Consider the following 72089-nt stretch of genomic DNA (forward strand, 5'->3'; position numbering starts at 1 on the left):
TTTGCAACTAGTAATCCAGTCTTCTTTACGTTAAAGAGACTCTGTGATTCCTCACTATCCACCAACACAGCACACACCGCATCCTTGGGGGACTTCCTCTTTCTGTGGGTGGCAGATCTGATAGTCCGGGAAGGACAATGCACTTTTGGGCCATGTTCACATAACATACTATTTTTGAAATGAACGGACGCTTTTTTTAGTGAGAACAGCGAACATTCTTTTCAGCCTGGGCAGCACTGCACTGAAGTCAATGCAATGTCGCTCGTCCCATGCACATGCTGCACTGACAACAGCCATTATTCGTTGCTGCCGTGCAAAAGAATGATCATGTGAGTTAGTAACGGCTATTGTTTCACGAACATCGGCCGTTAATAATCTTCCATGCACACACGGATGCAGTCTGTTCATCTGTGGTGTTTATGGAAATAAATTTTCTCCAGGAGTTGTGATATACCTTTAGACTCCTGTGCAGTAGTGAGTGGGGATGCATATATTGTACACACCACCACTCACTTAACATTCTTAGGGGCAGGTGCTAAGTTTTGCGCCACTAAGAATTCTGCACCCCCCCCCCCCCCACACACACACACACACAAGGTATGCCACTGACCCCTCAGCCTCATATTCCCACACACTGATCCTGTTTCTTACCCCCACAGCTTCATATTCCCACACACTGATCCTGTTTCTTACCCCCACAGCTTCATATGCACACCACCCTGAGCCAGATGCTTACCCTGTCGGCTTCATATGCACACCACCCTGAGCCTGATTCTAACCCTCAGCTTCATACGCACACCACCCTGAGCCAGATTCTTACCCCCTCATCTTTATATACACACCACCCTGAGCCTGATTCTAACCCTCAGCTTCATATGCACACCACCCTGAGCCTTATTTGCCCCCCCCCAGCCTTATCTAGCCCCATAGTCACACTCCTTGAACCCGATTCCTGCCCTCTGATGACAGGTCTTCTTTAATAAAGCTCATATTTTCATGTCATATCTGGAAATGTTTTTGCATTGTCTGTATTTTATTAAAAAAAAAAAAACTGCACCCTCCCCACCACTCCGGACAAACTAATGTGCTAAAAATCATCACTAAACTGCATTTATGTTGTTATTTATTTTACGTTTTCCCCTATATTTTCCGTTCACACTCTTGTGCATTATTAGTGCACCAGGTTGTGTTTACTATTTTTCCCCATCTAGATCCAGTGTCTTTAAATAGCAGGCACTCTCCTGAGCGGGGCAAAACAAGGATTAGGCTGATGATAGATTTAGTCTTTCAGGCTGTTCGTATCCCTGATGTTTTACTGTCTATATAAAAGCGTTGGATGTAGGGATGTGCCACACTGACACTTCCAGGCACTTATGTTTCACATTAATCATCAGAACAGGTGCAAAACAGCCAGCGATTGTAAAGTCTTTCTCACGGGCCGAGCTGCCCATTCGAATGGAAGGCATTTCCTGTAAAAGTGGTGTACAGCTGTGTGAGCATTTCATGCCGCCCTGTTGGTTAGTTACCCTATCTGACTGCACACATTAATGCATCGGGTTAACGCGTTTCACGGTATCCCATTCTGATCATTGACATCTAGGATCCTTGGCTCAGTTTGTATGCAAAAAAAAAAAAAAAATTACAGTAAAATATTTTCCTTCGGCCAAATGTAGTCATAGCAAATTTACATTGTGAAGGCATACGGCCAAAGGAGCCAACAAGATGTCAGCTTTACATGTAAGTATGGGCCAAAACCCAAAGGCAAATATTGTTGTAGACTCATTGAACTATGCAGGACCGTATTTAGCTGCGTTAATAGTAGTAATATTCTTTAAAGCTGAATATCTTGGCCAGAGGTCCAAGAAGCCGTGCTTGTATAAGACAGTAGCTGAAATGAACCATGAGACGATGAATGGTGGTCTTGTCATCTACGTAGTTTGGAAGAAGCTATGATGTCGGTTTGGGCCAGTTTTGGGCCTTTATATGGCTATTGGGTAGCCCCCAGGCTGTATTTTACGTCAAATTGATATGGTTCACCACAGAGTGAATCGGTTTCCCCCTTTGTTATGGGAGCCCCTCTCAACCCATCACCCCCACACACTGTTATGTGCTTGCCCTAATCTGACAGGTCAGTGGTCACTTGCTCCTAACCATCGGCCCATGTACTAGGGGCTTTTAAGATTAGGGGGATCTGACAAATGGGGCTCCTGCGATCTTGAGAATGAAGAGTCTGAAATCCCCACTGAATGGAGCTGCAGGCTGTGCATATACGCTGCATTCATTCTCTATAGAGCCACAGAAGAGAGACAAATGCAACTATTGGCTCTTTTCGGGAACTCTGTAGAGAATGCATGGAGTAGTGGTGCATAGCTCCATTCAGCTGAGATTCTAGGGTCCCCATTTTCAACATCCTGGGAGGGGGGTCCTGGTGGTGTGAATACTGTGGGTAGGGCATAGCTATCCCAGATAGGAATAGCTCTTTAAAGGGAACCCATCATCAGTTTAATATTGCCTAAACCACACATTGGGGGGGGGGGGGGGGGGCTATTTCTTTGATTGATATATTTATTTTTTATACTCTCCTATACAAGGAGAGATCTATTAATTAAGGCTTAAGGTCTACAATGTAATAACAGATAGTCCCTATACACATTAGACATCTTCTAAACCAGCTGTTTTTGATGGTCTAATGGGTATTGTGTCCTCCTGATTCGCCCGGACAGATCAGATGATATTGTGGGAGAGAACGATCAGGCATGTTCAACTATACCTGCTCTTTCTCATTTACCTCCCTATTTAGAACACACGGACACTTAAAGTTCACCAGTCATGAAGAGGATATAGTGGTGAATATTTAGGAAAACATTGGAACATGGGCTGAGACCCACAACATTCGTCCCAGCCATAATAAAAAAAATAAGAAAATGAGCAGCAGAAGAAAATGAAGGTGTAGCTCCGCTGCTTTCTACTCTCTCTATTGGTCCCAGAAGAACCATGTACGGAAGAATCGGGCAGATTGGTTGTACATCTGGGCTACAAGGTCTTCCATACACCTAATGCCCCTCACCTTCCTCAATCACATGGATATGTGGAAGGAATTGGGGTAGTGCCACAATGCCGGGATACAGGCTCTGGCAGAAATGACCAGGTGACGGAGGAAGGAATGACAGTATGTCTTAACTGGTACCTTGGAAATTTGCAAGAGGAAGAACGAAGGGGAAAAGGGCAGTAGACAATCCGTGAAGGTAGAGGCTAAATGCCATATCCCCTTCCTTAAAGAGGTCAGTTTTGAGCAGCTCCAAAAGACTAACAACTATTTCATGCGTATGGCCACCTTTCAAACGAAAAGGTTATCCACAGCTCCTTAAAATGTAGAAACTTTATTTGGCGTCCAACATCAAACAATAAGAAACAAACGTGGTTAAAACAATGCGGAGATGTACTCCTTAATCACGGCCACCTTTACTCAATGAGAATTTACAGAATGATCTATAATAGGATCCAAAAAATGTTGTCCCGTAACTATATAAAGTGACTATATTTGTATCTGTTTTCTCATACCTTATTATATCATAGCATAGGAGGATTGGGGAAGGAGTAGCCCTAGTTCTTGTTTAGCTTATATTGATGAATATCTGTTATGGCTATTCATTGTCAAAGCGGAAGTCAGGCTGGGGGTCTTTAAAGGTCAACTCTAGTTGATGGTTACCCGTACAAAGATGGGCTCCAGGTGTCACAACATTTGTTGTAATTCTCTTTACAGCGTCTCCTTCTGGGATGTGACTAGAGGGGTGATTGGCACCATGTTTTGTCTGCCATTAATGGCCATGCCCCTTGAGGTCCCGCCATATTGTTTTACCGCATATAATTAAGGAACCGTCCATCTCCTATATATTAATTTATTAAAATTGTCGACCAATTGACTTCTCATAATAGTGGGTGGGTAAAAAGTAAGCAAGATTAGCATCCCGCTGCCCGTACAATTATCACGGGCCGGACAATATATAAGTGTACGCTAGAGAATAGGCCTGGTGTTTATAGAAAGCATTAACTTTCTAACGTCCTCCTGAACTCCATTTGTTACATATTTCGTCAGTCAATAAGCCTTTGTCTAAATCAACGTTTAACGTACAATTGCTCGCCTGCAAAAGATCCCCATGTGAGCTGCCTTCACGCCTGTTACATACCAGCTGCTGTTTCAACAGCATTTTCAGTATCTTTGTTCTTGAGCTTGTGTGTATTCAGGGGCACAGATTTCCGTTCCTATTAGTTAAGCATCTCTCCCGAGGCTATCGCCATGTTCGTATGGAGATGATATGCACTCCATCATTGCTCCTGACATATTTTGCTTTGGAGTTCCTCGGAGATCTTTTAAGGATTTCCATTCCTTGTCCTGTAGACAAGCTGGCAAATTATGGGCCTTGATAAACCAGAGTGTACAACAGGAAGTCTATCAGGCCAAGGCTACTCCATTAAGCTATGATATCCATCCATTATAACTATGACCTCTCGTGAGCTTGTCATTGGCCTTAGTCCAGGTATGACAAAAGCTTTACCAGTATCAATGTCTATGATATCATTGTCTATAATAGACTCTTGCTGGAGAAGCAATGGTTCAATGAATGTTAATGGTTTTGTAGGCAAGTTCAATTCATTGTATGAACTAAAAAGTCAATGCCATTTAAAGTGATGAATCCAAGGGCCATCCCACAACCTACTCTTAATATATAACTATCAGGCCGGGTTCACACACAGAATGGCACCAGCCGTTCTATGACCCGGCCGTGTCACAGAACGGCCGTTGTCAGTGAAGTTCATCCTGACCAGTACTGCAGAACTTAATTTATTTAGAATTGGGATGCAGGCGCATTTAGGTGTGCCGTATCCCAATTACCCATAGCTGACAATGTAAAAAGCGCCACTGTCCAATGAATAGTTTTCGCTGGGGCCGCTTGGAATCCCGGCCAGAGTGTATACTATGTGTATACACTCCGGGCGGGATTCCATTGACTTCAGTGCAATGTGAATTTTCAATTAATCATGGCTGGTGTTGCAATTTGCAACAATGGCCGTGATTAATTAAAAAATTTACGTTGTGTGAACATAGCCTCATAGTGCAATCAATATGTATGTGTAACAGGTACGGAAAAGCAGATCAAACGAGATCAAAGGTTCGATCAAACTTGAATGTTCTCGAACCTGCAGCTTTTGATTCCCTGCAGGTCCTATTACACGGGCCCATGGGGGCCTGATAATAACTGTAAACGAGCACTCATGTACTGGACCTATTACACTGGCCAAGAATGGTTTAACAAGGGCTGCATGGACATCATTACCAATGTCCCTGCAGCCCTTGCTTAAACTGCATACATTACCTATCCATGGTCCAGAGCTCCTCTTGCGGTCCGCTTCTTCCTGGGTCCCGCACGCTGCAGCTTTAGAGTGGCCTGTCTTAGCTGAGAGGTCGCTCAGCCAATCACTGGCCAGTGATTGGCTGAGTGGCCTGTCAGCAGCGCGCGGGACCCGGGGAGAAGCAGAGCGCAGGAGGAGCCCTGGACCATGGATAGGTAATGTATACACTTTGCACATTGCCAGCCGCCGCCCGCGCACCGCTATTACACGTAGTGATACGCGGTCGGTGCCCAACAATTATAGGTCCAAACCTATATCAACGATCAGCCAGTGATCGTTGTCATCGGCTGATCATTGTGTTTATTACATGGAACAATAATCGGCCGGATAGGGCCTATTATCGTTCCGTATAATAGGGCCCTTATTGCCCCTTTTAATCTAAGTGGGTGTTACTGGCCCTTTAAACTGCACTGTGAATTTCCTCTCCTCATTGTCTATGTGAATCCATTGCATGTTCTCGCCTCCATGTTGATCATCCCCCTGTTCTTCTGTGCCAGGTATCAGATTGCAAGTAGAGATGAGTGAACCAAATCCTACAAACCAAGATCCGTTACAAACTTTGCAAAAAGTTTGGTTCAATACCAAACCAAACCTTTTGCAAAGTTTGTAATGCATTTGTAAAGATGGCAGACACACAATTTAATACACATAAAAAAAAAAAAAAAGGTATGCTCACCTGTCTGTGCTCCCCCCGCTAATCGCAGCTGACTCCAGCCAAGTCAGCAAATCATTGACTGGGACAGTCAATGGGACAGAACCACTCAGCGATTGTCTGAGCAGGCTGCCACTCGTGTCTTAGGAGGGGCAGGCCGCTGAGCCAATCACTGGCCAGTCCCGTCTCTGACAGTAAGTGATTGGCTAAGCAGGCTGTTACTCTCATCTTGGGAGTGACAGCTGTAGACCCAAAAGTCTTGTCTTGGGAGCAACAGCCCGCTCAGTCAATCACTGGCAGAGGTGCTGTCCTGTCTCAGTTAGTGATTGGCTGAGTTGGTTAGAGGCAGTTGGGGGGGGGGGGGGGGGGACACTGGAGCCAGACACTGGGGGCAGCAGTGAAGCAGGACAGGTAAGTATTAATGAGCAAACTTGCTAAACAGCACAGAAACAGCTAAACAACAGTCTGCAATCAATTAGCTGTTTTAATGTGGATCGTTTATGGTTCGGAAATCGAACTTTGAAAATTTTGTTTATCTCTAGTTGTAAGTGCAAATACAGAGATATCTAATAGGTCAAGCAGCATGGGTGTCCTGGAAGTGCATTGGGCCTAAAACTGACCTTGGACATAAGATCTTCTTATTGAGACCCCCCTCTACTAAAGCTGACCTTGGACATGAGATCTTCTTATTGAGAACCCTCAGTCGCGTATTATACCAGGTCTGTTTCAGGCAGAAGCCTGGGGCCCCAAGCTCCTGAGGGGCCCATGACCACCCAAACAGACTTATTCCTTCAGTGGTGTATTGCCTCCTGGCTATAGTTCTGCCATGTTTTAAAAAAAAATGGCCCCTTTTTTTTTTTTTTTTTTTTTTTTTTACCTCGATTTGGCACAAATGAGGGCATCGTAACATTATCTATCCTGTACTATGAACACCACGCTAGTGCTGCCATAGTTACAGTGGGGTGGAGGGGCCCTGGCTTGGTGGACAGCCCGGGGCCTATAGTAAAGTTATTCCACTGCTGGACCCCCCTTTACTAGACAGACAGTGAACCTCTAACAAGCCTATGGAGCATGTCAGCTACACATGGTGCCCCAACACTTCCATATTATAGACCTATAGGCCTGTATGGTGTGTCTGTACAGCAACAAGAATACTTCCACAACAGGGTGTGCAATTTTACACCTTTGAGGGGAGAATTATCAAACATGGTGTAAAGTTAAACTGGCTCAGATTCCACCTTTCATTTTCCAAGTAATCTGTGATGAATGTAAAGTGGATTCTGATTGGTTGCTAGGGGAAACTGAGCCAGTTCTACTTTACACCCCCTTACTGTCTGTATGAAATTGGGGGCATAATGTTACAATTCTAGAAATATACAGAAGCATACAAAGTCAAAGTAATACGGCCGTGTGTATATCAGGCCTTACATTCTGTAGGGCGCCTATGAAGGTGGCGATACTCCTTTAGTTTGTTATCCTTATGTAATGGTCTCCATGGAGACAAGACATGAGCAACTCCTTACTAAGCTTCATGGGAATGAGCCATTAACACACGCAGGCCTGGAATGGTTTTCGAGTTAGTCTCCCACCAGTACAGCCCAGCTCCATCTCTAGTGACCCAGTCATTTCCAGAAAGTCATTAAACATGTCAGCTGAAATCCGTGATACCAAGGGAAAGGCCTCAGTAACCTAATTCCTAAAGACAGACTCACCCCGGGTAAAACCGTGTGTCATTTTATTTTTTACGAGACTTGACTTTGTCTGTCTCCGTCTGCATTTCTATAGGGTGCAGAGTTCACGGGTCTGTTAAACATTACATAAAGTCCATTGTGGAGAAGTTGTTTTTCTGGTGAAACACGTCGGGCCGACGGGTTTATCATGCCACCTACTCGATGATTTATATAAAAGCTTATAAAAAAAAAAAGCTAATGCCAGATATTAAATGACACAACACAAAGATCCTATCCGTCCCTCGCACTTTGGCTTTTGTAACAATGTTTCCATCTGATTTCGGGAAGTCTGACAGGAAAGTGCCATAGGGATTCCTCTCGGTCATGGTGCAATTTGAGGAGCCATTAACGCCCACTGTATACCGCGTCTGACATGTTCTCCGCTCAGCTGTGGTTACTTAGGACATCACCACATGTTCGCAAAACAATGGTGTCTGAACCTAATGAAGGTTAAATTGCAGCTTTTGGGAATGTAACTGAGAAGCCGGGGCGCAAAACACAGCTGTGTATCAAACTCAGGCATCTTTTGTTACTGAAATAAACCTGGATCAAATTCACATTGAATCTACAGAAATATCCCCAAACATATTGAGCCCTGTTTGCTAAACTGGGCAGATTGGCTTGAAGTCTGTCATAGCTTTGGTTGGAGGAGCGATCCTGCAAATCCTGAAGTATACGGCACTGGACACCAATGGCTTCATTGTATTATGTGGTGGTAAACGTGATGAGATAATGAGACATATATATCTATGTATATCTAATATATATATATATATATATATATATATATATATATATATATATATATATATGATACAATGACATTGGGGATAAACCCCATGTCCATGCCACTTCATCTATACAATTCTTTCAGATCAACTGGTGCCAGAAAGTGCCAGAGATTTGTCATTTACTTCTATTAAAAAATCTCAAGTCTTCCAGTACTTATCAGCTACTGTATTTGTTGCAGGAAATGGTGTATTCTTTACAGTCTGGAGAGCAGAAGAGGTTTTCAGGATGGAGGTTTTCAATGGAGATTTGCTGCTGCTCTGGACAGTTCCTGACATAGACAGAGGTGGCAACAGAGAGCACTGTGTCATACTGGAAAGAACACCCCACTTCCTGTAGGACATACAGCAGCTGATAGGTAATGGTTTTATCAATTCTGTGTTTTATTGATTTTGAAACAAGTAACAAACAAACATATGCAAGAATTTGAACTCCCCTCGCAGGAGGAGTGCAGTCAAAAAGAGTGGTAATAGTTACATAACAGAGTAACAACTCTTGAGGTTAAACAAACGATAACATAATACCAGGGAGCCACATAAAAGACCACTTCTGGTGGATACCATAATGGAGGGGATAAGTAGGGCGTGAAGCAATGCTTGGTACCCCAGGTGGCAAAAACACCTGAACGAGCTATAAACTAGTCAACAGTGACACACATAAACACAGGGGTGGACAAGGACAAACATGGGCAAAGGGGGGGGGGGGGGACAGGAAGAAGGGGGAGAAAAGAGGAGAGGAGACCTGGAGGGGAAGTGTATGGGGGGGGGGGAACCCAGGCACCTGAAGATTCAAGTATTGGGGGAGGAGCGGCAATCCGGCGGCATCAGTTTGTGACGAGGTTGAGGGCGTGGTCGGGCTAGGTTGTAGGAGTGTAAGGGCCCTATTCCACCGGACGATTATCGTTCAGATTATCGTTAAATCGTTCGAATCTAAACGATAATCGTTCGGTTGAAATGCAGTTAACGATTAACGACCGAACGAGAAATTGTTGATCGCTTTATAAGACCTGGACATATTTTTATCGTTGCTCGTTCGCAAAACGTTCGCATTGAGTAAGACGCCGTTCGGTTGTTCGCAATAGATACGAACGCAATAGCGAAGAAATAGCAAAGATGAAACGATCGCAATTACGATCATAAGTAACGATTATTGTTCCATGGAAATGAGTGAACGTTTTCAGGTCTTTCGCAATAGCGGTCGTTTGAGATCGTTAATCGTTAACGATTATGCAAACGATAATCGTCCGGTGGAATAGGGCCCTAAGTTGCGTGTAGTATTTGGATTCCAGCCAAGGTTGCAATTGTTTAAGGTATCTGTCATGGGTCCTAGTGGCCCAACTCACTAGCTCCTCAAATCTGCATATCTGATTTACTTTTTGAAACCATTCCTGCGATGTCGGTGGTTGTGTCTGTCTCCACTTCAACGGAATAAGCGCCTTGGCTGCAGCTAAGAGGTGAGTAGTCAGGGTGTTTCTGGAGGGTGTATAGCCATCAACCGGAAGACTTAATGCAATAATAGGCATAGAAAGGCTTACTGTGGATCCTGTCAGTTCAGTAATCACCTTTTCCACTTTAGTCCAGTAAGGAGTCAGCTCCACCAAATGTGAGTCAGTGAACCAGTGTGGCGAAGACATCGCCAGCATTTATCTGAAGGGGCCAATTTGTAGGCGAAGAGCCACTCAGGTGTCTTGTACCAGCGGGAAAGAAGTTTAAAGTGGTTTTCTTGGAGGTGTACGCATCTGGAGAAGCCGTGAGAATGCCGCAGCACACGTTGCGTCTCCGATTCCGTTAGCGTTATATTTAATTCTTTCTCCAAGGACAGCAAGTATCCTGGTTTTGAAGTAGTAGAAAGCGAGCTAACCAGCTGGTACAAGAAAGCAATAGAGCCCGTCTTCTTTGTGTATTTGAGGTAAATCGTTTCCAAGTCAGTGGGCGTCATGGTTGGCGGGTCCTTGCCCAGCAGCTGTTGGAAGCATTTGGAGATATGGGCAACGTGTAGGAATGTAAGCGTACAGGAGTCCAGGCGCTGACGTACTAAAGCCTCATCCAGTTTGTGATCTGCATTTAATAAGTCTGCGATTGTGGTGGTGCCAAAGCATCTCCACATATGGTCATAAGTGGGTGTAGGATCACCGACCAACCAGGGGACCAGAGCTACCGGCATAATCAAAGAGGGCGCCGGCATTAGCTGGGGGCGTAGACCCTTCCATACCTGGAGGGCTCCCTTCAGCATGGGAGGCAGAGACGGGTCACGGATGACTTTCTCTGAGGGCAGCCATAGCTCATGGAATTTTAGGCCGTTTACAGAATCGGCAGCCAGGGGACAGACAGGCGTAGTTGCGGTAGACGGGGATGTAAACTCCAGCTATCAACTTGAGATTTTTTTAATAGAAGTAAATTACAAATCTGGCACCAGTTCATTTTAAAGATTATTATTATTATTATTATTATTATTATTTTTTTTTTTTTTTTTTTGTGAACTACTCCTTTAGGAAGTGTTGTTGTGCAAAGTGGGAATTTATTTATTAAAAAGGCACTACAGAAAAACTACAGTTTCAGTTCAACTGGTGTCAGAAAGTGCAATTTGTAATTTATTTCTAATAAAAAGGCTCCAGTCTTTCGATACTTATCAGCTGCCGAATGTCCTGCAGGAAGTGGTGTATATTCTCCAATCTGATACAGTGTTCTCTGCTGCCACCTCTGTCCATGATAGGGACTGTTCAGAGCAGTATGAAATCCCCATAGAAAACCTCTCCTGCTCTTGACATTTCCTGACATGGACAGAGGTGGCAGCAGAGAGCACTGCTGGTTTCGATCCATTAAATTGTTGTTTCTTAGGTGATTGATCTATCTATCTGTCTGTCTATCTATCTATCTATCTACTTTATAGCTATACTTTATAGTGAGTCGTTTATTTTTTCTGATTCTAATAGAATCAGGGATCAAAGTCTGCTCTCCATTCATTGCATGATGTCACCCATCTATTTTATCTGCCGCCAAATAACATGCACATCAAAACTAATTGTCACTTCCCCCATACATAGTAATTACATTTTATACATTGGGATTGATGCCTAATTCTATTGATGTTTGAAGAACTATATTTTAGCCTTCTGACTATGGGAGGAAAATTACATACTGCTTTACTATGTTGAGTTACAAGATATTGCATACCAGGGTCACTCTGACAACACTTCTTGTCCCTGTGCTCCAGCAGTTCAGTATATCCATTGGAACTCCTATGGCACCAAAGAAAGGATCTCTTTATAATAGTCTAGTAGATTATTCTCAGTCCATTAAAGGGAAAGTAGAAAAAATATCCCCATCTGCTTACATTGCTACATAGCTATTTAGGTAGTGAGACTATTCATACCTTTTGTATAGTTTTATGGGGCTACAAACATCTAAAATACTTTATATCACTACTCTGAAGTGTCATAAAGATGGAGTCAGGGCACATCTTCATGGAAATAAAAAAAGAATAGCGATTAGCTAAAATGCTAAATGCTTTTTACTTTTCAAGTAGTGATGAGCGAATAGTGAGATATTCGAATATTCAATATTCGTACGAATATCCAGCGAATATTCGAATATTTGATCGAATATTCGATCCCATTAAAGTCTATGGGAACAAGTATTCGATTAGTGAAAAACATCTATTTGACCATTTGGAGGGTGAAACCAGAAGCTGGGGGATTTGAACGCTTATTGAATAGTTATCGAATATTCGCGGGATATTCGTACAAATATCGAATATTCGAATATCTCACTATTTGATTGAATATCTATTCGATCGAACAGTATTTGCTCACCACTATTATCAAGTCCTGGTATTACTCTTACAACACCTCCTGTCAGTATTCCTGCAACACCTCCTGGTATTACTTTTACTACACATCCTGGTATTATTCCTACAACACCTCTTGGTATTACTCTTACAACACCTCCTGTCAGTATTCCTGCAACACCTCCTGGTATTACTTTTACTACACATCCTGGTAATATTCCTACAACACCTCCTGGTATTACTCTTACAACACCTCCTGGCATTACTCTTACAACACCTCCTGGTATTACTCTTACAACACCTCCTGGCATTACTCTTACAACACCTCCTGGCATTACTCTTACAACATCTCCTGGCATTACTCTTACAACACCTCCTGGTATTACTCTTACAACACCTCCTGGCATTACTCTTACAACACCTCCTGGCATTACTCTTACAACATCTCCTGGCATTACTATTACAACACCTCCTGGCACTATTCCTACAACATCTCCTGGTTATACTCCTGAAAATTTCCTAATATTACTTTTGCAACACCTCCTGTCATGACCTCTGCTATACACTAAAGACATGGCACATACTATACATTTGAATACCTTTTTATACTTATGTACTGTATATCTGCCGTGGGTGAACCACTGTTTTCCATAAATCCCAATAAAACAGGAGTAGGTGGCCCAGATATAGACCCTTGTCTTTTAGACCAGTCATACATGCAGTATTAAAGCCAAGGACAGGAGAGGATCGGATTACTAGCTGTATACCAGTATCATTATTCCGTATAATACTGGTGTACTGTATGGAATAGGTTGCTACTGTTTTTCAGTCACACGGACAGACTACTCATTCTGAAAAGGACTATTGGAATATTTTTTTAAGCTAATGACCAACGATCGTTATATCGTTCGAATTTAAGCGATAATCGTTCTGTGTAATTGCAGGCAACGGTCGAAAAATCGTTCGTATGTCGTTAATTGTTGTAATTCCACATTCGTTCGCTCAAGTTCCGCATTTCAGTGTAATTGCACATTGACCATTGTTTTGCAGAAGGACCATGGGTCTCCAAACTGCGGCCCTCCAGCTGTTGCAAAACTACATTTCCCATCATGCTTGGACAGCCAAATCCAAAGCGTTAGCTGTCCAGGCATGATGGGAGTTGTGGTTTTGCAACAGCTGGAGGGCCGTAGTTTGGAGACCCATGGAATAAACGATCATAGGAACGATCATAATAACAATCATAGTAACGATCGTATCTAACGACCATCGTTCTGTGTAATATGGTGAACAATTTCAGGTTAACGATAAAAAGTCTTGTTTGCCATCGTTTATCGTTAGTCGTTAATTGTTAAAAATCGCTCCGTGTAATAGGACCCTAACTGCGTAAATTGTTTGCTTTACCTTTTTTTGCCTCCATGATGCCACCTCTGTTCAGCAAAAAAAAGTCAGAATTCTGTTTACTGTCATCTGAAAGCATTGCATTATGGGAACTTAGGCAACAGTTACTGTCCATGGCTAAGCTGTTTGGTCAGAGTGGTTTTAAAATGCTTAACAAGGGAAACTAGAGGTGAGCGAACCGAACTTCCCGAGATTTATTCAGAACCTTCCAAAATGTTTGTTTCAGTACCGAGCCAAACTTTTTGCAATGTTTGGCGAGATTGCAGCTGCACACTTTAAAAAAAAAAAAATATATATATATATATATATACTTGTCCTGCGCTCCCCCGGTGTCCTCCTCTGAGTCCAGCAACTTCCAGCCTACTCAGCCAATCACTGACTGAAGGGACAGCGCCGTGGCCAATGATTGGCTGAGCGGGCTGTTACTCTCATCTCTTGTGGGTGACATCCCGCTCAGCCAATCCCTGGCTGCTGCATTGTCCTTTCTCAGTCAGCCAGTGATTGGCTCGGTGGGCTTTGACAAACTGAAACAGGACAGAACTGTGGTCAATGATTGGCTGAACAGGATTTTATTGGCTGCAGGGACTGAAGAAGAAGGAAACCAGGGGAATGCTAAAAGGTAAGTATAGATAAGCTATTTTTTTTTTTTTTGCAGTAATTCTAACTTTAAGTTAAAGAGGTATTCTAGGAAAAATTTACTTTTCCTCTATCCACAAGATAGGGAAAAAAGTAAGAGATCGTTGGGGATCCAACCTCTGTACTTCCCATCAATCTCCATATCAGGCTCCGGATTCTGTGTAATGAATAGAGCCGTGGGTACGGCATGTGACCCGCAGCTCTATTCATTCCTATGTAGCTGACAGGAACAGCCTAGTACAGCGCTCTTCCAACACACTCGGCTCTTTCCGTCAATCCATACGAATGAATAGAGCCGCGGGTCACATGCCGTATCCGCGGCTCTATTCATAATACAGAAGCCAGGAGCCAATACAGAAATCGGTGAGGGGTGGTACAGATGTCGGATCCCCCACAATCTTCTACTTTTTCCCGTTCCTGTGGAGAGGGGGAAAGTTGGTTTCTCCTGGAATAATACCTCTTTAATGTTCGGTAAACCTGCCAAACCGAACTTTTGAAAAGTTTGCTTATCTCTTAGGGGAACCATCAGCATTTTGATAGCACTTATATGCTACAAAAACATGGCCACTTGCTTCCAGAGACAACATCACTCTTGTCTCAGGTCAGGTGCGGTTTGCAATTAAACTCCATTCACTTCAATAAAAACTAAGTGGCAAACCCCACCCAAACTGGAGACAAGAGCGGTGCTGTCTCTGGAAGAAAGTGGCCATGTTTTTGTAGCACTGGATAACCCCTTTAAATGAAAAAAAAATAAATAAAAAATAAATAAAAAAATGAATGAATAATAATAATGCAACATATAATTCCAAAACAGTAAAATACGAGGGAAGTAGAGAACACAGTTTTTTTTGCTGTCCTTTACCATAAAGTATCGTAATATCCTGCTTAGTCATCTGCTATGTATATGTTTCCGGGACAGCTGGATAAAAGCCATGACATCTCCCCCATGAGGTGTTATCCTGTTCCAGAGCGGACATATCTACCAAACTATGCAATGATGACACCTTCCCCGTTCCTCTAGTGCTGCATACCCGGGTCAATGTGCCATCGGGGACCATAGTGGCGCATTACCAGACATAAATATAACTAATAAAAAAGCAACACAGAATTTTTCATTCTCTTGGGAATTTTTTTTTTCCACACATAATAATGATGTGTTTACGGCTTCTCATTGTGAAATATGTTGTGTAACTCATAAAACATGACTGGAATTGAGCAAGTGGTCACTGGAATGCTGAATGTTACAAGATGGACTCAGAACAGCACATGTAGCACATGTCTTCTATGACCTTTCCAACGAATATCACACCCCAACGAGTTATGATAAGCAGGGTGGGAAAATCTTGGAAATGTTTTTTTACTTTTTTACAACTTTTTTGTTCTTTCAAAATTTCTAAAACTTCATATATGACTTCATCTATATTTATTACCTAATAATATGAATTAGATTTCCTATTTTCCATGTCATATAGTATTAAAAAAAATATGAGCTGAAGGGCCATAGGTTGGACAGCCCTGATTGAAAGTGTGAAGCATAATTATTTTAAAGGAGACGTCCCACAAACAATGATATTTGTGGGCAAGCGGGGGTGGGTGTGAAAATAACAAACAAGTTAGCACACCCATCCCCGTGCCTTGTACTGCCGCTGACTGCCCGTTCACTGCACTCAAGGTCCTGCAGCTCTGCTAGTTACAACATCACAACCCCGGCTGAGTGCTTGCCCGCTCAGCCAATCAGTGACTGGGGCAATACACCACCACAATCGCTGACTGGCTGAGCAGGCAATCGCTCTGTGACTTTGCTGCTGCAGGAGCTGGGTACGTGCGTGCGCGGTTTATGAAGTGCGGCGGCGATCGGGATCCCGGCGGCAGCACTGCGAGGCACGGGTAAGTTACCTCGTTTGTTATTTTCACACCCTACCCAGCCTGCCTGCAGATTTCAAAGTTGATGGGACTTCTCCTTAAGGCTGGGTTCACACTATGTATATTTCAGGCAGTATTTGGTCCTCATGTCAGGTCCTCATAGCAACCAAAACCAGGAGTGGATTGAAAACACAGAAAGGATCTGTTCACACAATGTTGAAATTGAGTGGATGGCCGCCATATAACGGTAAATAACGGCCATTATTTCAATACCACAGCCGTTGTTTTAAAATAACAGCAAATATTTGCCATTAAATGATGGCCATCCACTCAATTACAACATTATGTGAACAGAGCCTTTCTGTGTTTTCAATCCACTCCTGGTTTTGGTTGCTATACAGCCTCACAAATACAGCCTCAAATATACATAGTGTGAACCCAGCCTTAATGTGTTTAATAATATGGTGACATATTTTGAAACAATGTAGAACAATGCTTTATTTATTATGTAGGCCTGCCCCCAAGGTGCTTACTTGAAGTCTGCTTACTTGTGGTAGGCTTGAATATCTAAAAAGGAGCCAATCGTCCTTTGAGAACTAGCAAAGCCACAGTGTAAAGTACGGACACGGTTACATCAGTCTAACCTTACCCATACACTTTACAGTAAAGTTGACCAAACCCGGCAGTGGCGGTGGGTTTTGGCCCATGGTACATTGTGTATGGTGCCTCCGGAGTCTCCACTTATAGATGATGTCAGTGGAGATAGAAGGTGGGTGTAATGGAATTACACTGCCCAACCCCTGTTTACCTTAGGGAAAGCTGGCACCAGACAAGGATGGCTATGGCTTAACCTTAACATATAAACATTTGGTCATGCTGAACATTTCTATGTATAAAGAGGCAGGAAGAGATAACTATCAGGTAAACAATTATTCAGGCAGGTTATTGAAGATGTATTGGCACCTTAAAGGGGTACTCCGGCACTGGCACCAGTTGGTGGCTTCATTTTTTCTTCACTTCCGGGTTTGGGCTTTACCATGATGCACTTTGTCTCCTGTGATGTCTAACTGACTCTGTAGAACTGTTGGATGGCTTACAGCTTGCTCAGCCAATCAGAGCTGAGCAACCTGAGTCATCTGACAAAAGGGAGGTTGGCTCAACAGGGCTTAAACCCGTCTCCCTCTTGATGATGTCATTGTCACAAAATGGCTGCCACAGAGCAGCCTGGGGTCAACAGTCATTAGGTGAGAATGAGTTGACTTCGCTTCCTGGTGGGGGGTTGAGGGGGGAAAACATAGGGAAGGGGGACAGATAGGTTATTGAAGCATATTACAAAGTTATATAACTTTGTAATGTGTTTTACTGGGAAAAAGTTTTTCGCTGGAGTACCCCTTTAAGACAAAAGTATAACTACAGTGTCTAAAAATGCCCATAATGTTGGGCAGGAAGCAGCCGAGCAAAGAAACCTAAATTAATGAAGATTCTATTGACTTCAAATTAAAAAAAAAAGCTTTCTGTTACTTCTTTTCCTCTTTCTTTGTGGGTGAAAGTAATAGCATTTTATTTCCGCTCTTTAAAAAAAAAAAAACCCTAAATGCAAATATCTAGAACAAGTGAACTTCCCTTTAAGAAGTCTTTACATAATGAAATATTCTTGTTGCAGCATGCGAAAGAGAAAAGAGTTTTCACGATAATGATTGCATTTGAGCGATAATTGGCTCGTGTAAACACAGCGAACGATCCACGGACGAGCGAGAAATCGTTCATCGTGATCTTTCAACATGTTCTCAAATTGTCATTGGTCGTTCGCTGAAAATTTGCAGATCGCTTCGTTTAAACATATTCACTCTATGTGTGAGATGGGCTTAAGTGATCTTAAAACAACTGCAATAACGATTTTTTTCTAACGGTTTATCTCTTCGTCTAAACACTGATCGATATAAAAACCAAATTGCTGCTTCTAAATCGTTGAACGATCGATTGGGCGAATTATCGTTTTGTGTAAACGCACCATAAGCCTTGCTGTATAGTGGAACACTGGGTGGAGTATAGAGGAGTAAATCACAGAAATCGATTGCAGTCTCGATATCGCTGTGTATATTCATGGCTGGGCCCCATTATTCTATACAAGAAAAAGGAATGTTTATACTTATTGTCTCTTTGGTTTTCTTATTTCCTTTTTTTGGCAACTTCTCGGAAAGTCCAACTTGTACTTGGTAAACCTGGGCAGAGGTCATGGCTGTCTAAATTTGTTGAGCCCAATTAGGGTTTGGGTAGCCATTCTTTATGCTTATTAAGGGTAGAGCAGAACATGAAGTTACTCCAGAAAATCCTATGTCCACTGATCTGCCACAACTACCATGCCAACAAGAAGAGTAGAATCCTTGAGTGACCACTCTCTTCTTCATACTCTTGGCATGCCAGAACACAAGGCTCTTACCTAGAGTGGTATACCATTCGCCCTACTGTACGTTATGCTAAACTACACTACAGAGCGAGCAACATGCAAAACTCATACCAGCTGCTGTGCTGTTTTAATGCTTAGGGGCCTAGATCACAATAAACTTCATCATAAAGTTTAGACAGCTGCCGTCCTAACATCTGTTCTGCAGACAGCTATCTCTCCAAATCCCCGTATTAAACAAGTGCACGCCTGGCTCGGTGGAGTGTGCATGTATTCTGAATGGGGAGAGAGGATAAAACTGCTACCTAGCACCACTCACGGTAGCCTATCTACCCAAGAACAGAAAGATCAGGCATGCTGAACATCAATCTTCCCAATCTGCCCCAACATGTGATGCCACAGGAGACTTGGGAGGCCCCCATACACATTAAATGAGGTTAGGATCACTGGAACTGCTGCATGGTAGAGGCTGGAGTTCAGGGATGATGTACATCAAGAAGTTGGAGATAGGGTTTGGTTTCCGGGGCTGCTACTGTCAGGACCAGTAGGTAGGGATAAGACCCGACAGTGGGCCCTAGGCCTGAACCCACCCATTGTCCCTACCTACTTGCCTCAAACAGCCCTAGGCAGCCACGAAGGCGGTCCCTGCTCTGGTGTAAGTGTAACACAGAACAAGACAGACAAACAAATAAACACAAAGGAGAGTCAACAAGCCAAAGTCAAAACCAAACGGGCAACGCAGTACAAAATGAGTAAACAAACGGTTAGTCAAAATTCAGGTGGGAGGTCAGATAACATGTAAATCGAGCAGAGGAATTAGGTACGGGGATCGCAGGAATAGACAGGGGGAGCTGGTATCAGGGTTTGAACCTCAATAGCCAGCGATGAGAGACTGGCTCAGCTTTCTTTTATGAGGATCAAGAGCCTAGTCCAGATCCCTATTGGACCTGCGCTCTGATCTTCAAGGTTCCGGACAGGCAGAAGAAAAAGTCAATCAAAAGCCTTGCTCAGCTGCCGTAATCAAGTCTAGCAGAGCTCAGTGTAACTCCTGCATTGCTGAAAGCTGAGAAGCAAGCGGGTGTGTCACACAAAGGCAAAAACAGGCCCAGTTCACACCAGGCTACTGCACATTCCTGACAGCTACACAATGAGAGATTGGGCTGGGTCTAAATTAAAAAAAAAAAAAATGCTTACAATAAGGGGCTGGGGCTTATGTACATGACTGGTTATTGTCAAGTCCATATAGACCCTATGATCCCAATAAAAACATTACTTAGCACCGCAGACGGTTTACACCCTGTGACATTCCCCCACCACCCCAGTTACGGTAGACTCAGTGACACCTCTGTCCTCGAAATCCCAAAAACATAACCGACAGTCACTCAATTTATAACCATGCCCAGAGGATGTACCTCCATCTGGTTCACACAGGTTTGAAGGCACTGGTAACAAACACCTGTGGTCCCAAATATCCAACCCCCACCCCTAACAGGGTTACCTCTGACTGCCATCATAAACCCAAATAATTTACCAGGCAGTCCAGAACCTGTCAGTTGTTTTGCTCCCTTAACTATGAGGCACATAATCTCGTACACACCACCAAAGGCGGGACATAATAATAATAAAAATAATAATAATACCATTTATTTGTATAGCGCCAACAGATTCCGCAGCACTTGCTTGGACATGACACCCCACGTGCGTATATCCCTTCCAGCAAACATAAATGGCTGCACTAACCTCCTCACCCTCTCCTTATATACCTTATAACTCCCTCTTATCCCACCGCTTCATTTACCAATAATTTCAATGCATCTCATTAAAAGACAGTACTTACTCCTCCGCCCCTATAACCAGCCCCACCTTAAGCCCCCCCCCTTACTCCCCCCACTAAAATCACCCCCACCTTTAACTCTAGGCCACACCTAACTCTGCTTTCCTACCATGCCAACTAGCCCCATCCTTCCAACCCCAGTCATAGAGGCCTCCCTACAGGCTTTGCCCTAGTCCGGCCATTACTGTTTTCAGAAACTCTTAATCACGCCGACTGGCTGCAAGTGCCATGCAGAAGCCATCATACTGTATGACTATAGACAGCCCACCCTATGGCTGCCATTAGATCGTGCCACATGGTAGGCTTTGTACAGCAGCTCTCGTAGGAGGAGGCCATGATTCCTCCAGTCAGCAGAGTCCAGATTCAGAGATGGTGCAGAGTGCATCTGGTGGGCACAGTCTTGGTTGGGTACAGTAAGTCCAGACCATAGACAATACTCAGTAATCCAGACCCTAGCGCCAACCTTTTGTGGTATATATTATATTGTATTCTATATTGTATTTCAGTATATATGATATTTTATTCAATATTAGGCCATGTGCAGACGCTTTAAGAGACCGACCGTTCCGTGACCCGGCTGGGTCACGGAACGTCCGGTCTCTGAAAAGATCATCCCGACTGGTACTGCAGTACCGGCCGGATGATCTTTTCCGGGCCGCAGATTTCTGATGCAGGCGCATTTGTGAGCGCCCGCATCAGAACTCCCCACTACACACTATGGAGCAACCGTTCGTTTGAATAGCGCCGCAGAAAACTGACATGTCAGTTGTTTGTGGCGCAGGGAGAGATCCCGCCCGGAGCGTATACTATGTGTATACGCTCTGTCCGGGATCCCATAGCCAGCAAAGGCACGTATTAATCACGCCATTGTACAACGGCCGTGGTTTACAAAAATATACGTTGTGTGAACATAGCCTTATATTGCAGTATATATTGTACTATACAGTATATTATATTATATTTGACACTGGGGTCTAGTGTAATTGCAGCAATAAGGTTGCATCATATCTATATTTTAATGTCTAGTTCACACAACGTAAAAATAAGGGTGAAATACGGCCGTATTTTGACCTTATTTCCACATTGTGTGAACATAGCCTAAGGTCTGATAAAAAGAAAGTATGCCCTCATACAGGTATATACAGCTAGTATTGGACCATTGGGAGAGGTATAAATCTCCGTGCAGTGAGCTCCTCTTGGTGGAGGCTTCGGGTAGCCACTATGACAGTAAGCAGGATTACCAATCCAATGCTGGGCCTCCTTACACCACACTGCCCATAGGCCGATGCCATGTACATTGTAAATCCCCTTGGTATTGATGTACATTGAAGGTTGTACTGGCATCAGAAATCACTAAGAATGTGGATTATACATTGTAACCATCCCTCATCTACGCCTGTCAGGGCAGCTCGACAGCCCTTGTTTGTTTAGCCATTCCTGAAAGGCCTTTGGCACGACGCGGCACATTTCTGTACAATGGTTGGCAGCGCATGCCACATACGGCCTATATAGCAATAAAATATAGCCCTAAGCTGGTTGTGAGGTAAAAAAAAAAATCTCCTGATGGAAAACAAGGCACAGCTAAAACCGGGACGGATTGGCTTTCCATTAGACCCATGAGATCAAGGTCTGTTTGTCAACAGATTTTCAATAATCTCGGCTTCCAACGTAACCGGAGAGCGCCGGAGGAAAACATGTCGGGGCTTGGAAGCAAATAGCTGACCAGAAATAACAGGCAGGAGTGTGCCACATTCATGGCTTTACGTGTCGCGGGGATCATTTCAGCCAACGGACTCACCCTTGTAAGATGATAACCTTTCATTTACATTCAGGAGTCAGAACGAGTTCAGTGCAAAGCTGGGGATGAAGAGACTGTAATGAAGAGGACGAGGAGCTAGAAGGATCCCTCATCAGGATTTACTAGAATTACTTTCTGGATTGCTGGAAGGATCTTTCCACCACCGCCTCCCATACATTTTTCCTTCTCCTCCCTCCCATGGCGTATGGCTTGTTAGGTCAAATGTGATAGATGACATTCTAACTTCATTGGGCCAAGAATGTGTCATCACATATGGGGGATAGTGGACGTCACTACTTCTGTACATAGAGAGATACAGTAGATAGATGAAAGAGAGAGAGAAAGAGACAGAGAGAGAGAGACAGAGAAATACAGTAGATAGAGGAAAGAGAGATAGACGGCTAAAATGTTATTGAAAAGTGGTATTCTAGAGAGAATGTTCATTATGGATAATATATGTTGAATATCTGTTACAGGAAATGTGGTTTGGATAGATAGATAGATAGATAGATAGATAGATAGATAGATAGATAGATAGATAGATAGATAGATATGTGGTGTCCCACCACGGGTGTTGCTATTGGTTACACCCTTCGCAAAAGCCTGTACTTATTGTAAGTAAAGTAGTGATAAAGTTTCGCCACTAGATGCCGCTATCATAGATATCCATACTAAAATGCTGCACGGCTGAAGGATGGAAAGGGTTATTTTTTATGTGTGTGTCACATGGATCTGTGAACCTATAGGAGTCTTTCCTCTTCTATCATATCATCTCTCACTTTGCTTCTTATACACGCTGGAGATAGGAAGTCACATGGGTGACAGGAAGTGTAGGTCAGTCTTTGTCAGGTTCCTGTATGGTGAGGAAGCAAGACAAGACGCACATAGCAGTTTCTCTTCAGCTAGCGCTACACAACACTATGCAGTGTTAAACCCTTCACAGGCGAGGATAAGTCAGAGATCATCTCAACCCACGCCGTGGACTAGGAGAGTCACAGTGCAGGATAGTATCCACAAAAGCCAAAGAAGCTAGGGAACTGATCCGGATAGAGCAAAGTTGCTAAGAGCCTAGGAACTCTATCTCGCAACGCGGTTATCAGCAGGGAACCCTCAGCATTCCGCTCATCCAAGGTAACAAGGTCTGGGGTCTTGTTTCACCCTCTAGGATGGGTCCCGAGACACTGGTAGGGCATTAGGTGGTGCAAAGACCCAAAGGTCAAAACACGGGCACAAGTATTCTCTTCTTCTTCTCAAGTATTCTTCTACCTCATCATCCAACATCCCGGCATAGCACAGTACTACTTGGGTTGGGACTCTCACAGCATCCTCCTCTATGCTCCTCTAATTCTTTGTATCTCTCATTATGCAACCCAGTCGGCACGACTGTACTCTTTGCTACACTCCTACCGCAGATCTGGATCTGTGTATCAAGTGTGACGTACCCTGTCAAAGCAAAGTTGTATGTTCTGCTGCACACAAGTACTTTCGGAGTAAACAAGAGATTATTTCTGATAAAAAGACTCTGTGATTCTTTTCCCCGTACCAGTACAGTATACACACACTCATTGGGACATTTGCCCTTTCTGTGGGTGGCGGTACAGATAGTCCGGGAAGGTCACTACACCACTCCAGCCCACCGCGATAACAACCCAAGGGCCCGGCAGGACACTGACCACAGGGGAACAAGGTGTAACCGGCCCTTCAAACTAAAAGCAGGTGTGCCACCATACCTGTGTGCCCAACCAGCACTGGCATCACAACACAAAACCCTAGGGTCCGGCTACATCTTGGCCAACCACCAAGTGACCGGCCGTTCTTCCACCATAACACCTCCGGAGGTCACCACAGATAATTAATAGATAAAAGATAGATAGATAGATAGATAGATAGATAGATAGATAGATAGGAGATAGATAGATAGATATATAGATAGATAGATAGATAGATAGATAGATAGATAGATAGATAGGAGATAGATAGATAGATAGATAGATAGATAGATAGATAGATAGGAGATAGATAGATAGATAGATAGATAGATAGATAGATAGATAGATAGGAGATAGATAGATAGATAGATAGATAGATAGATAGATAGGATATAGATAGATAGATAGGAGATAGATAGATAGATAGATTGATAGATAGATAGATAGATAGATAGATAGATAGATAGATAGATAGGAGATAGATAGATAGATAGATAGATAGATACTGTAGATAGATAGATAGATAGATAGATAGATAGATAGATAGATAGATAGATAGATAGATAGATAGATAGATACTGTAGATAGATAGATAGATAGATAGATAGATAGATAGATAGATAGATAGATAGGAGATAGATAGATAGATAGATAGATTGATAGATAGATAGATAGATAGATAGATAGAAAGATAGATAGATAGATAGATAGATAAATAGATAGATAGATAGGAGATAGATAGATAGATAGATAGATAGATAGATAGGAGATAGATAGATAGAGAGATAGATAGATAGATAGATAGGAGATAGATAGATAGATAGATAGATAGATAGGAGATAGAGAGATAGATAGATAGATAGATAGATAGATAGATAGATAGATAGATAGATAGATAGGAGATAGATAGATAGATAGATAGATAGATAGATACTGTAGATAGATAGATAGATAGATAGATAGATAGATAGATAGATAGATAGATAGATAGATAGATAGATACTGTAGATAGATAGATAGATAGATAGATAGATAGATAGATAGATAGATAGGAGATAGATAGATAGATAGATAGGAGATAGATAGATAATAGATAGATAGATAGATAGATAGATAGATAGATAGATAGATAGAGAGATAGATAGGAGATATATAGATAGATGATAGATAGGAGATAGATAGATAGATAGATAGATAGATAGATAGATAGATAGATAGGAGATAGATAGATAGATAGATAGATAGATAGATAGGAGATAGATAGATAATAGATAGATAGATAGATAGATAGATAGATAGATAGATAGATAGAGAGATAGATAGGAGATATATAGATAGGAGATGCTGGTGTGCTGAGGATTATCTGGACATATTTTTGGGGATCCCCAAGCCAGGGGACTGACTCCGTATAGCACCCGCCTCATGCAACTTTGGATGTGCGGCTTTCTCCTGTTTCTAGATAGATAGATAGATAGATAGATAGGAGATAGATAGATAGATAGATAGATAGATAGATAGATAGATAGATAGATAGATAGATAGATACTGTAGATAGATAGATAGATAGATAGATAGATAGATAGATAGATAGATAGATAGATAGATAGATAGAGAGGAGATAGATAGATAGATAGATAGATAGATAGATAGATAGATAGATAGATAGATAGATAGAACTAGTAGGGTGCTCTACATTGCTTGTAGCCCAGATTTTTTTAAAAACCCTCCCTAGATGGACAGATGTTGCTGCAGGACTACAAATCTCACCAGGGCCTCCTAGTGGTCAGGGGTCCTTACAGCATCTTACATTGGTAGAGAATCAAGCAATTAGATAGTTCAGCTCACCCAGCCAGTGCACGACCAAAAAAGCCAGGATACATAGGAATGAAAAACGTAGGTCAGCACATCCAATAAAAGCTTCGTCTTTATTTTCTTATTCCATTAAAATCAACAGAAAGGCAGATACAAAAAAATATTACATTGGTAATCACTGGTGTTGTCCTATGGAGCCAGCCATAAAATACCGAGCTATAAATCGAGCTTTGAGTCGGGCTGATTCCCTAACCTGGCGTATCAGGGTGCTAATCTTCCCTCGGTGGGACCGTCTTTAATTTGCATAGCATGTAGCAGCAGATTTATTATCTTATTATTAGAGCGCAGTTTATTTAGCTCATTTAGAGGGATTATCCGGAGCTGTAACGTTAATGTGGTGTTTATACTATCAATGATACAGCTGTAAGGGCCGGGATTCACATGTTCTCTCTTACATTGTATGAATCTGAATATCATCAAAGGACTGATTAACTTGGCCGTCTTGTTCCTGAACAAGTGTGCGGGGTGCTGAGTGACACCAATTTGCCAAACGATGCAGTTTCTTGTAACATTTGCACGTCTTCCCACGACCTGGATTTGTTTCCATGCCATTGCCGGAGCAGCTGTCCTCGCCATGAAAACATCTGGAATTGTGGGTAATGACTGTGGATCATTGGGTGCCCCCTCCTCCCCTCAGAGGATATGTAACACAGACTGTCTACTGATATGGTTGTTGTTCTCATTGTCCCGCATATGGTTGTAAACTCTTTTTCTAAGGATTAGGCAAGGTCTCAGCATCCAGACACCAACCATCAAAACTTCTCATGTGTCTGTATGATGCATCTAGAGTTTTTATTTTTATTGACAGTAAAACTTTAATTGTAATTCTGTTTGTCCTCGTAGGGGCCTTTAAAGGGGTAGTTATAAAAAAAAAAAAGAAATAATAATAATAATAATAATTTTAATTATTATTATTATTATTATTATTATTATTATTATCTGGTGCCAGAAGTTTGTAATTTACTTCTATTAAAAAAAAAAATTCAAGTCTTCCAGTGCTTATCAGCTGCTGTATGTCATGCAGGATTTGGGGTATTCTTTCCAGTCTGGAGGGCAGGAGAGGTTTTCTATAGGGATTTGCTACTGCTCTGGACAGTTCCTGACATGGACAGAGGTGGCAGCAGAGAGCATTGTGTCAGACTGGAAAGAATGCATCACTTCCTGCAGGACATACAGCAGCTGATAAGTACTGGATTTTTTAAATAGAAGTAAACTACAAATCTCTGGTACTTGCTAGGACCAGTTGATTTGAAATAATTTTTTTTGTGAACTAACCCTTTAATCTGTGATCCATTAATCTTTTTCATAAGGAATAGGGAACCTTTGGCCGCCCAACTGTTGAAAAACTACAATGCCCATCATGCCTGGGCAGCTAAAACTTTGGCAGTTCAGTAATGATGGGAATTGTAGTTTTGCAACAGTTAGCGGTTTACTCTGTCATTGCTTCCTCACAGGCAAACTAAGATGGAAGATCTAGGGACACTTGTTAGGCCTCATGCTGTACAGTTAAACATCCTTTTCCCTCACTTTTCTATGTCGTACCATCAATGTGATGAAAGATGGAACATTTTCCTAGTAAATAATGATTCACAACAGGATCTAAGTGGTTAATCAATCTGAGACCAATGTTTTTAATAGGCTCCTAAATGCACAGGGATGTGAGTATACAGCGTGTAGTGCTACAATCTTCTGTAAACAATGGATATTAAAGGGGTTATCCAGAATTTTAAAAAAAAAATTGCTGGCCTATTGGTAAACATGACTAACATGTTATGCTTACCTCTCCACGCTCCCCTGGTGTCCTGATGCAGCCTCTCCATTGTCCCCTGCTGACTGCAGCTCCGCTACTTCCAAGGCAAACTCATCTCAGGAGTGACAGCCCGATCAGCCAATCACTGGACACAGGTTGTCACTCCTGAGACAAGTTTGTCTCCAAAGTAGCGGAGCTGCAGACAGTGGGGGACAACGGAGAGGCTGCATCAGGACAGCAGGGGAGCGTGGAGAGGTAAGCATAACATGTTAGTCATGCTTACCAATAGGCCAGGAATTTTTATTTTTTTTTTATTCTGGATAACCCCTTGAATATCCATTGTTTACAGAAGATTGTAGCGCTACACGCTGTATACTCACATCCCTGTGCATTTAGGAGCCTATTAAAAACATTGGTCTCAGATTGATTAACCACTTAGATCCTGTTGTGAATCAGTATTTACTAGGAAAATGTTCCATCTTCCTTCTCATTGATGGAGAGTCCGCATCAGGACAGCGGGGGAGTGTCAAGAGGTAAGCATAACATGGGAGTATTATATATATATATATAAAATTAAAAAGCAGATACTTAAAGGGGTATCCCTCTGCTGGGATCCCCACCAGGAATCATCTGTAACCTGCAGAATATCCTGACAGTAAGCTGTTCCCCGCAGTGCCTTCACAGGTGAAGTTAAGCATTACATAATTTGAATTCAAATCATGGAGTTGTCTGTGTAATGCAGCACAGGACGGGTCCTCCAGAGAGGGAGACGCTCTTTGTAATCACTCTCTACTCTGACCAAGAGATGAGGAATACAAGAGGTTACATGAAAATGAGCAGACTAAAGTGAACACTCCTTTTAAAGGGTTAACGATACATATATACACTTTTATGTTGGAGTAGGTGGAGAGAAAGTGTGGATTTCCTCTGGTTCACCCCTCTTACTGGGCTCCATTCCCCATAGGAACAATAGCAACCACACTTGTACTTGATTTATGAATGTATCAGTCCTCTACCTTACACATGTGTAATAGAGATTATTCACACCCTCCAACTGAGCCCAGGACTACATGTCATCTAAACTGCTGAGTATAAAGAAATGGAAAACATAAACATCACACTATATCAGATATATACATTCTTCCACCTGTTCACAATCGATGTCCATAGGGGGCAGTATTTGAAAAGTTATTCTTGTTATATCTAGGACATTCTAGTAAACTTGTCAGGCCAACGGTTGCATAGCTTTTATAGAATTGCTTTTCTTTCCACAAACTTCTGATATAGTAGAGATGTCTTTGTTGGGGGTCTGGGTGCTGGCACCCCCCACCCATCCCTTTTGTTGGGGGTCTGGGTGCTGGCACCCCCTACCCATCCCTAAAAGCAAGAAAATCTCCAGTGAGTATTGTGTCCCTTTATTTCTGTTCTGTTTGTAAGCAAAGCCAGAAGCATACAGGATCATAAAAGATCTATTACACATGCTTTTAAATAGTGACTATAACTTTTTGGGAGATTTTTCCTTTTATCACCTCGGCTGGTAATAGGATAATAAAGTCCTTCCCAAGCTATACAGAATATAAGAAACAGTCAAAACGGATTGAATTATGACTAGTACAGGATCTCTAGGGGCGGTGCTTAGCACTTTCTCTGTGTAATTGGAATCTTTGTATTAAGCCCCGCCCCCGAGGAGCTGCACTAGGCTTAAATCACTGTATCAGTTTTACCATCAGTGTAAAATCTTGGTGATTTCTAGAAATACACATAGTATACGCTATCAATGTATAGGCCTGATCTGACTGTCAGCAGAATTAAGGCACCTAAGTGAACAAGACCAGACACAGCTGCATGTGTGGACCCAGAGACCAGACTTCCATCTATATCACATTGAATGATTTTAGTGTAAATATCTTTTTCGAGGAATCTAAAATCCCAGCTGACCCTTCTATTGTTATACATATGGACACTGGAATGTTTTAATATTCGATTCCTCATTAATAATGGAGAGATCTGATCAGAATTGCTTACATACAGTATAAACATGTTGTGAAGCCTCCGGGACGGAAGGTACAATAAAATAAGGTAGAAAGGTTAAGTAATCTGTCATAACTGGACTGATAACTTACTTTTATTGTTTGCACAAGCGGCTTAAACATAATAAATTGCTCAATCACTTGGAAACCTCTTGAGATACACATTCATGTATGGCCTGAACTATTCACCTTTCTTAAAAAAAAAAAAAAAAAAAAAAAGTTTAGATATTTGAGAGAACTGAAATGCAATCAAGCATCGCCGCGCCGTCATTAATCTCTTCAGCTTTTCTCTGTATTAGATTCCTCGTGTTTTTGTGTCTTTGTGCATTTGTTGAGCGCTCTTGATGGGCAGTCTATAGGGCCGGTATTTTAACTCTGTGGGGTGAGTGACTACTATAAGGCCATCATCAAACTGAGGTTGTTTTTTTTTTTTGCTTTTTATAGGCACAAAAAAAATCATAAAATCCAAGGTTTTTTATATGTTCTGTTTGGTGTATTGGTGTCTTTTTTTTTTTTTTTTTTTTTTTACATGTATTTTGTCCAGGAGTTTTTGAGGCTTTATAGTGAAGACTTTGAGAAAAATAACATAAAAATAGTTTCATACAGACTCTTGAGTATTACAGGCTCTGGATTATATAGGTATTCTTATGTCTTTTTTCAATTCTTAAAAAAAAAATAAAAATGTATATATATATATATATATATATATATATATATATATATATATATATATAATCTGCAATATGTAAAGACCGAACACAGTCATTACAGGTTTGTAGATTGCTTCTATTCAAAAATCTCCAGTCTTCCAGTACTTATCATCTTTTGTATGTCCTGCAGGAAGAAAAAAAAATCTTCTAGAGTGGTGTTGGGAGAGGGGTGGAGAAGCCATACTTACCTTCCATGCTTCCCTGATGGATGTCGTGATCAGAGCACTGCGAGATGCTGTGGCTGTATAATGGAGCTCCTGCACCACCCTTCCTGATCAGCAGTCAACCACGCTAGGCATGTCTGTCATGGGCTGAGGCAGAGGATATAGATGTACGGGATAGGCAACCTGTTTAATTCTCAAAAATGCAAGATTGAGTTGGGAGATGAAAATGATTAAGCTACCATAGACTTAAGGCCCTACTACATGAGATGATTATCGGCCGTATTCGGCCAATAATCGTCTCATGTAATAGAAGGCAGTGATCAGCCGACATGAACAATGTCGGCTGATCGTTGCTGTTGTTTGTCTTTCAACATGTTGAAAGACAAGAAACGACTATGATAGCAGCGATCTGCCGCCACCGCCCGTGGAATAGGAGCAGGGGTAGTGCGACGCTAAACAATTATTCACTAAATAACACACATTACAAAGTTAAACATCTTTGTAATGTATGTTATGTTAGTGAATGGTCCCCTTCCCCGTGTTCCCCCCCACCCCGGAAGTGTGGTGCATTATACTTACCGCATATGTGTCGACCCCCAGCCGTCATCCTATGACAATGACGTCGTCTTGTCCGTCCCTTGTGCCGGTCCCCCTCTGCCGCGTCATCAGCTGCTCAGCCGCGATTGGCTGAGCATAACTGTGCTCAGCCAATCGCGGCTGAGCACAGTTAAGACGTGGCAGGGGTGGAGCAGCACGAGGGGAGGTCGAAGCGGTTCGGCCTCCCGAAGACGACATCATTGTCACAAGATGGCGGACGGGGGTCGACACGAAGCAGGTGAGTATAGAGCACTACACTTCCGGGTCTAGCGTGGGTGGGGTGGGGAACACGGGGAAGGGGGCCATTCACTAACATAACATACATTACAAAGTTGTTTAACTTTGTAATGTGTGTTATTTAGTGAGTAATTGTTTAGCGCTGCACTACCCCTTTAAGGGGTCCTAGTATGCTTTACAGCCTTACATTACAACTTTGAAACGTGACAGCATTATAAATATAAAAACCTAAAATATTTTAAAATGAAACGTCAATTGGCCCCTCGATGTCAGCGTTTTGCCCTTCAAAAAATGAACTGTATACGTGAGGAATTAACTCTATGTCCGGCTGACATTCCCGATGGATTTGGTTTACTAATAAGTGTCTGGGATGAATGTTCTGTGTTTGGTTACTTTATTGTATGTTTATAGATGTAAATCATCTTGTTAGTAAAACCACAAACGATCCCAACAGAAATACTTGTCATGTTATCAGCAGCTTGTTAAAATAACTGCTAAAACAAGTAATGCTTGCACAATTTCCTTGTTTATCAACACGCTCAGCCTGTAGCAAGCACATACATGCACATTGTGATAGACGATCTGGAATCTACATCCCCGGTGCCCAACTGGCAGCCCTCCAGGACTTTACCTGTGACCCTCGGCTTGGGAGGAATGTAACAAAAACATTGCAATATCGCTGATGTTATGATGTTCTCCGAGAGTTATGAAACCATTAGGGTTTACTGTAATATAGATTTCGAGTCTTTTTGAGTATATGTTATATATGATTACATAAGTGGTTCCAGTCCTCCGTGGGGCTCACAGTTGCATGTTGCACCTACAGTGGGGGCCCTATAATAACTGTAAACGAGCGTCGATCTGCTAGATCGGAGCTTATATACTGGGCTTTTTACACAGCCCGATAATTGTTTAACAAGGGCTGCATGGACATCGTTATTGATGTCCTTGCAGCCTTTGCTTAAACTCTATACATAATCTATCCCTGCTGCAGTGCTCCTCTAGCGCTCTGCTTCTCACCTGGTCCGCGCTGCAGCTCCAAAGCGGCCTGTCTGAACTGGTCACGGACAGTGATTGGCTGAGCTCAGACAGGCCGCTTTAAAACTGGAGCGCGGCGGGACCCGGGGAGAAGCAGAGCGCAAGAGAAGCCCTGCAGCAAGAATAGATTATGCATAGAGTTTGGAAATCGTCAGCCGCAGGCCGCACACCGCTATTTACACGTAGCGATGCGCGGTCGGCGCCTGACAATTATAGGTTCAAACCTATATCAACGATCAGTCGATGATTGTTGTCATCGGCTGATCATTGTGTTTATTACAAGGAGCGATAATCGGCCGGATAGGGCCAATTCAGCCGATTATCGTTCTCTGTAATAGGACCCTAGGAGTTCTATTAGACAAAGCAATTTTTTAAACGATAAACGATCTCAAAAGAGATTGTTAACCTGAAATTGTTCTCCATATTACACAGAGCGATAGTTGTTAGTTACAATCGTTACTACCAATATTGACTCCTTCTGATCCCAGCAAATTAAGAGATGTGGTATTAGGGTCTGTTCACACAAAGTAAAACCTTGCCTCCCTTCTGTCAATTCTTTGACAGAGGCACGCAAGCCCTCTCATAAACACACTGATTGACACTGAGGCAGGCGGTAGTTCCGCTGATTCTGCTCAGTGTGAACAGGCCCTTACACTGAAAGATCAATCATCGATTAACTGTTGTTTTGGTGTCAGCACTGAACGAAGGATGAATGGGCAAATGGACAAATTGGCAAAAGTACTCAGCTAAGTACTGACCACAAATAGAGAGAGGTGTGTGCATTGTAGAGACGGCCAATTTATCAAACATGGTGTAAAGTGAAACTGGCTCAGTTGCCCCTAGCAACCAATCAGATTCCACCTTTCATTTTCCAAAGAGTCTGTGAGGAATGAAAGGTGGAATCTGATTGGTTGCTAGGGGCAACTGAGCCAGTTTCACTTTACACCATGTTTTATAAATCTCCCCCTATGAGATTTTCTATGAATCCACATACAGCATACCAAACACTTCTGCCCCTTTGTTTTAACAATTCACAAGATCTGGACACCCACCCATCAAAACGTCTGACAAATTGCTTTGACGTGTAAATCCCCTACTACCCTGAGCGATTGTCGTATAAATATTTGCAGTAACGATCACTAGTGACTTTATAGTGAACAATTTACACGTTATTACATGGAACGATTGTTGTACCGAAAGATCAGTACACAATGGGGGTGGGCCTTGCCGTCTCCAGTGCTTCACCCCCAGTACCAGTGTTTGGTAATAGAACAGTGCTGTGCGCGGAAACCGGGTCTTGGTTCAAAAAAGGAACCGTGGCACCGGATTCCCCACGCTGGCGCTGTTCTATTCATCTGCAACACTTAAAGCGAATGTACCTGATGGTACATTCGCTTTAAGAAATCCATGAGAGTGATAGTTACCCTGCATGAACCTCCAGTCTTTATAAATTCCTCCAAATGTTCTTTTGTGCTGAATGAGAATTTTGATTATTTTGTGTTTATTTTTTTCTCTAAAATGTTATTTACAATAGAAAAGCTTCCAGTGTCCTTCATGGCATTCCTGGCGGGTGGGGGGTCACCATTCACAATTCTAGGAACCTATCAGTGTAATACAGTCACAGATATGCAGACAGATGATTTACTGTATACATAATGATATAAAACTTTTCTATCTCTCAAGGAAGTCTGGAAAAAAAAAAGAGTCTTTGTTATGTCATCTGTTTCCTTGAGCCCAGAGCTTCCTTCCCACGCTCAATGCAAAGACTTGTGGTAGGGACGAGGAAGAATATCAACGGCCCTGTTTATACCACAATAAAGACAACACAATGCCATGTAACGTCGATGGGAGCAGATCAAGTGTTACTGGTCTCTGGCTTAGTACTCTGACAATAGGCCCATTTTATTGCTTAGTATTCAGACCTCTTGTATGAACCTGAAATCACATTGATAAATGTTAGAGCAATGTTCAATTATACCGTAGAAAAACACTGAGAAATTGCATAATGTGCATATTGATTCTAGCACCTTGTAAAAATATAGCACCATAAGAAATAAGCAGCCGTCTGCAGACTAATGTTACTCATAGGTAAAATTAAGTGACTTGCAATATCCTGATATATACAGCAAGGGGCGTATTATCTGTATCATGGGTTACCATAGCGTCCTTCAGCTAGTACTGAGTGTATCCCTTATCCATTGTACAATTTATATATATATATATATATACTATACCATATATATACCATATGCATACTGGATGCAGAGCAGCGTGAGCAGGTGTTGATGTGGATGGGAGATAACACGGCCAGTCAGTTTGCCACCACAGAGTCTGAAATTATGATTGAGGTGGCACCGGAGGAGAACGTGTCCACCAATCCCCCAAGTGTCCACCTTCTGCTGTCCCAGGGTAGAGAGGAGGTGGTGGACGAGGAAGCGACTCTTCCAACTGGTGAGCTGATTGGACCCATTGTTTCAGAAGGGGAGGGATCTGCAGCACCAGCAGCAAGAGACAATGGTATGGCTAGAGGCAGAAGGCGACCCATAGTAAGTAGTCCAGCAAGTGTTACCCGATGCACCCAATCAAGGAAGGAGAGGTCTTTTGCCATGTGGCATTCTTTTGATAAATTTGCCGAAGACAAATTATTTGTCTTTTGCAAACTTTGCCGTGTTAAGAACACCGGGGGAACCACCGCCATCAGGCTGACCACCACCAGCATGCACCGGCACATGCCAGCAAAGCACCCAAATAGCTGGGATGAAGGCCATGCTCCTTAATGAGCACCTGTGGGTCACACCAGTGCCTCCTGTCGTGAACCCACCCCCTTCACCCACAATTTTTGAGAGGGTCACACTAGGTTCTCGCCCACAATAATAATGTATCATCACCCTATAGCATCGCTGTATCCATGGAGAACCGACCATTATGCATTTCCTCAGCCTTAAATCTTGTTAAAAGGTTGCTGAGTAGCTTTTTGTTAATGAGCACCTAAACAACACGCAGTTCTTGCTGGAGTATCGAGTACTTTTGAGTAGCCCGTTACTCGAACGAATACTATACTTGGTAGAGCATGCTCGCTCATCTCTATAAATGACAAAAGGATGGTGGAGAGACCCGAGGTCGGGATTTTGTATACTAACTTAGAAGCATAACGTCTAGTTGAGGAATATGTGTAACAGAGACAGCCAATGTGACTACTACTTGAGTGAGTAGACCAGTTCCAAATTGGCCTCTTTCCCAGGAATGTGGTCTTTATAGTTATGCCTTTGCATCTTCAATAACTGTCAGCGACAGGATCATTCAGTTCACTGTTATCTCACCCATTCTACCATAAATATGAACATTAGACGCGGCCAGAGTTTATTGTGTTCTTTATGAGGAGGGATAAGCTGCAGCTAGGCTGCTCTAGTGCCAGTTTATGCCTCCAAGAACGAAGGGCTGGTTAGTTAAAATCCATCACGCCCGATGCCTATCCCCAATGTCATCATCTGTCAGTGGAGTCTCAGGTGGCCCCCATACACCTTTTCAGCCAATTTAGCCAATTTTAGTATAAAATGTATCAAAGCTTAAGGCCCTATTACACCAAGTGATTATCGGCCATATTTGGCTGATTATGGGCCGTCACAGCCAAAGATAACTTGTTGTAACAGCTCCTGTTAAAAAGCAGCAGCTGATCCTTGTCTTTCAACATGTTAAAAAAAACTACAACGATAACAATGGTCTACTGGCCGTCGCTCCATGTAATAGGGGCAGTGCCAGCAGACCGTCTCTATCTTCTATGGACCCTTCCTACAACTCCCTGCCTCCCCCCCTTACCAGTTGGCTATTAGCGCATGTAATAGCACCAGCAGTGAGCAGGAAACAAGGACCAAGTGAGTGCTGATCTTACAGATTGGGGCTCACTTGCTCCTAAACATCGGCCCTGGTAATAGGGCCTTTAGGTGTGACAATCTTAGAAAATAAAGAAGTTGAAAATGCCCTAGAGTCTTAAAAATTAGTGTTTCTGAGTGGGTCCTCATTGTTAACCATGCTATAGATCCATCCATCCTCTACATCCAACAGGTCTTTCATTGGATCCAGTCTGGTGTAACAATAAGCCCGATTTGACAGCAAAACACAATCCAATTTGGAGAACTTTTGTAAGCCAATAACCTCCTACTGGGGTCTACTTCTTCTTGAACCTTGTAGTACAAGTATCTTTGTAGATTTTACATATGATCTGTCCTGTGCTTGTATGTGGACATGCACATGTTGGGTTTAGATGGGGTCGGGGGTGAAGGATTTGGGGATCCTCTACTTTAGTTGACCCAGCTTTAAAGTGTCCAGACATCTTAAATTAAAGTTGATGTAAACTTTCGTATCAATCTCAACCTAAACAAGCAAGAAGTCCCCTGTACTAAAAAAATAAAAAAAAGGGGTCAAAGTTGGATTGAAGTTGCCTACGAGCAAAATATTTTCAAACCTTTTGGGCAAGAGTATGATCAGAATATTGTCAGAATGTTTCCAGAATAGTCCCAGAGCATTTTTTTTTATCCTTTAACCAATGTCATTTATCAGTTACGTCCAGTATGACAACTTTACCAACCAATGTGGACTAAAACATGTACGGCTATGAAACGATCATTCATCGGACAATTATTTGATCAGTGGTCAACCATCAACCTATTATTATCTATTGTGTATTGCCTCCTTTGGTCACTGAGAACCTTTATTTGTCATATTTTAAATTATTTTTGGCTGCCTGCACTCATAATAGCAATGCAATTGCCGAACTGAAAGGATTTTGCTTCAATCAAACTGATTTTCCCATGAGAAATATCTTTGTGGTCTCGCGACTATTAGAACATTGTTATCAATGCCGTAACATGAAGTCCCAGTAAAGAAATCTGTAACTATAACACTTTGTATGTGACAGAGGCATCTTTGGATCCCCTAAGGCACCGGGGCGTGACTGCTATCTCCGCACCCCCTACGGCTATGCTCTTAATTGTAGCTATATCTTTGTGTCAATGGTCGTTCTTAAATAGAAGGGTAATTTGCATCCCCCTAATTGATTGATTATTGATTTCATTATCTCCCAGCCCTATTTACCAAGTAGACTATTGTGACAAACGACTTATTGAGAGTTTAATTGTATTACAAAGAGATAAATAGGACATGATTGTTTGTCTATGGATGGACTTAAGCCATTGTCTACTCCCCGGCTTCAATAAACTAAAAAAGTTCTCTCTCCCCTTTCCATTGTTTTGCCAAGAGTGAAATCCATCATGGCCTGTCACCGTTTATCTACTATTTGCTTGGCCATTTGTTTAAGGATTTTCCAGAAACAAAATGGTAAAAAAGGACCAAGTTACTGTTATCCAACGCGACACAAAGCCGCCCGATACATCCATTATTGGAGACAAATTTATCCCCCCTCTTAACAGCTATCGGCAATGTGAATGCTTCCATTTGTTCTTCGTAATTGTTATATTACGTGAGAAAAACAATGACAAATGCACAATGTCAAAAAGTTTTCAAGTGATTGGTTTTGGGTTAAGCCTTTAAATGGATCCATATTGTTACAGGCTTGGAAAAGTCTAATGATGCGGCTAGTAAAAAAAAAAAAGGAAAAAAGTTTATTGTCTCTGTAAAGTGGGCAATTGGTGGTGGAGAAAGCTGTTTTTGTGAAGCAATTTAGTCCAAAAGCCCCATGATTACGACTTATACACAATGCCATGGGGGTGTAGTGGTACTAGAATTTAGACTTACCATGATAATAGAAGGGACCCTCCTACTATGCTACAACATAGTAAACATGAGGAGGTGAGCGGAACTGGATTTACATCTCAGGAGGTGTAGCTTTAATACACCCCCTGGGTCTGGCCATTGAGTGTACATACAGAGCTGAAAAAAAGTATTTGCCTCTCACCCTATGTCTTCTATTTTTACTTGCCACAAATGTTTCCAAATCTAAATCATTTATGGAATTTAAAAGGGTACTGTCACTTAAAAAAGTTTGATATGTTGTAGAGATATTGTAAAGAGTCTGAGTATTAAAGGGATACTCCGGCAAAAATCTTTTTTCTTTCAAATTGACAAGTTTAAGAAAGTTAGAAAGATTTGTAATTTAATTCTATTTAAAAAATCGTGTTTCCCCATACTTATCAGCTGCTGTATGTTCTGGGGGAAGTGGTGTATTCTTTCCAGTCTGACACAGTGCTCTCTGTTGCCACCTCTGTTCGAGACACTAAGGGGGGCATTTATTAAGTCCAGCGTTTTTTTACGCCGGACTTATAAATGCCCCCGCAGCTCCGGCGCTACGGGGATTTATGTAGAGGCGGGCTGCCTCTACATAAATCCTGTGCGCGCCGGTGCGCACCGCCGAAAACCTACGCCAGCTGAGTACTGGAGTAGGTTTTTCGGCGTACATTTGGGCGGAACGGATGGTAAATCGCGCGCCCTCCGTTCCGCCCAGTACACGGCCCCTTTCCGCCCCCCTGGCGTACTCGTCGGAAAGTGCCGATTTGCGAATATTTTATTCGCAGATCGGCCATTTACGTATAAAAAAATACGTAAATCGGCACTTTCCGCCGATTATCATCCGTTCGCCGGATGATACATGTGGCCCTAACTGTTCACAGAAGGAAAAGTTTTCTATGGGGATTTGCTACTGCTCTGGGCAGTTCCTGTCTCAGACAGAGGTGTCAGCAGAGAGCACTGTGTCATACAAAGAATCCACCATTTCCTGCAAGGCATATAGCAGCTGATAAGTACTGGAAGGTTAAAAAAAATTTAATAGAAGTATTTACAAATCAATATAACTTTGTAAAACCAGTTGATTTGAAAGAAAAAAGGTTCGCTGGAGTACCTTTTTAAAACGTATCTGGAGTCCTGCTGCTCCATTATACAGTAAGTCTATGGGGCCTCTTTATGGAAATGATTGATAGGGTTAGAATTAAACCCTGCGCTTGTCCTCCCTTGTTTTCCAGATCATAGGGAACCCTTGCCAATCAAAACTTTCAACAACTTCCTCCTTTTTTTTTTTGCAATAATAGATATATGACTTATGACTTATATGATATATGACTTATGCCCCCTAAACCTACTAACCGGTTATGTCGCCTTTGGCTGTAACAACTACCATCAGATGTTTGCAATAATTTTTTTTTTCCTTTACTGTTGAGAAACTTTGACCCACTTTTTCTTTTTTTTTTTTTGCAGACATTTTTGAACATGGCCATACATTTTTACATATATCCTCCCCACATATCTGAACATTTCATACAGCTGAACATTCATATGTTGTGTATGGGAAAGGCAACTATGACAACTATGGCAAGGACTTACCGTCCTAGAACAATTTGGTTGAGTAGAATACATCCAACACCAACATCATCTGGAGTCAAAATTTCTCATATATATACAGTATATATACTATATATATATATATATATATATATATAAACCAACAAAACACAACAATCACTGAACTCAGGGAGAACAGTGAAAAATTCCAATGGAGTACTCATTTACGAGTCTCCATTGATTGTCCCTTACAAAATGTAAATATGCAAAAAAGGGGTCCGTGGAGCCTCAGTTACTAGTCTCAAAACACGGGAATAGCCAGATATCCCTCTCTCCAGAGAAGGAAGCCCATTGCCAAGGGTGCCTCCTAGTGGGGAGAGCACCAAACCACCCTGATACGTAGTCCCTCAGGTCCTCACTCTGTTGCGAGCTTTAGGACCTAAATAGGGAAACACCAGGGTGGCCCCTGTGAGTCAAAGTCTAACTCTGTGGCGAGTATAACGACATAAGACAAGGGTTACCAAGGCTAGGTATCCATCCACAGACTGCAGTTTCAGGGTATTTGCCCCTCATCAGTGTGGAGCAGGATTCTGGCTACTGGGGCAATGTTAAATAGACCAACAAAACACAACAATCACTGAACTCAGGGAGAACAGTGAAAAATTCCAATGGAGTACTCATTTACGAGTCTCCATTGATTGTCCCATACAAAATTTAAATATGCAAAAAAGGGGTTTTGAGGGGTTTTGAGACTCGTAACTGAGGCTCCACGGACCCCTTTTTTGCATATTTAAATTTTGTATGGGACAATCAATGAAGACTCGTAAATGAGTACTCCATTGGAATTTTTCACTGTTCTCCCTGAGTTCAGTGATTGTTGTGTTTTGTTGGTCTATTTATCATTGCCCCAGTAGCCAGAATCCTGCTCCACACTGACGAGGGGCAAATACCCTGAAACTGCAGTCTGTGGATGGATGCCTAGCCTTGGTAACCCTTGTCTTATGTCGTTATACTCGCCACAGAGTTAAACTTTGACTCACAGGGGCCTCCCTGGTGTTTCCCTATTTAGGTCCTAAAGCTCGCAACAGAGTGAGGACCTGAGGGACTACGTATCAGGGTGGTTTGGTGCTCTCCCCACTAGGAGGCACCCCTTGGCAATGGGCTTCCTTCTCTGGAGAGAGGGATATCTGGCTATTCCTGTGTTTTGAGACTCGTAACTGAGGCTCCACGGACCCCTTTTTTGCCTATTTAAATTTTGTATGGGACAATCAATGGAGACTCGTAAATGAGTACTCCATTGGAATTTTTCACTGTTCTCCCTGAGTTCAGTGATTGTTGTATTTTGTTGGTCTATTTATCATTGCCCCAGTAGCCAGAATCATGCTCCACACTGATGAGGGGCAAATACCCCAAAACTGCAGTCTGTGGATGGATGCCTAGCCTTGGTAACCCTTGTCTTATGTCGATATACTCGCCACAGAGTTAGACTTTGACTCACAGGGGCCACCCTGGTGTTTCCCTATTTAGGTCCTAAAGCTCGCAACAGAGTGAGGACCTGAGGGACTACGTATCAGGGTGGTTTGGTGCTCTCCCCACTAGGAGGCACCCCTTGGCAATGGGCTTCCTTCTCTGGAGAGAGGGATATCTGGCTATTCCCATGTTTTGAGACTCGTAACTGAGGCTCCACGGACCCCTTTTTTGCATATTTACATTTTGTAAGGGACAATCAATGGAGACTCGTAAATGAGTACTCCATTGGAATTTTTCACTGTTCTCCCTGAGTTCAGTGATTGTTGTGTTTTGTTGGTCTATTTATCATTGCCCCAGTAGCCAGAATCCTGCTCCACACTGACGAGGAGCAAATATCCCGAAACTGCAGTCTGTGGATGGATGCCTAGCCTTGGTAACCCTTGTCTTATGTCGTTATACTCGCCACAGAGTTAGACTTTGACTCACAGGGGCCACCCTGGTGTTTCCCTATTTAGGTCCTAAAGCTCGCAACAGAGTGAGGACCTGAGGGACTACGTATCAGGGTGGTTTGGTGCTCTCCCCACTAGGAGGCACCCTTGGCAATGGGCTTCCTTCTCTGGAGAGAGGGATATCTGGCTATTCCCGTGTTTTGAGACTCGTAACTGAGGCTCCACGGACCCCTTTTTTGCATATATATATATATATATATATATATATATATATATATTAAAGAGACAGTAAAACCCCCTGAAGACGATGGGTTTGGTTGACTTTAGAACAGTAAAGTGTATGGGCACCTCTACATAAAAATATGGCATATACAGCTCACCTGGAATTATGGTGCTCCGCCTATAGACTTACAGTAGTAAAATCCTAACAGTGATGTATGGCCAGCAGTCAGTACACATTTATCCATATTTTACGGCGTATAAGACTACAGGGTGTATAAGACGACCCCCAACTTTTCCAGTTAAAATATAGAGTTTGGGATATACCAAATAACAGCACCGAGATCTGAGAGGCAGAGAAGGAGGTACAGTAATACCGGTAGGGTACAAGGGCGGCCAGATGGGTGGAAGAGGTGTGTTTTTCTGGGCACGCGCCATTTTATCATATCTCTTTTCTCCATACCCTGAACGACTGCAGCTTGATCTGCACTTCATACGGTTGGCCGTTTTTGAGCTCCCCACACTGTATGTGGCAACCACTGATTCTCCAGTCTGGTTCTAGAGTTTTTCAGCATCAGTCTTATAAGACAACAATTGGCCTATAAGACGACCCCTGATATTTGAGAAGATTTTACTGGGTTAAAAAGTAGTCTTATACAAAGGAAAATACTCTAAATTCTTAAAACAAATTAACCACTAGTACATCAATTTGTGTTTTTTTTTTTTTTTTTTAAGTAAACAGACTAGTGCCAGTGTCGGTGCTGTGGTCCTTTCTTTAAACCGCTGCCTGGTCCCGCGTACAGCCGTTTTATTCCCAAACACCAGCCGGGCATGAAGCACTAGAGACGGGCCCACCCCCAGTGTGATGATCTCCCCTCCTCACTGTGAAGCGGCTCCATTGTTTTTAATGGAGCCGCGTCACAGAGGGGGTTTCAGCACACTGGGGGCCAGCGGGCCTGCTCCAAGTGCTTCATGCTGGGTCAGTGCTTGGGAATATATGGGCGCTGTGTGCGGGAATCGAGTTTTGGTTAAAAACACAAAACAAAGCAATATACTAGTTGTACATTGACTTTAAAAACGCTAATTCGGCTACATTGGATGGTTGTCAAGTTTGAAGTATGCCTGAAATGTGCCTAAGGACTTATCACAGCATTTTAATGGGATTCGACTCGAAGTTTGCCTTGGCCACTCCAAAACCTTAAATGGTACCTGTCACCAAGTATGCTGGACTCAATAGATAAGCATTCTGTTTGCCACTGGAAGTTCGGATATCCATGGAGATGACATCACAGTTTATGACCCCAATTGGATCACAATGTGGGTCACATAGAGTATACGGCATGGTCGTCTTCATGAGTGCTGCACTTTGATTTTATTTCTTTTGAACAATTCAGATAAGTCCGTTATCATCATGACCTTTTCATTACATATGGAGAGGATAGTCGATTAGAGTTCATGACACCTGTATATTTCTGATTCTATACTGAGAATCTTTATGTGACAATCCAACAGATAATAAATAGTGGCATGGTCCGTTGGACTATCTATGTACCGAGTTATTCCTTTCAAGAAGCTTTGTTTCTGAGAGAACATCTTCGTACAACAACAGATTGAGTCTGTGCATGGAGACTGTAAGGTTCTGTCCGGGCTCCGTGCCAATGTCCATGAACACCAAGACTGACACCAATATACAGGTTAACCATATTATGCTGAAAGAAATTGCCCATTTCCTACGACTGGTGGGAAAAGCCCCCTAATGCCAGGCTTCTCTAGTCTTCATTGACAAAGTCTTTCATCATTAATTGCTGTTGGCACCTCATCGATTTCTATGGGCAGGTCATAGACAACTCGTGCCAACAATTAATTAGAAGGGAACAAATAACACAACGCTTATAAAGTCTCAAATAAACCTGATATCCATGAGAAAGAGCGGAATGTAAGAATAAAATCCTTTCCTACTTCTTATAAGTCCGGGCACGCTTCCTATGTTTCATGTTCTGTTCTGCACGATCTTTTCTGCATGTGTAAAACCAATGACATATTTCTACTTATAGATGATCGTATTAACGGATTATAGGCATTTCTTCATATTTGAGTGAATTGAGAATCTTATCAAGATAGGTGACGATTATTGATTACAGCGAATAGAATCTCATCAGTTATCAGACGCATTACGGCATAAGAGTGGAGCATAAGAGCATAAGAGGTTTAGAAACCAGACTGTTCATCCAGTGTTCATTCATATTTTCGTATGCCCGATCCTATAGGTTTTGGGGCGATAAGAACCATTTAGAACATATTTGCCAAGTCTACCAGAAGCTCCACCACTTTCTTCGACCCGATAGTATTAGAATCGGTATGAGCAGGGGCATTTGGGGTAGTTACGCCCCTGAGTATGAGCAATCGGTACGGTAATAGAAGGGGACCTGAGTTTTTGTTTTATGGACATGTAAGTCATGTGTGGGCATGGAGACTCTAAACATCCAAGTTGTATTGGACACTTCTACCACAATAAGACTTAGCACCGGGAAGGACACCACCAGCCACAGGAGAGCCAACAAGGACTAAGCCAGTCCCGGCAACCGGAGAAACAGACGGCATCATGCACAGGTTATAGACCGGCAACTGATGGGTTAAGTAGCCAGTGGCTACATTCTCGCAGTGGAATGAAAATCCACTGCTAAGCCATAGGCCATGACAGTACGGAACATCGCAACATATCTTGCGGATAGGGAAATCTACTGAGATACTGTGAAGCTACCCTTAAAGAGTTATTTACAATTTGCTTGTCCGCCTGCACCACTATACATTCATATGGTGGGCTTGGGAGAGACTGATGTCTAAAGTGTATGGTAGAAGGTAGCTTAGGTTCCCAAGAAGAAAAGGATCAGACAGTTAAAATTCAACATGCCTGATCCTTCTCTTTTCTGTCCTGGGAGACCCCTATACACATTGGATGGTCAGTTGCCAAAATTTGCAGGTTCTGCCAACACGTGCCTAAAGTGTATGGATGGGCCTTTAGGCCATGGGCATGGAGGCTCTGTACTACACGCCATGGAACCTAAAGTACTCCCCATGCAATGCTTAGAATGCACCAAAAATCTTGTGTTTCTACAGTATTCATTCCTAGTTATCACTTTGCTGCTGCAAACAAGAAAGTGCATTATGGCAACTACAGCTATGACTCCGGCCATGGAAGGAATGCCGTATCCGAGCACCTGGGATCGCAAAGCAATAGCCGCTCTGGTATCACATTCTGAGCAGCTAGATTACCTGCAACCTGATCGTAATCCTTCATATGAAGAGGCCGATCTTCTGCCATCAGATAAGATTTTTTTAATTACGAGGCACATGGCGAAATTTCTCCGTGTGCTAAGTATTTACTTTAGGGCAACACTATCCCTCGAAGGAGGAAACGCCGCTCCTTCTACGTAAGGAGTCAAATGATCCATATTCATTATTGTGGTAATAGCCCTGATATTACATCTACTGCAGATGGCCGGGGGTCATTGTTTTTTCTGTTTTTTTTTTTTTTGGGGGGGGGGGTAATTCCTTGTTAGACCTTTTTAATTCACTAACTCCATTGCTGGCAGCTTGTAAAGGTCCAGTATATGAGCCCAGCTACTAAAACCTATGTTAATTGATCTAGAGGTTCTCACAAGTGGAGATATACAGTATATGAGAAACAGAAGTGATTATGTATATCCTGCAAATAGTTTTCTAGAAATCCCAGCAGACTTCCTATTAATAAACCTTACAGTCAGCCCCTCCTATCCTGTAATGATTACTAGGGTTGATCGAACCTCGGGAAATCCTAGGTTTGATCGAACGCGAACATTCACGAACCTGCCGCATTTGGTTTTTTATGCCTTCCTGGCCCGTGGGGAAGGAGGAGACAGCCCGGGTACCGCCTGGAATTTCAGGATTCAGCCTAAGTAATAGGCATAAGGCATAAGCAATCAAATGCGGCAGGTTCGTGAATGTTTAAGTTCGATCGAACCTAGGATTTCCCGAGGTTCAATCAACTCTAATGATTACATTCAATAGCCCTCAAACTTCCTAATTGGGGGGGGGGGGGGTATAGACAGTTGGACCATTTCTTTGATTTATTTATTTTTTGCCTAAGCAAGAGCTGGATTCAATAGCCAGTAAAGGTATAGATCATTCACATATACAGTAGGTCTCATCCTAATCTAAGGTGCAGCAAATATATACAACCCATGAAAGGTTGTATTGTAGGTAACAATTATCGACCTTACTTGGGCGATCAAGCCGATAAACATTTCATGTTATAGGACATGTTGAACGTCAACGATCAGCCAATATGCATAATGACGGCTGATTGTGGTTTTTCAGCATGCTGAAAGAACAGTATTATGTCAGCGACGCTGACTTCAATGGGCAGTCCGAATGATCTAAGGATCGTTTGGACAGCGCCTCCTGCACCTCCCTGCTTGGTGTCTCTGTGTGTCTATTCTCGTCAATGTCCATGAGTCTTGCTGTAAAGCATGTCACTAAATGTTGTTAAGAACGGCCCAGGCAATATGGCTGCCCCCATAACAATGTACAAATAGCGAAAGAAAAAAAACTACCGTCAGAAAATAAAAACAGTAATAGAAATTAGAATGAAATAAAAGTTTTTGTATCTGACTCTAATCAGTACAAGAAAATTATGTTGACACTTTCCCTTTAATTCCTGCTCTCCAGATAACCACTTAAAGTCGATTTTTGCACCTTCCAGAATCTGTCAGCTGCAGTTAAAACTCTTAGAGCAGTACAGCAGTTGCCCATATCAAGGCCGGATTCTGATTGGTTGTCATCCCTCCCTTTGTTTTCCCTCGGCCTAAGGAAATTAAAATCTCTGCAGAGGAATATTGGAGCAGAGAACAATTTCTTTATGGATCCTCGCCAATGTCTGAAGACTTAGAATAGATCATAGAACTTGTTTAAGATGTTCAAGATAAAGTCTCTAAGGCAAGACCAGTATCTACGCCCTGACACCTGACATAACTATCTGTCTGACACAGGAATGTCTGTATGTGCTCATTGACCCCACGTGAGGTTTTCTAGGAAATCAGTAAAAGTAAGAATCTCTCCTGCTGAGAATGTGCAAACCCAACCCAAGTCTTCGTGCAACACTTATAACGATAACATTTAGCCAACAAGTCTTTATGGTCCAATTTATTTTTTTATAATGTTCACGTCTGTCTTGGGCTCAGTTCACATTTGCACTCAACACCAGCACTCTAAGGGCCCTATTACATGGCCCAACTACAAGCGCCGACAGCGAGTGGGTAAGAGCGAGGGGCCACGGGGAGCTGCAGGAGGGGTGATAAGAGAAACAGATCGCTGATCTCAGGAAGACCAGCCAAAGATAACACTGCCGGCTGCTAGTGAAAGCGCTCAATGCAGTGAAATCCTAGGTGCATTGCCCCCTGGGAAACATAAATATGCAAAAATAGAGCCCGTGGAGCCTCGAAACACAGGACTAGCCAGATATCCCTCCGGGAAGGACCCAGCCATGGGGTGGCTCCTGTAGGGAAACCACCAAAACCTGCCCATAACTTTGTAATGTGTGTTATTTAAGTGAATGGCCCCCTTCCCCGTGTTCCCCACACCACAGAAGTGTGGTGCATTATACTAACTCCATTGCTGTCATCTTCGGGAGGCTGGCTGGACCGCTCCAGCTGTCCCTCATGCCAACCCCCCTCTGCCGAGTCATGAGCTGCTCAGCCAATCGCGGCTGCGCAGCTGATGACGTGGGAGAGGGGGGCTGGCATGAGGGACAGCTGGGGCGGTCTCCCGAAGATGACGTCGTCGTCCCAAGATGGCGGCCCGAGATCGGTGAGTATAATGCACGACACTTCTGGGGTGGGGGGAAATCGGGGAAGGGGGCCATTCACTTAAATACCACACATTACAAAGTTGTATAACTTTGTAATGTGTGTTATTTAGTAAATAAATGATAAACGCCGCACTACCCCTTTAAGTGGCCCTATAAGTCAATGTAATGACAAGGGAAAAACCAAGGCCAGGTATCCATCCCCATACAGCTGTTTTGTGGTGTTGCCCCTCATCGCTGTGGAGCAGGATTCTGGCTAGGTGGGAGCAATGCCTAGTAGAGCCATAGAATAAACAGATCGCTGATCTCAGGGAGACCGGCCAAACGACAACACTGCCGGCTGCTAGTGAAAGGGCTCAATGGGTGGTGATTTTTCATTATACCTGGCTCCTATCGGCACTCCACCATCTCTCCACCAACACCATCTTCTGAACCCCATACACCTTATACCAACAGCCAAACCTGCAGTGAACAGGGGGTATGACTCCTTAAGACCCTTTTACAGAAATCCTGACACCAGGCAGCATTAGAACGTAGTATGCAGTGCAGTACATGATGTCCCGACACTAAGTAAGGATAAGATCTTGTGCAAACATCCTAGAAATGGCAAAATGACACTGTATGTACTGATGGCCTGCCATTTCTCATACTATTGGCTCAGTTGCAGCTGTGACTACTGAGACCATGATAATTATGCCACTAATGCTGCATACTCTTTTGTTGTTGTTGTTGTTGTTGTTGTTGTTGAAAACCACAAGTACTCCAAATTGTATCATGGTGTACATGGTATGAGAATTTTGGTGAAACCCACTATGCATTTTAAATATTTCCAGTTCCTTATTCCTTACCAAAAATGGCTCTTTATCCCATAAAAAAACTGCTCTGAAATATTGGCCACTTGCTGTCTCCATTCCCTTCAGTCTGCTGCCCACTGCCAGTTGTTAGCAGAAATCTGTCTCTAGTAACAACTAAGACACACTAAGACAGACACAGAAAGTTGAGATGAGGCTTAGTTAATGCTGGGTGCTGGAGGGAGGGAAGGATTTAAGGAAAGAGAGAAAAACTGCTTTCACCAGAAAATTAGTGTAAAAAAGTTACAGTAAGGGCCGTATTAGATGGCCTAATATATAGGAGCAAGCGACCTATCATGTCAGCACTCGCTTGCTTCTCATTACCCGCTCGCTGTTGGTGCTATTACAAAGAGAACTCTAATATACTTTTGTCAGCACGCTAAAGGGTTAAACTAATAAAACCATGCAAGTTTTGTAATTTTTCTTTTTAAATGAGAGATAAACTTTAAAGCATTTCGACCCTAAGCTACTTTCCAAAACTGTGAAAGTAGAAGCAAGACTTGTATAATACACAAAACAAATTGGATGCATGCCGTGTAGTTCACTTCTATTGTTCAAATTGTACTGGAATGCTCCCAAAATGTTACACGCCTGGTGCAAGGCCTAAGGGGGGGCGTATGACACTGTGATTCAGAGAACTCCAGATACTACTCTGAGTCATACACTGTCCCCTCCAGCCCTGCAAGTTCTGCACAGGACAGTGATCATTTATCATGGCTCCCTCCTCCACTCCATTGCTGATTAAGACTCCTACCTGCGCCTCTTTTTGTCTTGAGGCACTACAGGTTGCAACTTTCCAAGAAGTAACAGGAAGAGAGATTTCGCTGAGAGCAACTCATGCTTAAACCTTCTAGTCATGGGCATTCAGTATATACCCATACAGAACAGCAAAGCCAATGCTCAGTCATTCTAAGGAGGATTGTTTCCTAATCCAAAACCAGGACCTGGGATTTAAGAGGTAGTCACCCAGTCAGGGAGATGGAGCCGTCTATATTAAACTATTAGTATATTCCGGAACTGTTCTGCATGGCTGCAATGTGACTTTATAGTTCATTTATCTATCATTGAAGGATTACTAGGAAGAACAGACACATGTTATACTGAAAGCCTTACAGGCACAATGTCAAGATAAACAGTCTTGTGGATGTCTGGAACAAATGTGCCCTTGCTGCTAATTTTGAGACTTGTCCCATAGGAACCAAAGGGCAAAGTGAAAAAAAATGTCATGTAAATATAGCTCCTAATACTTTAGAGGGGAAATCTGACCAAAATGTCAAGTGTCCCAGAGCGGTTGTTCCACTGCTAGGTAGTACGTGTAGGGTAGGGTCGGTACTGTGGTCTGTATTTGCTCTGGGCTGAAGGGCTTGTATTCTGTACTCCCACATAGGTGTCACTATGTAGTGTGCACTACTTAGCACAGCTGGAAGGGGATTTGCTTAAAGGGTTAACTGAAAACATATTTTTTCTCATGTACTGTATTGTTTATGCCAATTTTTGTTATCCTGGCTGAGAACTAATCCCTTAGCTGGGTACATCACACTTATCTCTTCTCTATATAGTGCCTTCTAGTATGCTCCTGTCCAATCATAGAGTCCCCTGTGGTTATATATTGTGAATAGTAGCCAGTTTTTGCCAGATTAGTCATTCCAGAGAAGAGCATACAGAATGAGAGTGTTGCTGTTGCAGTATCTTCCAGAGCCTGGCCTGGAGATTATTTATGAGAGACTATCTTCTATTTATACAAGCAACTTCACCCAAGCCATTTCGGGCTGGTGAGCCATGTAGTGAGGCTGCTCTAGGCCGGGAAACCCTATCCATTTTTGGTGGCTATCCTCTTCCAAACCTGAAAACTGAGAGAGGTGAAACAAACAGTAATTAGGTAAGAGCAATTTAAGCTGAGAACTCTGCTGCAATTGCTAGGTTTCCTTATGAATCTCCCCAATGGCAAGGTTTACCCACTAGGTGGGTGGGTGCATTCCTGGATCTTGTATCACTCAGTGCCCACAGACAGCAATAGGCGGATGTTTATAACCGTTGACGTAGGTGCCGTTTACTAAAGCTCCCACGGCAAGTCAAGTCAGTCTTAAGTCAGTCAAGTATTGTCAAGTAACCAGAGACTGGGATAAAGTGTTCTTCAGTATACCTGCAAAGAGCAGTGAGTTTATTCAAGTCCCCCAGCGAGAAGCTGAAGTAAAAGTATATTTTGAAGTAAAGATATTAAAATCACGCAGCTCACCAAAAGGATCTCAGTTGGCGAAGTATAATCTGTATATTGTCTACTGTGCCTTTAAGAAGACTTCTGCAGTAAACATTTGGCTGTTTTAGTACTTGCTGGACTCTGTAGTAGGGATGGTCCGAACCTGCCGAGGTTCGGGTTCGTACGTACCTAAACTCTTGGCAATAATTCCTGCTGTCTTCCACCTCCGTGGAGAGGGTGGATACAGCCGGAGGACCACCTGGAAAACTGGGATACAGCCTATGGCTATGGCTGTATCCCAGTTTTCCAGGTGGTCCTCCGGCTGCATCAACTCCTATCCACAGTGACAAGTGCCTTAGTGGTGCACTAACATCTGCCCTACCTAACAACACCTGGTTCCCCTGGGTTACCACAAATTGATCTTCAGATATGTTATCTAAATTTGAGAGTCCATAACTTAGGACTAACGCCAGTACCGATCCAGCTGCATTCTTTCAGTTACATGTACTCTCTGACATCACATCCCAAGGAATGAGCCAATAAATTTAAACTGAATAAGCTGCAACTATAGATGAGCGCAATTCGAGCATGCTGGAGTCTGTTGAACCCGGAAGTCTCAGCATTTGATTACCAGTGGTTGAAGAAGTTGGACACAGCCCTAGGGCTTCCTGGAAAAAATGCATACAACCATAGGCCATAGGCTGCATCCATGTTTTCCAGAGCTGCATCCCTAGAGCTGAATCCAACTTCTTCAGCCACCGGTAATCAAATGCTTAGACTTCTAGGTCAAGCATGTTTAAGTTCCGCACACAAGAAGCAGCAGGGTTTATGGTCATTATATTACTTACTTATCAGGCTCCATCTTTAATCTTTAGTTGTTCCCGACCTAGTAGCAGGCAAAGACTAACTACTATGATGTCCCATGCATGGCACTCACCAAAGAAGAGATCATTTTCTTCTGTTTTGCTATATGCACCCTAAGAAGCAGCAGTAGCATGGAGGACATTACTGAGGTATGCCAGAAACAGAGCGATCCCCAGGTGATTATAGGCATGGTGCAGATGTTTATTTGAGGGAATTTATTTTGGCTTTGATACTGCTGATGACATGTCATTTGATCCATGAGATTGCTAAAGCCTATTATATAAAGACAGCAGTATTATAGAAGACACATGGTTGATGGGAACCTGTTGCATAGCTTCATGTTACCTATAGGTGGTGGTTTGCAGTTTTCCAGAATTTCTCCTTTTATTATATCTATAGAGACAGTGATTGAGGCCTTTTTTACGACTTCTGATTGATTTTTTTTTTTTTTTTGCTGAATTAAGGGGAAATGCCAATTCCTACCACTGATACTAATGATGGTGGTAGTTGTAGTTGTAGTAAGGAGTAGAGGGACTGCAGTTTTCTCCTATTCTTGCCTCATCGAGTGTCCATATCTCGGCTCTGCTTTGCACACAGGGTATAGCTGTACTCAGAATGTGCAATTAGTTACAGATTTTTGGACGGGCCTCCACTATGTAATGAAGACAGGGCTTCCAGACTGAAGATTTGCCTGAGATGAGACTCTCTCGGATCACCAGCTGGTGAGATGTGACTGCCAAGTAAGTCAAGGGGGAGATAACATACAAGCTGAAAGTCCAGTTCCCTCCTCTCAGGGCCGTATTGTTTGTGAGTCTGAAAAGCATCAGGGTAGAGCCGTAAGGTACATGACCATTGTATTTGATATACTGTATGCACAACATAGTCAAAGGGTAAAAGGGTCAAATGGACCCCGCTGACATCAGCGCCATGTTTCAACTCCTCAGAGAGGTAACACAAAGAAGAGACTGACGCCATGGCTGGGATCAGTTCACAGCTGATGCACTTGTGAAGTTCCGAGCTGCTTAACATCTTCGGCTCTAGGCTCCTGTGCTAAGAAACTGGGCTTATTAGAAACACTTAATAGCGGAACGTGGTGACAACGGAGAATCTTACACCACTGGCTTAGAAGAAGAGATCTAAGCCTACTCTATAAACCTACAACCCCCCCCCCATGCCAACCGCAACAAACTTTAATCCAATCCGTTTTTGTCACAAGGTCTCGGTAGTCTGGAGTTATTAGGTTGCGCCATGTTCACGCCTGTATTTTGTCATCCGTTTTAAACGGATCCAAAAAAAAAAAACCTGGGTGAAATGTTGAAACAAATGGAACACTGTTTACATCTGTAATCATAGACTTAAAAATTAAAATCAATGTTTGTTTGGTTTTTTTTGCATTTAAATTTATTTATTTATTTTTTCCCAGAAATCAATAGTACAGGCGATTTTAAGAAACTTTCTAATAGGGTTCACTAGCTGAAAAATGTATTTTTATCATGAAAAAGCAGTTTGAAGCTCTCTCCCCCCTGTCTTCATGGTTTTCTATGGAGAGGGGAGGGGTGAAGGGAGAGGAGGCACCAAAACAGGACAACAAAGAGTTAATTTACAGCTACATCCCCGAACATCTCCTCTGAAGTCAGCACTGACCTCTCTGACCTCTGAATACCGGCTTTCACACAGGTCCCACTGTGTAGTCCTTTGTTCTCTGCTCTCTGCTGCCGACTAATCTCCCTCCTCCCCCCTCCATAGGTTACACAGGGCTTGACTGATGTAAACTAGTCGCAATTTCCTGATGATGAGCAGTGAATGAGAGAGAGGAGGGAGGGGGGGGGGACCTGGGGAAAGTCTTTTTTGAATGCAGATAATGGCATATTTGCCTAATAAACCCAATTAAAAAAGGTTTTTTTTAAATCACCTGTACTATTGATTTCTGCAACAACAGAAAAACGACAGTGACACTTAAAAAAATTACGTCACTTTTTTAAAATTAAAAAAATGCACAACTGCAGGCCTTTTTTGGGGGGTGGGTTTTCTATTCTAAAAAACAGCCACTTCTTGTGTGGTCGGGTTTTAGTTTGTCCTGTGAAAACCTTTTACATTAGGCGTGTGTCACATGAATAAATGCAACATGAAAAAAAAAGAACAGACACAACCAACAGCATAACAGCTCAAAATTGACACATTGTTAGTAAATGAGGCCTAAGATGTCAATTTTCACAAAATGAACTGCTTAAAAATGAAAAAAAATAAAATAAATACATTTTTAAAAATTATCTTTAAAAAAAAAAAAAATTTCATCAGGGTACGTTCACATTGAGTAAAAGTGACGGAATTCTCGCCATGTCGATTCTTTAAGCCGAGAGCGGCGAAGAGCAGAGACGCACGTGACATCACATTGACACACTGAGGCAGGCAGGATTCCGAGCAGAGTCCGTGGTGGAGGCTCCTGCAAAGAACAAGTCTTTATATGGCTCTGTTAAAGGGGTAGTTCACAAAAAAAAAAATCTTTCAAATAAACTTTTACCAGAAAGTGCCAGAGATTTCTAATTTACTTCTATGAAAAAGAAAAAAAAAAAAAAACTTTAGTCTTCCAGTACTTATGAGCTGCTGTATGCCCTGCAGGAAGTGATGTATTCTTTCCAGTCTGACACAGGGCTCTCTGCTGCCACCTCTGTCCTTGTCAGGAACTGTCCACAGAGGTAGCAAATCCACATAGAAAACCTCTCCTGCTCTGAACAGTTCCTGACATGGACAGAGTTGGCAGCAGAGAGCACTGTGTCAGACTGGAAAGAATACACCACTTCCTGCAGGACATACAGCAGCTCATAAGTACTGGAAGACTGTATTTTTAAAAATTTTATGCAGTCATTTTTATGCCCTTCGATAAGCCACAGGTTTTCTCCCCTAATCTTTCTATTTTAGAAAGTTCTCGACTTTAATCCTGAAGTCAGACTCTTGGCAGCGGTCGGCAATCATCTCTTCAGCAGTTTGCAGCGGTGTGAGCTGTGTGACATCCACTCATTTTCTGCTCATCTATCTGTGCAGCATTACAGAAACATCTTACACGCTGATAACATGTTATTATCCAGAAGGAATTCGGTAATCGCTATGGAGCAGCTGTTTCCCTTCCTCACTGACTATGGTCAATTTTTGGGGGGGTCGATGACAAATAAAGACAAAAGTGAAGCCCGAAAAGTCGAGCTGTCAGATTTCATGGGTAATGTCCTAGGCGGCAATTATAAATTCCATCGGCGTGACGCTGTAACATGTCAGCCGCAAATGGATCGAGCAGATGAAATTCACTATAAGATTACATCAAGAAAATTAAAGGAAAAGTCATAATAAAACAACATAGACTGAATATTACATGCTGTACCAGGCGGCACTATTACATCTACTGTTCTAATGAAGGGAAGTTCCACTTTAAATTGATTACCACCCCCGCCATTTTACTTATTTTTTTCCTACTAACATATTTCTTCTCTTTTTTTTTGCATAGAGGTTGGTCACCTTTGATCACCTGATTTTGGTATATAAGTGATATCTGATCCCTGCCGATCAGCTGGTTTCAGGACCCGTGGAGAGGGTTCTTGCAGAATCCGTTGTCTTTTCACTTCCTAAAGATTATCTGCCAAAGATTTGAAGCCAAAGCCAGAAACAGACTATAAACAGAGACCAGGTCATAAAGGCAAGCCTGAGATTTCTCCTTTTTTCTGGCTTTGGCTTCAAATCTTTGGAAGATAATCTGTCAGATCTGTCTTTCTGTGTAAATGGACCCTAAGGCTGGGTTCACACTACGTTTTTGCAATCCGTTTTTTTCTTTTCAAAAACGTAGCTGACCCTACTTTTGTGTCCGTTAAAAAAAAAAACGATCCGTTTTGGAAGTCAATAGAAAATGGATGCACACAAATGCATCCAATTTTGTCATCCATTTTTCATGCGTTTTTTTTGCAAAAAAACGGATTAAAAAAACAGGCTGCAAAAACGTAGTGTGAACCCAGCCTTAGGGGGAGATTTTTCAGACATGGTGTGAAGTGAAACTGACTCAGTTGCCCCTAGCAACCAATCAGATTCCACTTTGCATTCGTCACAGACTCTTTGGAAAATGAAAGGTGGAATCTCTGAAAGAAAGTGGCCGTGTTTTTTGTAGCGCTGGATAACCCCTTTAAAAGGCATAGGGGAATATTTATCAAACATGTTGTAAAGTGAAATGGGCTCAGTTGCCCCTAGCAACCAATCAGATTCCACCTTTCATTTTCCAAAGAGTCTGTGAGGAATGAAAGATGGAATCTGATTGGTTGCTAGGGGCAACTGAGCCAGTTTCACTTTACTCCATGTTTGATAAATCTCCCCCCTAGTGTTCAGAACCTAGAAAGGGAGTGATAGACCAACCACACATTATTTGAACCCTGAAGACCCCCCCCCCGCCCCTTGAATTTAGTATTGAATATGAAGTATGTGATAAAGAATAAGTAGAGAAACCTTAGTGGACCTCTGGTCAGATAAGACACAAACATCATGTATTCTGTTACCTCAGGGCACCTAATGTCTCAAGAACTACTGTAGCTACAAATACCTACTGACTTTATAAGGTTTATCTCCCCATTACCCAGTATTTCCATGTTACCTACCTGGCTATTGATATACTTATCTACCACCAAGGCACCATAATGTTCCACCATCTCGGCACTGTATATAACTGTGTCCTTTGGAAAGCAAGAGACTTAGGGCCCTATTCCACGGGACAATTATCGTTCAGATTATCGTTTTATCGTTCGAATTTAAACAATAATCGTTTTTTTGAATAGCAGTTAACGATTAACGACCGAACGAGAAATCGTTGATCGTTTAATAAGAACTGGACCTATTTTTATCGTTACTCGCAAATCGTTCGCATTGAATAAGATGTCGTTTGGCCGTTCGCAGTAGTGACGAACGCAATATCGACGACAAGACGACCGCAGGAACGATTATAAGTAACGATTATCGTTCCGTGTAAATGGGTGAACGATTTCAGGTCTTTCGCAATAGCGGTCGTTTGGATCGTTTATCGTTAACGATTATGCGAATGGTAATCGTCACGTGGAATAGGGCCTTTACTTTACCCAATGAACTATACAGCCCCCTATTACGGACAGTGTGATTGTACCACGGAGGCATCTCCAGAATCACCATCTCACTGAAGTCACCATTAATAAGGGCCCTCTTACGCGGGTCGATTATTGTGAGAATTATCCTTATATCGTAATTTAAACGATAATTTTTCCGTGTAAATGCAGGCAACGATCAAATGACCAATGAGAAATTGTTCATCGTTCGTTTGGTGCTGACACCAAAATCATTTGTCCGTTGTAATTCCGCTTCGTTCACTAATCGTTCAGTCTAATTCCACATTGTTCCTTCATTTGTCGGGATTAGATGAACTATTGTTCTGTGTAATATGGTGAACGATTTCAGTTTAATGATAAACGATCATGATTTCTATCGTTTATGGTGTGTTTACACAATCAGATTTATCTGAAAGATTTATGAAGCCAAAGCCAGGAATGGATTTGAGAAGAGGAGAAATCTCTATCTTCCCTTTATGACCTGTTCCCTTTTTATAGTCTGTTCCTGTCTTTGGCTTCAAAGATCTGTCAGATAAATCTCTCCGTGTAAACGCACCATTATCGTTAATCCTTAAAAATAGATCCCTTAAAGGGGTTGTCCAGCGAAAATCTTTTTCTTTTAGATCAACTGGTTTCAGAAAGTTATATAGATTTGTAATTTATTTCTGTTCAAAAATCTCAAGTCTTCCAGTAGCTATCAGCTGCTGTATGTCCTGCAGGAAGTGGTGTTTTCTTTTCAGTCTGACACAGTGCTCTCTGCTGCCACCTCTGTCCATGTCAGGAATTGTCCAGAGCAGTAGCAAATCCCCATACAAAATCTCTCCTGCTCTGGACAGTTCCTGACATGGACAGAGGTGGCAGCAGAGAGCACTGTGTCAGACTGAAAAGAAAACACTACTTCCTGCAGGACATACAGCAGCTGATTAGTACTAAAAGATTTGAGATTTTTAAACAGAAATACATTACAGATCTATATAACTTTCTGAAACCAGTTGATTTAAAGAAAAAACATTTTTGCTGGATAACCCCTTTAAGTTTGCCATTGGATGAAACAACAAGACCCATGGAATAACATCTGTAAGCCCTGACTGGTGAGTTACTGAACAATAGAAGTTACTGCATAGAGCATCCCCCCATCCTAAGGCCATAAGTAGCTCATGTGCTTCCATACAGGACCCATTTATGGACCCAAAGAACAAAGCTTTGAATTAGGGAACTTTGTATCATTCAGATGTTCTCAAGTGATATGGTTCTCCCCATGATCACACATCTTCAACCCACAGATTATAACTGATGCTATTACATAAAGACAGGATAGTAATATTCTAACATATAATTATACAAACAACAATAATAATAATAATAATAATAATAATAACAATAATAATAATAATAATAATATACTGCGTCTCTTACAGAGATTTCCATCTATATAGAATCTTTCCATAACATATATATCGAGTTGCTATGCTTCTGCCTTTAAGCTATAGAGACCACACCACGGCTTCCTTTATGCTTTGGCTTTTACACTTCTGGGTGTTGATTTCCTGTGTTTTCTTTGTTATAATATTAGCGATCATTCAAATAGAAAAAAAGTTGTGATAAAGTGCTTCACCTCTGTTCTCACTGTTCTTTTCAATTCTCCTACATGTCCTGTAGTAACCCTTGTAGGCAATGCTCCTCAAGCTAAACCCTGGCCTCCAGCCTGACTGCAAACCACTGAGAGTCCTGTACCGCTGCTGACGTGTTTAGGGTTTGTGCGCAGGTCGAGCCTATTCCACATCAAATCCAACGTGGATTTCACTAGATATCAAAATTTCCTGCAATTTCTGCGATATCGGTGCATGCATTTCGATGCTGATCCAAATTCCACCTGGTGAACTGATTTTTAAATTCTGGAGGCAGAAACAGAGAAGAGACTTACCTTTAAAGTCAAAGGGATTTTGTAGGGCTTTTGCAAGGACCATACCCAGAGTGGTCTTATTCATAGTTAAGCTACATAAAGAAACAGCGGACCGTCACTTGTTAACCCACAAATGACTATTATGGGCTGATATTGCGGCAATGTGTGATGGGGTGCTCATCCAGGGAAATGCAGTAAGCAACAATATATAATTCAGAAAAAAGAAAGCAAGGAGGCACTCACCATTAAAAAGTCTTCTTTATTCATACATCTTCATAAAAAATCATGCAGAGTGTGTAGCAGTCGGCGGTGGATGCCGCTCAGTAGCTGACAGTGTAACAACCGTTTCCGGCGCGCATGCACGCTTCCTCAGACACAGTGTCTGAGGAAGTGCGCATGGGCACGGGAAACAGCTGTTACACTGTCAGCTACTGAGCGGCTTCCACCGCCGACTGCTACACGCTCTGCATGATTTTTAATGAAGATGTATGAATAAAGAAGACTTATTCATAGTTACTTGATCTAAATGACTTCATACCAATCGGGTAGAGATTCCTGGTGGAGTCCTGATCTATCCCCCTATTAATTTACCAGTTATAGGTCTTCCTTATATGTTTGTATATGCCATAATTCTCCACATTCGGCCTCTGTTCTGCCATATGCCTGTTGCTTCACACAGTATAAACGCAATGATAAGGATCCCAGCTATATATAGACAGATTACTTTAATTGTGCACTCAATTGTAAAATGCGTGGAGTAAACCCCTTGCGGAGACCTCACTATTTATAGCGGCCGGAGGAAAAAAGTCTTTGTTAGGGACACAATGTGATTCTTCAGTTTTAGGATGCCTCACGGGGATAACTTTTTTTAAAAAACAAATAATTAAAACAATGTTACCAATCGCCTCCTATTACAATGCCATTAATCCTGGTGGAAAAAGCCTCCCAGTAAGAATATGCTAAGCAAAATATCATAGATACTGGCTGACATTGTACATGGCCGTCACATAAGATGCTTCTGAAACGCAGCATAGAGGGCATTCTGAATATGGTACATATCATAATCTTCGCTAGTAAGGAAAGAAAGGATTAAAAAAGGGAATAGCTGAGCTATTCAAAATGGCCACATGACATTTATTATGTATTTGTTCTATATTTTGGAAAAGATCTATCTATCTATCTATCTATCTATCTATCTATCTTGTGGCACCTATGTGGTGTCCTACCACGGGTGTTACAGTTGGAAACACCCTTTGCAAAAGTCTGTACTTATTGTACTATTGTGGTGATGAAAGTAGTACTAAAGTTTGCCACTAGATGTCACTGTATTATATGTGTGCATTTGGAAGCCGCACAGCTGAAGGATGTAAAGAGTTATTGTTTCTTTATGTGTCACCTAAATCTGTAGACCAGTAGTAGTCTTGTTTTCGTCTGTCCTATCACCTCTCTCCTTTTTTCTTCTGTTGCACTCTTTACCCACTCACAGCGCATGTTAGTTACGCTAGGGAAGGAAGTCACATGGGTGGAGGGGGAGCAAAGGTCTTTCGTGTTGGACATTATGGAGGAAGGACACAAGCTAGATAGCTCTCCACAGTGGTCCTATCTGGGCCCTGGCACTCTGCCAGGTCCCCGTACCTCAAGTTCAGTCTTAGCTAGAACCCTGTATGGGAAGGACACAAGGCAGTACTCCTCTAACAACTTTCTTACAAGTCACGCTACACAGCACTATGCACTGTTAAACCCCTCTTAGGAGAGGACAAGCCAGAGACAACCTCAACCCACGCCGAGGACAAGGAGCGTCACAGAGCAGGACAGTATTCAATAAAGCCAAAGAGCTAGGAACTGATCTAGATAGAGCAAAGTTGCAGCAAGCCTATGAACTCCATCTCACAGCACAGGTGTCAGTAGGGAATCGTCAGCATTCCAATCATCCCAGGTAACAAGATCTGGGGCCTGTGTCACCCTCTAGGAAGGTTCAGCCAAGTCTAGTGGGCATAAGGTGGTGTGAAGGCTAACTCAAGGCCAATACATGGGCACAGGTGTTTTTCTTCTTCTTTTAAGTATTCTACCTCGTCCTCCAACATCCTGGCAGTGCACATTACTACATAGGTTGACACTCTCACAACATTTTCCTCTCTACTACTCTGTTTCTTCATACTACTCAGCACTACTTAGTCAACACGACTACATTGCTCTTCTACTACTGATCAGGTTGCTGTATTGTCAAGTATTTATTTAGAACTATTGTCAAGTGTGTTATCAAGTGCTTTATCCAGAAAACCTCATACTGCTAATTCTGTATTACCTGCTGCACATTTGTAACTAGTAAAGCAGCCTTCCTTGCGTTAAAGAGGCTCTGTGATCATTCGCTATCCACCGACACAGCACACACTGCAGCCTTGGGACATTTCCCCTTTCTGTGGGTGGTGGTTCCTATAGTCCAGGAGGGTCACTACACCAGTCTGGCCATCCGTGATCACTCTAACGTAAGGGACCCAGTAGCAGCCCGGCAGGACACTGACCACAGGGGAAAAAGGTCCAACCGGCCTTCAAAAATAAAAGCAGGCCTGCCATCACACCTGTGTGCCTCACTGGCACTGGCGTCACGAAACAACACTCTAAGGTCCGGCTGTATCTCTGTCAACCACCTTCGGAGTGGAGTCCCATCTAACCACCTATCAAGTGACCAGCTAATCCATAGTAACATCATCACACTTAGGTATAGAGGTATAGAGCTGGTGGCCAGGAGTGGCGTTACCCACCCCCCGTGCAGACACTGGCTCTTGTAAAGGTAGCATAATGTGTGGGCGCAGGTGCATGTGAGCACAGAGTCTAGCACTTAACCAGAAGGTGACTTTTATTCAAAGACTTTGGTGCAATACAGATTAGAGTAAGAAACAGCTTGCTAGGTGCAGGTGCAAGTAACAGTGGTGCCTGAGGTAGTGACTTGAGAAAGGTAAGTAACAGAAGAAGTGTAGCTGGACTCTGAAGAGGTATAGGGGCTGTCTTGGGGACCTTGTCTAGGTAGAAGTGTACTCTGCCGGAGTACTGTAGAGCATGACTTGGTGTTACTGTAGAGAATCCTTGTATTCACAGAAGTGAGAACTAGGTAGAAAACCACCTTTTGTCTAACTAGCCCAGCAACTGTCAGGTTTGGTAGCATGAGCCCCATGCTTGAACAACTAGGCAAAGCTAACTCCTCAAGATTACCCAAGGAAGTCAAGCAATTACTAGTAGGATACTTTGGTTTAGGCCCTTTGTCCTACTGAGGGTTAGTCCCTCGACTTTACTGACTATCCTAACTTTTTAGAAGGATTCCAGGCGTAGACATGGTTGACCCTGGTGACAGCTACCCCACCTTTGGTTTTAGCAGTGTATCTTTGTTTCCAGCTTAGGTTCTGGAAAGCTGTAGCTATGTCTCTGTCTCACTCCAACTCCACTACTGACTAGAAGCCCAAAGACAAAAGACCTCCCACCAGGAACTAACTAACTTACCTTTTATGGCTATGTTCACACTATGTAAAACTACGGCCGTATTTCTCGCCGCAGAACTGGCCGCAATGGAACGGCCGGTCTAATACGTAGTGTGAACATAGCCTATAGAGGTGACTAGGTCTATCCTCCTATTGGTGGGGAAAATGTTAGAGAAAAGAGAGGGAAGAAGTATAAATGGTGGATTGTGTATGAGGTACCTGCACCAGTGATTAGTCAAACAGTGAATATAACAATATAATAGCTGTTAACCCTTTTCCTTCAGCTGTGCTTACAGACAGATAGGGGAGAGTGGGACACCAAGTGGTGATGGTACGTAAAAGCACCTATCATCCCCGATTGTAACACCTGACAGAGTTATCTTTTAACAGGTGGTATAAGGCATTTGGTCTTGGTCAGGAGTATTCCGCCCCAAATCTCAGTCCTGCTCTGGTCTCCCTTCCATTAGAGATGTGGGTCACATGTCCTCTGTCTCTGCAGTGGGCCGCCATAGCAATAGAACCCATCCCACTGCAGAGACGGAGGACATGAGATCCACGTTTCATCACAGTTCTGCAGAAAATTGGCTGCAGTTGCAGTTGGCTAATGGCTGTCTGTAGTTGGCTAATGGCTGTCTGGTGGTCGTGGCTGTAGCTCGGGGTCTTCAGACAAGTGGATGGAGAGCTGGCTTGAACCATGTGCGCTACCACCTGCACAAAGTGGAACCTCCTGCAACCAGTGAGTGCTGCATGATGACTGGTAGCAGCAGCAAAACTGGGACGAGAACACCTGTGGCTTTATCTAGCAGAGATGAGGGAGGTATCAGTACACTGTGCAGACGTAGCAGAGCAAAGCCTTTTCCCATAGCCTGAATCCTGCTGTAGTTTCCTGGCCAGCGCCATATTGAAAAATAGTCTCTTGATTAAAAAAGTTATAAGCGAACAATGGAGGCACTGAAAACCATGGGAAACGTCTCTATTATGTTTTACCATGATGACCCCTGAGAATGATGACCAGGTGATTTTAGTGCCCTCAACGCTGAGAGTTCTCTCCATGGTTCACAACTATTTCTCATTCTATCTAAGAGAATGGGAGCAGAGCTTAACAGTTGCCAGTAGTACTCACATAGTGAGTTCCTCCCTTACTTCTCTAACCAATCACTGCACTTCTGTACCAATCCACGATCAGTTGAAGGGGTCACACAAAGAGTCATGTTACATGAAAGTCTAAGCCAGGGATGGTGAAGCTTCGGCCCTTCAGCTGTTGCAAAACTACAGTTTCCATCATGCCTGGGCAGCTAAAGCTTTCGATGTAGGGGCATGATGGCAATTGACGTTTTGGAAAAGCTTGAGGGCCGCAAGTTACAATTCCTGATCTAATGAAACTGGATTCACATCTTCAAATGACTGTTATGTACTGGGCCCATTTGGGTCTTCTACAATTGTCCTAAGGGTCCATTTACACAGAAAGATTATCTGACAGATTATCTGCCAAAGATTTAAGCCAAAGCCAGGAATGAATTTGAAAAGTGGATAAATCTCAGGCTTTTCTTTATAACCTGATCTCTGACTATAGTCTGTTTCTGGCTTTGGCTTCAAATCTTTGGCAGATAATCTGTCAGATGATCTTTCTGTGTAAATGGACCCTTATTCATAGCGATCAGTTCTGGTGATAGGTTCCCTTTAAGATCATGCTCGCTAAGAAACAATTTTCTCTCTTAAGAAATGTCTAGAATATCATCCACTTGAAGTGGTTTGTAAAGAAATGTCGGTCTGTAAATGAATTTGTGGTAAATGGCGAGGAAAAAGGAAAAAAAAAAGTGCATGTGATACATTTTAATGTAGGTAACCAAAAAGCTATAAATTGATGGCAGTTCCTCTTTCTGTTCAGAGAATTTTGCATGTAAGGAAACAAGAGAAAAAAAAGAAAGTCAAGCATGAATTATTGTCTACAGAGCGGTGTTATTACAGGGAAATATATCATAATAAGAGTTATATGAGCGTGTAGGATCTCCCTGTATAACAGTGGGGTCGTGTAGAAAAGGAAAAGTAATCCCAGATAACATCACACATTGCAAGGCCATATTAAAGGGGTTATCCAGCCACATGGCCACTTTCTTCCAGTTTGGATGTAGGTTTTGTAACTCAGTTCCATTAAAGTGAATGGAGCTTAATTTCAAACCACACCTGATCTGGAGTGGTGGTGCTGTCTCTGGAAGAAAGTGGCCGTGTTTTTTGTAGCACTGGATAACCCCTTTAAAAGGCAAAGGGGGAGATTTATCAAACATGGTGTATAGTGAAACTGGCTCAGGAATCTGATTGGTTGCTAGGGGCAACTGAGCCAGTTTCACTTTACCTCATGTTTGTTAAATCATCCCCATAGTGCTTATGGCTATGTTCACACTATGTAAAAGTATGGCCATTGTTGCCATCGGCAACAACGGCTGTACTTTGTATGGAGTGGAACACTGCCTATTCTTCTATGGGATCCCGGCCGTGGCGTATACACTTAGTATAAGTTACCTCTCCTCGCTCCCAGTCTTCTCTCCTGTGCTCCGCAGCTTTCCGTGTTGTCCTCCTCTGCCCCCCTTATAGATGGCCCCCCTCTGTGTATTCCCCTTTACAGATTCCCCCCTTGTTGTCCCCCTTATAAATGACCCCCCTGTGTTGTCCATTTCCCTTATAGATGGCCCCCCATGTTGTCCCCCTATAGATGCCCCTCATGTTGTCCCCCTATAAATGCCCCCCTTTTTTTGTCCACTTATAGATGCCCCCTCATTTGCCCCCATCCTATAAATGCCCCCTTATGTTGTCCCCCTATAGATGCCCCCTTATGTTGTCCCCCTATAGATGGCCCCCTTATGTTGTCCCCCTATAGATGCCCCTCATGTTGTCCCCTATAAATGCCCCCCTTGTTTTGGCCACTTATAGATGCCCCCTCATTTGCCCCCACCCTATAAATGCCCCCTTATGTTGTCCCCCTATAGATGGCCCCTTATGTTATCCCCCTATAGATGCCCCCTAATGTTGTCCTTCTGTATTATCCCCTATAGATGGCTCCCTGTATAATCCCCCTATAGATGGCCCCTTGTATTATGCCCTATAGATGGCCTCCTGTATAACCCCCTATAGATGGCCCCTTGTATTTTCCCCCTATAGATGGCCCCTGTATTATCCCCCATAGATGCCCCCTTTGCAAAGCCGATTTAAAAAAAAAACAAAAACACACAACTCACCTAACCACCAGTTCTTTTCCCATATGCATTTGGAAACAACACCCCCATTTCTCGTTGAACAAAGACCCCACCTTTCTAGTCCTGTAGAAAAATGTAAAAACAATGTTGGATTTAGGGCATCAAGGATATAACATTTTATAAAACTCTTCAAAGAGCTTTTATTGACATTGAACATAAAAATAAAAACAACAACAACAACAAAAATAATAACAACAATAAAAACAATAGTAAAAAATAATATTAGTAACAACAAAGCAATAATAAAAACATAATAATAACAATAATAAAAAGTTGTTACACTTTTTATTATATGATTTATACAATTATTATATATTTTATTATTGCATCTTATTATTTTAATTGCAATTAAATTCCTGCTTTTAAGCTGTTTCCCAGCCATTTAACATCCCCATTGTTTTCCATTACACCAGTGTCTCCAGTATATAATCTCCTCCAAGTTTGCCAAACTAAAGGTATATTGTTGTCTGTATTGCCTGCCTAGAAAAAAAAAAAAATAGGAGCCACGGATCACTCAACATAGTCTGGCAGTTCCCCGAAATCTTCTTACGTCAAACCAGGTGGCGATGGAGTGATGAAGTCTTTCCTCAGAGGCCGAGGAGGCTTAGGAGCGCGGAGGAGCAGGTGTCCAGCCGGGTATCTGTATAACACAAGTCAGTGTGCCGTATACTCCACCAGTTTATAGTTCACGAAAACCATTTGTATCATTGACTAATGTAATCAGACATAAGCAGTGCGGCGTCCGGCCTTTATGTAACTACAAGTGCCGGAGTATTCTATATCATAGGCTGTGGTTTAGGGTTTTTTCCCTTATCCCTGAGATGTAACAAAAATCAGCAATAATAGACTTCAGACTTTTCACATTCACACAATTCCGCACACGGCGATATCATACATGCTTTTTTTCCGTTTACATTTTTTATTTGGAACCGGAATAGGGGGCGGGGAGTGAATTTTTGTTTTAGGATTTTTTTATATCTATTTTTTTAAAAACTTTAGGGGACATTGATTAACATGCACCCCTGGCATACAGATTTGCCCCCTTTCTGTGGTATACGCCAGCCGTTCCCCCCCGCTCGTCTGATGGGTGGGCAGAGAGAGACGCAGCAAGGCGGGGAGGGGGCGCTGCCTCCTCCCACACCTGATTTATCATGATTTACGCCCACTCGCAGGGGTAGATTTGTTGCACAATGCCCTCTCCAAGCAGAGGGCTGGCCAGCTTTACTGAGAGGCATGTTCCTCTTAGTAAATCCATCCAAGAAAAAGAGGGCAGGGCGTTATATATGACAGTATGCCAGTCTTGACATATGTTGCTCTTTATCTTTACTTTTTTTATACCACTTTTTTAGAGGGGAGCAGTGATCACTCCCCTGCAGCTCCGAGGGGGTGCGATCGTGCGGCCGGGGGGTGGGGGGGGGGTGCGGTCGGGGGCTGCGGGGGATCGTGCGGCCAGGGGCTGCGGGGAAACGTTCGGCCAGGGGCTGCGGGGGATCGTGCGGCCGGGGCTGGGGGATATCGTGCGGCCGGGGCTGCGGGGGGCGATCAGTGCTGCTGAGGATGCGATCGGGGCAGCCAGGCTATACATTACCAGGTCCCCGCTCCTGCCCCGAAGCAAGCAGGAGCGGGGACCCGGTAATGTATAACCTCTGGCGGCCGGGGGGTTAATGGGGCGGGCTGCAGACAAAATCGCAGCAGGGATGTACATCAGGGTTACTCTGCTATTGAAAGCATAGAGTCAGGATCTGCAGCGAGTCTCGCTGCAAAAACGCAGCGAGGGGACTCGCTGCAGATCCGGCAAGTGGGTTTGTACCCTAAAGGGATTGTCCAGGCTTAGAAAAACATAGCCGCTTCCTTCCAGAAATAGCACTAACTTGGGTGTGGGTTTTGCAGCTCATTTCTATTGAAGTGAATGGAGCTGAATTGTAATACCATACGCAACCTAAGAACAGAGGTGGCGCTGTTTTGGCAAGAAAGTAGCTGTATTTTTTTATGATCCTGGAAACTCTTCTAAAGCTCAAAGCGTAATTTGAAAAAAGGATCCATAGTTTTCATCTCTAGATTTTGATGGGATATCATGCTTCACAGTCCCACAGTCTCCATTAAACGTCTATGGGGCCTATTCAGTACTTTTACTTGTTTCCCTGAGCGATGACTAAAGATCGTCTGGACCCCAAGTGACATCTCTGCAATCCATAGTAATTATTTATAATAATAATAATAATAATAATAACCCCTAGACGACCCTGGACATACAGTTACGTCATGGAAGTCTGTCACCAGACGACCCTGGACGTAACTGTACGTCCTGGGTGTTTCTCCCGCTATGAAGCGCGCTCCAGAGCGGAGTGCGCTTCATAGCAGGTGGGGACCGGCTGCAATCAGCAGCCGGCACCTCACCGTTAATGACACGCTGCAGCGATCCCATTATATAAATAAAACATATAAAAATAAATACATAAACATATAATATACCGTAGCGTGCGTAATTGTCCGATCTATTAAAATATAACAAGCGTCATTGCAAACGGTGAACGGCGTACACGAAAAGAGGGGAAAAAGTGCGCGGATTACCCATTTAATGTTACATTATATATATAAAAAAAAAAAGTCATCAAAACGTCCGATCTTCACAAATATGGTATTAATAAAAACTAGAGATCATGGCGGAAAAAATGACACCCCATACAGCCCTGTAGGTGAAAGAACTTAAACCGTTATAAGCGTCACAATAGGCCCATTTTATTAATAATTAATTGCCAAAAAAAGGATTTCATTAAAAAAAATATATAAAACATTAGAGAATCTGTGTAACCTGCATGTGGTTGTGTTCGGACTGACCTATAGAATAATAGTGTCATGTCGCTGTTACCATATAGTGCATTACGTAGACACAGGAACCCCCCAAACGTTACCATATTGCATTCTTTTTTACAATTTCACCAATTTATATCTTCATGAATAATATATTTGGGGTTCCGTCATACATGTTATGGTAAAATGAAAGACGCCATTACACAGTACAACTATTCCTGTAAAAAACAAGCCCTCACCTGGCCCTGTAGATAGAAAACTGAAAGTGCTAGAGCTCTTAGAAGGGGAGGAGGGAAAAACGGAAACACTAAGATCAAAATTTGCGCGGTCCACTGGGTCATTTTGGGCCTGGTCCTCAAAGGGTTAATAATAATAGTTGTTGTTATTATTACATTTCAGTTATTATTCATACATTTAATGTAATGTTAATGTAATATTTCTTCTTGTGGAGAGCAGGCATAAGAAGCCTTAAATGCAAGGCAATGCTTCATGGGAAAAACTTTATGCAAATTAGCTCTAGAAAAAGCTGACTCTCCGGCGCCACCTAGTCTCTTTTATGGGCATTTCACTCCTGAAGGGAAGTTTGTTACATACTGTACTTTTTTTCTTTTGTAATCCAGTACGAATTTTAGGGAAAATCTATGGATTTGTGGGCATAATAAAAACTTTATTCTTATTAATTATGAACCCTAAATATTTACGCTAGAGAGAAAATAATTTTTTTATGATGTAAAATGCTGTCTAAGAACATGTTCATTAAAGAATAGGAAAGCATTGCAGTAAAGAGGAGCTCCGGAGTGAAGGAATGTCTAGCTTTCAGCAGAGGGAGTCATTGACACACAGACGCACATAGCACAAGCTTAGAAACACTTAATAGTAAAAAAAAAAAAAAAAGTTGACTCAATTTGCAATGATTTCCGTCCTGGTGATAGCACTGTGTCGGCTAAAGTGGTAATTACAGGGATCTATGTTTAAGTGTAGATGTAATGCAATCTCATGGAATTAGCTGTACCAGACACATCAAAGAAATTAATTCCGTTTTAAGGCATAATAGGGTTTACAAGACTCGCTGCAGAGTTTTTTCCGTGTTCTTTTTGCAAGAATTTTATTGAACGATTTACGATTTACGAAGTCTTATCCCATGACCGGAAAACGTGAGCACGAAACTCGAATTTGATTATGAAAATGAATCATAGCCCCCGAATCCTGGTCTAGAAATGACAAATAATTTATTTTAAACTGATTCTTTTGCTTTTATTTTCTTTGATAAAATCACCTCGTTACAGGAATAGTCGATTGTCGATTATTGAGGAAATCGATGCAGCTTTTTTGCTCTCGGTTTTTAATTGCTACTTTATTTCCTGTCATTTTTGTGGTTTACAAGTGAAAATGGAAGTCAGAATTTTAAGCACTTTATTGCTTTGCATTAACCAGGGGCGAGAATCCCAGAACAGCGGCCCACAGATGGGTGACTCTTCCTATTGGAGGAGAATCTGGTTGTGCTGATATTCTCCAGTTCTGTTTTAAGGCTTCTTAAGTGGTCGAATTGATTAACAGATAGGCTAACACCAATAGGTGGCGCTAAAAATAAAAGCTAATTCTATTCCTTGTGGCTCATTTGCTTATTTTTTTTTCCCAATAAACATTGCCTTGTATATAAAACTTAAAGGGGTACTCAGGTAAAATCTTTTTCTTTCAAACCAATTGGATTCAAAAAGTTACATCAGAATTTGTAATTTACTTCTATTTAAAAACCAACAGTCTTCCAGTACTTATCAGCTGCTGTGTGTCTTGCAGGAAGTGGTAAATTCTTTTCAGTCTGACACAGTAACTAACAAAACACAGTAATCACTGAACTCAAGGAGATCAGTGGAAAAATTCCAATGAAGTACTCAATCAAGAGTCTCCACTGATGCCCCCCAAAAATTTAAATATGCAAAACAAGAGTCCGTGGAGTCTCGGTTGCAAGTCTCGAAACACGGGTTAATGATTATACACTCTAGTTAAGAAGGGGGAGAGTAATGGTGAAGTAAAGGAGGATAATGTATAGGGGAAAAAGGGGCGCCCTGCAGGTTTTGACCGCACAAGGTGGTAACACCATGATAAAAGTTGTATACCTAGTTGGCTGAAAAACTAGGATGTGATTAACCTCTGTTTGGGGGTGGGTGGTAGGGATATATATATTGTTAGTTTTTTCTTTTTTTCTTCTTTTTCATTTGTCTTAAGATTTTAATGTTTGAGTAAATTTAAGAATTTTTGTTCAAAATATATATGAAAATAATAAATTTTTTCAAAGAAAAAAAAAAAATCTACAGTCTTCCAGTATTTATCAGCTGCTGTGTGTCTTGCAGGAAGTGGTAAATTCTTTTCAGTCTGACACAGTAATTAACAAACACAGTAATCACTGAACTCAAGGAGATCAAAGAAAAAATTCCAATGAAGTACTCAATCAAGAGTCTCCACTGATGCCCCCCAAATTTAAATATGCAAAACAAGAGTCCGTGGAGCCTCGGTTGCAAGTCTCAAAACACGGGAATAGCCAGATATCCTTAGTCTGTTGCCACGGGGTGGCTACATGATGGGGAGAGCACCACACCACCCTGATAAATAACCCCTTAAGTCCCACTGGGTTGTGAGTATTGGAACATAAATAGGGAAACAACAGGGTGGCCCCTTTTCGTCAATGTCTAACTCAAGGTGCGAGTATTACGATCATGACAAGGGCTTGCCAAGGCAGGCTTCCATCCACAGACAGCCGTTTTGGGGTATTTGCCCCTCATCAGTGTGGGGTAGGATTCTGGCTAGTTGGGGCAATGATAAATCAACCAACAAAACACAGTAATCAGTGAAAAAGCTCCAATGAAGTATTCAATCACGAGTCTCCACTGATGCCCCCCAAAATTTAAAGATGCAATACTCGCACCTTGATCTAGACGTTTCCCAATTTATGTTCCAATACTCGCAACCGAGTGGCACTTAAGGGGCTATCTATCAGGGTGGTGTGGCGCTCTCCCCATCATAGAGCCCCCCCCCCCCCCCCCCGTGGCAACAGGCTAGGGATATCTGGCTATCCTGTGTTTTGAGACTCGCAACCGAGGCTCCACGCACTCCTGTTTTGCACAGTCTGACACAGTGCTCTCTGCTGCCACCTCTGTCCATGTCAGGAACTGTCCAGAGCGATAGAGGTTTTCTATGGGGATTCTCTACTGCTCTGGACAGTTCCTGAGATGGACAGAGGTGGCAGCAGAGAGCACCGTGTTAAACAGAAAAGAAAACACAACTTCCTGCAGGACATACAGCAGCTGATAAGTACTGGAAGACTTGAGAATCTTAAATAGAATTAAATGACAAATTTTAATATAACTTTCTGAAACCAGTCGATTTGAAAGAAAAAGATTTTGACTGGAGTTCCCCTTTTTAATAATAAAGAATCTTCGATAACCCTCAGAATTATTTATTGCGCTGACTGTTTTTTTTTTTTTTAACTTGTAAAACTAGTTTGTTAGGTAAAAATAGCATATTTTTCATCTGATAATGAACATCTATTTCCTCATGCAAAAACAAACCAAGAATTACGCTTGGCAATGCTGAAATACTTTCGTCTGCCCGGGGCAATTTCTGCATATGAAAAGTTTTTTTTTCTCAGAATCCTTCTATGAATTTTTCTGGTTAATGCAGTTGGGCTGGACGCGAGCGTCGCTTCAGGCCGAGTGCACCATAAATTATCAATGTTTCTCTGTGCAAACACTAGATGAGATACTCTACCTATAGATTAACAGGGATGGTGCCCAAGGCAGGGATTAGATACTGCAGGCGCTCACCCTTCCCCTGGTCCCTGGCAGTCAGTGGGATGGTTGTCATTCATGTTAACTTTATTGGCGCTGTAGGCAGCTGCCTGCTTTACTTATATACTCACCTTTCTTCCTAGAAATGTAAGCCTTGCAAAAAAAAAAAAAAA

General features: G+C 42.5%; 1 long non-coding RNA gene across 1 annotated transcript; it reads left to right on the plus strand.

The window, feature by feature from the left end:
* The first annotated feature begins 7518 nt into the window (after positions 1 to 7518).
* On the plus strand, positions 7519 to 30985 carry LOC138774507 (uncharacterized). Its single transcript, XR_011360328.1, has 3 exons — positions 7519 to 7781; positions 8765 to 8941; positions 30504 to 30985. It is a non-coding gene; the product is annotated as an uncharacterized lncRNA (long non-coding RNA).
* The last annotated feature ends 41104 nt before the right edge of the window (positions 30986 to 72089 follow it).

Source organism: Dendropsophus ebraccatus, chromosome 15 (genome assembly GCF_027789765.1).
Source record: "Dendropsophus ebraccatus isolate aDenEbr1 chromosome 15, aDenEbr1.pat, whole genome shotgun sequence".
NCBI classification, from domain to species: Eukaryota; Metazoa; Chordata; class Amphibia; order Anura; family Hylidae; genus Dendropsophus; species Dendropsophus ebraccatus.